This window comes from Gobius niger (assembly GCF_951799975.1).
Source record: "Gobius niger genome assembly, chromosome: 1".
In the NCBI taxonomy this organism is placed as follows: domain Eukaryota; kingdom Metazoa; phylum Chordata; class Actinopteri; order Gobiiformes; family Gobiidae; genus Gobius; species Gobius niger.
Window position 1 is genome coordinate 30448698 of NC_136852.1, and position 72089 is coordinate 30520786.

The 72089-nt window shown below is 43.6% G+C and overlaps 2 protein-coding genes across 2 annotated transcripts; both read left to right on the plus strand.

Annotated features, from left to right (window-relative positions):
* Positions 1-3085: 3085 nt before the first annotated feature.
* LOC306965549 (dehydrogenase/reductase SDR family member 13-like) lies at positions 3086-7162 on the plus strand. The gene is made up of 7 exons (XM_079560024.1): positions 3086-3218; positions 4759-4877; positions 5631-5754; positions 5992-6224; positions 6319-6415; positions 6500-6653; positions 6932-7162. Exons 1-7 carry the CDS (start codon positions 3092-3094, stop codon positions 7032-7034), a joined length of 957 nt encoding a protein of 318 aa, XP_079416150.1. The 5' UTR covers positions 3086-3091; the 3' UTR covers positions 7035-7162.
* A 1248-nt stretch (positions 7163-8410) lies between these two features.
* On the plus strand, positions 8411-39817 carry LOC306965568 (dehydrogenase/reductase SDR family member 13-like). The gene is made up of 7 exons (XM_079560047.1): positions 8411-8538; positions 29271-29389; positions 34422-34545; positions 36050-36282; positions 36455-36551; positions 38639-38792; positions 39623-39817. The coding sequence occupies exons 1-7, from the start codon at positions 8412-8414 to the stop codon at positions 39723-39725; spliced, it is 957 nt and encodes a 318-aa protein (XP_079416173.1). The 5' UTR covers position 8411; the 3' UTR covers positions 39726-39817.
* The last annotated feature ends 32272 nt before the right edge of the window (positions 39818-72089 follow it).

Consider the following 72089-nt stretch of genomic DNA (forward strand, 5'->3'; position numbering starts at 1 on the left):
CACAAGTATAAATTAAAGTTAAATCCTAAATTAAAACTATATATTCTTTGACAATTACTTGATATTTTTTAGAACTTTGAGACCAACAATGACCCTGGCATCAGAAAGGCGGTCACTACATTGGGCCACTCCTCCAGGGTCCAGGAGAAATTCTGCGCATTGCACAAAACCACAAAAAAGCCCCTGCCCCAAAGACACCTACGAGCAGTCCAGCCAGGGTTGCCAGGTCTGGGCAGCCAAACCCACCCAAAGATATCTGAAAACCGCGGAGAACCCACGGACATACGGCTCATACGGTTCCGTTTTCTCATTGTGACTTAATGGTTGTTTCACAGCATAAAAAGGCATCTTTGTCATTCAGAGTGGCAAAGAAAACAGTCACCTCACTGTGGAGAAAACCAAAAAATCAAGCATCTCAGCATTAACCAGGACAAAACTGTCCAGTGTTTCCTCTGGAACAAATAGACCAGCAGATGTATTTAGAACCGTGTTACTTTGGGTAGATAAAATATTACATCTGATAGTGTCTATCTTTCCTCTGAAGTGGTCTGCAAACTTAAAAGGAGTTCTGTTTAAATTAGGGTTTAAAACATTTTCTATCGTTGAGAATAAGACTTTTGGGTTATTTTTATGATTGGTGATTATTGTGGAAAAGAATTTGTTTCTTGCATTTCTTATTGCTGTATTGTAAATCTTTTGTTGAGCACAGAATATTTGATAATTTATCGTTATTTTGCTTTTCCTCCATCTCCTCTCGGCCTTCCTGCAATTTCTCTTAAGTTGTTTTAGCTCCCCGTTTCTCCAAGGGGGAAGGGGTTTAGGATTAATCTTTTGAAGTTTGAATGGTGCAACTGTATCACGGGCAATGAGTAGTTTACTGTTAAAATTGTCAACAATAAAATCACAGTTAGCAGGTAAATGTAAGAAGCATAATTTTAGCTAATGGAAATACAAATGTCACTGTTATTTTGCTATAGATAATAGGTAGGTATACAACGATTCACTTTAAGCAACAACTTTATGCAACTTTTTAGATGAAAAAAAGGTACGTATTTGTCCTTTCAGTGACCCAGCAGCTGCTTGGGTGGTTAGCTGAGCGCCTTTACTTTCCATCTCGGTGATGCTTCAGGATACATTTTATTTCAGTTATTTTTTTAGGGTTTCTGGCAGGTTTTCAGAACAGAATGTATGCGTAACCATGGAGACAGTTCAATCAGCCAAGAAAACCTTAAAAAACAATTGATCATGGAGCGTCTTAGGGGCCACCAAGATGCAAGTAAAGGTGATATGCTAATCACGTGGTTCTCAACCTGGGGGTCGGGACGCCAGATCATGTAGATCAAATATACATACTTTTTTTTAGCGTATATTATAATATTTTATTTTTGCATGTGTGTGCTATTTTACCAGAGTGCCATTATATGTTCGTAATTTGATGAATTTTATTTTATCCATTTGTTTTTTTAAGAATTATGTAGGCTAATGTTCCGATTTCTCACGGTGTGACCCGGGCGGGGGTCACGAATGCCTTTAACTGTTATAATGGGGGTCGCGGCTCCAAAAGGAGAACCACTGTGCTACTCACTCCTACAGCACAGGGTCACTGAAAGGTCAATTATCTTTTCTTTTTTTTTTTACATAAAAAGTTGCATAGTGCACCTTTAAGTGAATCGTTGCATCCTTATCGATTGCACCTTTAAGTTATGATTCGATATAGGCTAATTCAATATGAAGGTCATTAGCCTATGACAGTCTCATTAGACACTTGTCAAAACCTCACACGAGCGCCAAGTCAGTAGGACATCAGATGAGGACACAGCGCCCACATCACAGCAGGGTTTCTGCTGCAGCCAGCTTTTGGCCGATTCCCGATGGTCCTTGATGGAGGAAAGAGTGAAACTTAAAGCAGTACTAAGTAACTCTTCCCTCTAGAGGCCATAAGCGCAACTGCAGGTGTCGTAGCAAGTTACGATTTTTTAACTTATTAATTGTCTTGGAGAGTAAATACTACACTGACAGGAAAGGCGTAGGGAGAGAGGGTTACTGTACATCCAATTATACAATGGAAATAATTTTTTTTCACACAAACTTGGCTGTAAATACTGTTTAAAGTGACGCTAGCCCACAGTTAGCTTTGCCCGTTAGCATGTTAGCTTCTTCTTCGTGATTCCATTATTGTGTATTGCTTTCTCCGGACCGGTGCCAGTCAAGTTGCAAACATGGTTTTCTGTCCAGAGACACCAGGGGGAGATGAAAGACCCTCCAATCATCCCATAAACACTTGTATAACCCCCAGAGGGACTACGGAGAGGATTTATTAAGGTAAACACGTTCCTTAGTACTGCTGGTCAGGAGGGCCAGCTCCGTCCTGGGCTGCTCCCTGGACTCTGTGGAGGAGGTGAGGGACAGGAGGGTGTTAGCCAAGCTCACCTCCATCATGGACAACACCTCCCACCCACTGCACGGGACTGTAGAAGAGCTGTGCAGCTCTCTCAGTGGCAGACTGAGACACCCTCAGTGCAGGACGGAGCGCTACCGCAAAGCCTTCATCCCCACTGCTGTCAGACTGTACAATAAGACTGTGAAGTAACGCCGACTGTAACAAGTGAATTTCTCCTTTGTGAGATGAATAAAGGTTTATCTTATCTTATCTTATCTTATCTTATCTTATCTTATCTTATCTTATCTTATCTTATCTTATCTTATCTTATCTTATCTTATCTTTAACTCAAAAGTACTTAGTCAAACTTATCTGAGCAATTCTATGATTTTCGACCATCCGTATATTTGTGGAAATGGCGCTATCTAGTGGCTGTAAAAGTTACTGTCGGAAGTTACGTTTTGCAACTTGGCTTCAAATAAAAGGTTCTAGCTTTTCTTTTCCTGTTTAAACATAATTTGAATAATAATTTGAATTTCTCACAAATTCACGCTGATAAATAAAAATAAATAAATAAGAATAACCATTTTCTGCGCCCTTCTTTTATTTTTGTATTTTTTTGTACAGGAAGCATGATCTTGCCTCGTGGCTAGTCAGCATGGATCTATCATAATAAACTAGTCAGTCACAACAACAACACCAGGCTGCAGGATGTCGCTCCTGCTCGGGCTCCTCGCTGCATCGGTCTTCTTTTATATCATTATTTACTACACTGTGTTCCGAGGGTCGAGATGCACGAGTCAAGCCAAGTTACACGGGAAGACCGCCGTTGTTACAGGTAAAAAACAGACTATTTTGATTTGGTCAAATAACCAAACAGCAGCAGACCTTGCACTGCAGCACAGGGAGCATGTCTTCTAAGGAAACACCGTTATTGAAGTTAGTACAAAACATATTTAAAGTTAGATTGGCTGCTGCATAAACGTGCTTTTAGTTAGTATTGTGTGCTTTATAAGTTTCAGTGCTTTGGAAAGTTGCATTCAAATCTCCTGGGAATTCTTGAATATTTCTGTGGATGGATAACTGTTGTATAGTTCAGTTGTAAAATAGATGAACAGAAAACAAAGAACAAGGTCAGATGTTTCAATGTTGAAGAATGTGAGCATGAAAGATTCCATTGTGTAACTATTATATAAACGTGACCTTAAGTGCCCCCTGACTTGAGGTCAACTTTCAAATCCTATGTTCGTTTTGCTGATAACACCTGTAATGCTGATTTATTCACATTTACAACAGCATTTTGCATGGTGTAAAAGTTGTTTATGTTGATATTTTTTCTTTGCGTGTTATCATCACAATGAGCCACCACACTTAGGGTTGCCAGATCCTGTGGCTGCAACCAGTTTGGAAATTAGCACAAAGGGACTGTACTATACTTCCACAATCAACATTCAAGATTTTTTTATTTGTCAAACCATGTGAATGGTTTGAAATTATGGGAGTTCAGCTTCCCGATGGCCCTGTGCACGAAACTGTTCCTCAGTCGACTGGAACTGACCCGTAGATTCCACAGTGTCCTCCCTGAAGGCATAAACTTGAAGAGACTATGTGATGGGTGCGAAGGGCCCCTGGCGATTTTGGCGGCTTTGCGGGTGAGACGGGTGGAGAGGGGCTCCGCAGATCTTCTCCGCTGCTCTCATGATGCGCTGGAGGCTCCTTCTGCAGGAGGCAGTGCTGGCACCGTGACACACAGTGATGAAGCTGGATGCTCTCTATCGTTCCTCTAGAAGTTGAGAGTCTGGGACTCTGGCTCTCCTTAACTTGCGGAGAAAGTAGAGACGCTGATTACTTTTCTTGACCAGTGATGTAGTGTGCATGGTCCAGGAGAGCTTCTCTGTGATGTGCACACCCAGGAACGTAGACCAATGACCAATACCTCCCTCGGAGATCGCTCTGTCCGCTCTGTAGCTCCAAAGCCCCTCGAGCTGGATTCGACTGTCCCGTATATTATCGTTGAGCCAAGTCTCAGTGAATATAATCCTCGGTCAAGTCCTGATTAGTGCTAGTGCAGACTCCAGTAGCTAAAGCTCAGTGATTTAATTCTGGAGGATCTTTCAAATTATATACGGATAAAGCAAATACATTAAGCTAGCTAAATTAAGAGTACATTTGAATCCCTTTTTGTCATCCATTGGGATCATTTTAATTTATTAGCCCTGGTGTAGTTCTGGTTGTAGCCTGAACACAAAATATTTTTGTAGATTTTGTGTGGTGTATTAACAGTTTGGGACACCAGTATATATATATATATATATATATATATATATATATATATATATATATATATATATATATATAAATAACTTTGTTTTGTGCAGGGAGTAACACAGGCATAGGAAAGGCCACCGCTCTGGATCTGGCCAAAAGAGGAGCCCGTGTGATTCTGGCCTGTCGCAGCAGAGAGCGAGCTGAGGCCGCTGTGTATGACATCAGAAGAGTGAGTATTTCCATTGACCATAGGCCCATGATCATTCCCTTATCAGTGCTACAATGTATATGGGACTGACTGGAAAGTCATTGGACTTTGATGTTTGATCTGGTATGAAATGTGACAGTCAGTAGGAGACTGTAAAGGACTGTAAACATTAACAATACAATATTTATTGAGTTTACAAAACTATTCCCTTTTTTATTTTTTTGAACCATGAAAAAAACGAAAAAAACGATGTCAATCATAAATAAAGGCTGCTTTGTTCCAGATTTAGCTCCAAGCTGTTCCACAGAGCGTCATGTGTTATGTGTCTCAGTGACTGTGCGTATTGTGAAAGGCTGTTTCATCGTTATTTAACAAAAAAATTATAATTTTAGGCAAATAAATATCGACTTTGCTGAATGTTTCCCATGTGTTATGCAGAGACTTTGTAGCGTCGAAAGAACCTTGTACCTCGTGTGGGAGTCTGGACGAGACAATGGAAGACTTTGTGCGTTAAATGAGACTTGATGATGCATTTGTTTTTGTTTGAGCTGAGGTTTGAATAAAAGATGCAATTTTATGAATCAGCAAGATGTATTTCATTTATTATGGAAAAAATAAAATCGAATCGAAAATCGAGATCGATCGATATGGGGAAAATAGTTGGGATTATTTTTTTTCCATAATCGCCCAGCCCTACTTTAAAATGACGCTGCTCTTGCCATGTTAAATAATGTCTAGTCGCAGACAGTCCTAACCTCTGGTTACTTTCTTCAGGAGAGTGGGAATAGCCAGGTGCTGTTTATGCCTCTGGATCTGTCCAGTCTTCAGTCGGTCCGAGACTTTGTTGAGACTTTCCTGAAAACAGAGCCACGACTCGACTTTCTCATCAACAATGCAGGTCTGAATATGGTTACTGGGGGGTTCTGGCGCCAGAAGGTACATTACTAATATCTAAATAATTGCTGCATGTGAGATCTGGTAAATCATTGTGATCATTCAAATCAGTATGTTTGGTGTGTTACGATACGGATTAAATGTGATCCATCTTTAACTTCTACATTTTTGAAATGCTAAAATAAAACTTGTCTCAGCAAAATGAAAGCCAATTCAGCTCAGCACTGTGTTTCTCCTCCAGGCATAGTGGGTCCAGGGCGCACTCAGGAGGGCTTCGGGATGGAGTTTGGAGTGAATCATTTGGGACACTTCCTCCTGACTCTGCTGCTGCTGGAGCGGCTGAAGCAGAGCGCCCCGAGCCGGGTCGTTACAGTCTCCTCTGTGGTCCATCGCATCGGACACATCGACTTCAAACTCCTGGAGTCCACCAAAGATCTCGTGCAGGGAGAGAGGAACACATTAAAGAACTTACAGGTAAAGGGAGACTCAGTAACTGTGGTGAAAATGGCGATAATGTTACATCAGCTCTCAAGAAACTCTCAGAATGAGCAAGAACTCCTGTTTTCAGGCCTACTCCCACAGCAAGCTCTGCAACGTGCTCTTCACACGAGAACTGGCCAATCAGCTCGAGGGAACCAATGTCAGCTGCTTCAGTCTGCACCCAGGTCTGTGAGAAGTCACTTTGTAACAATCCTAATATTTCTGGGATGATAGTTTATGTGAATGCTGTGTGAACCCGTCTTCATCAGGAGTGGTGGAGACGGAGCTGGGACGCAACATGAGCTTGATCCACCAGCTCCTGGTTTTACCCATCGCCAAGCTGTTCTTCCTGGACCCAGAAGGGGGCGCTCAAACCACTCTGCACTGTGTTCTTCAGGAGGGCCTGGAGCCTCTCAGTGGCAGGTACTACTCCAATTCCTAACAGGGCTATTATTTCATAGTACAGTTAAAGCATGGCTGCTGATCTGTGACATTGGCCCCTGTGCCCACCACCGAGTGGTCTCTCCTTATATATACAGGGAAGACGGGTTAAGTGTTTTTCCCAGAGACGCAGTAAGATGTTCTTCAAATGATAAATGGATCTAATGCAGCACCTGTAATATAACTGAAAACTGTTGCAAATATTGTACAAATATTGTACTACCACGAGCCATCAGTTAAGTATTTTTCTCTCTCCTCAGGTACTTCTCTGGCTGTGCTGTGGCACAAGTCTCTGCCAAAGGAAGGGATGACGCTCTGGCTAAGAAACTGTGGGAGCTCAGCGAGAGGTTAACAGGAATTTAAACAGACTTTTAAAAACTTTGTGCCTTAAAAACATAATCTGAACTGCTTAAGATCACAGATTTTATTGGGTGATATTCCATAATTGTTCCTTGCCTGGCCAGCCAAACTACATGCTTTTTCAAAGATATGTAGTCCTGGTGGGCATAATTGACAGACGTCATCAGCGAATTAGAGAAATGCCGGATATGACGCAGGGACAAGCTGCAGGAAGCCTTTTAGTTAGTTTAGTTTAGTTTATTTATTTATTTGAGCAGGGACAGTGTACAATATACATTAACCTCAAAGGGAGAGATGCATTGTACCAGGTTAGAGCACTTGTGCTAATTTCCACCTGTAGTCCCTGGGCAGACTGATGTCAACAGATAGAGTCATAAAAATACTAATACAGAATAATACATTTCCCCAAAAACAGCATTAAAATCAACTCACACTTCATTCATCCCAAAGCATTAAATTAAAATTTTCAGTAAACATTAAACAAGTTTCTTGTTTCTTATTTAAAACAGACAAAAAAGCAGAAAAAAACAGTGTGGATGTGATGAACGCTTCCGTCTCTTGATGCAATAAACTCCCCTCCTCTTGGTCCGTGAGTGGACTGATGACTGACTGAGGCTGGCCAGGCAAATTTCTTTCACTGGTGAAAAAAAAAAGAAACTTTGTATTGCTCTGTTTTTTTTATTCTCATACAAAGGTTGTTCAAAACTATCACCAAATGCGTTGGGGGTGTTTTGATAAATAAAATACCAGTCTGTGATCTAAATGAGGCGTTAAATTGCTTTGTATGTTGTATCATTTGGTTCTTTCTTTGACTCTACAGGAGCAGCCCCTGTGACTCCCTGCACAGGATTTCCAAACCCTTCTAATGTAGTTTCTTTTACAGTGCAGCAATTGTTTGATCACGGAACACCCCGTACCAGTCTTGGAGCACTAATGCTACTTTAATGCACACCCAAAGTTTGTCAAAAATGAACTTTCTCAAAGCTGAACCAGGCTTCAGAACAAAGCACCATCCCTGAAACTACTACAGTCATCAATTATGCACTTGTTGCTCTCAATGAAAAGCATTACTGGGCTTCGCTTTTTATGATCTGTCTAAAGTTGAAGCTTTTGACTCTAGACCAGGCTGTTTCTCTTTCTCTCTTTCTCTCTCTCTGTCTCTCTCTCTCTCTCTCTCTCTCTGTCTCTCTCTCTCTCTCTCTCTCTCTCTCTCTGTCTCTCTCTCTCATGGGAAACTCCAAGATGGTGGCGTGCGACAATGGAACGAAGCCACTAAGGACATTTTTCCTTTTTATTTCTATGGTGAAAAAAGCAAAGTGGGCGGGGCTGAGTACGATGAGGTCAGACCAGGTTCACAGCGACACAAGGCTACGGTCAGATATGTCTTTCCTGCTCGCGCTCACCGCCGCGTCTGTCGCCGTTTACATCATTATTTACTACACGCTGTGCCGTGGATCAAGATGCACGAGCCAGGCCAGGCTACAGGGGAAGACCGCTATTGTTACAGGTAAAACAATAACGAAGACACACTTCGCACGATTGTGGAGCTTTGTTTATTATCACAGTTCTGTTTCGTATGGGCTTCGCCCTCTACGGGCTTCGCTATTGGTTATAACCCGAGGCATCGCCTCGCGCCTGAGAGATTAAAACATCTACCCGCTCCAATCATACCAAGGTGATGGCACACCCACCTGGGGTATATAAACCCCCTCTGCCCACCGCTCATCTCCTTTTTTAACTCAGCGTTTGAGAGAGCAAGTTCTTATTAGAACTCACTTCTACGAGCACGTTCTTCTCAGAACGATACTTCGACTTACTTTCAGGATCTTCTTGCCGTTTCTCCGCTCGAAGATGTCTTCACCTGCCGGTGTCGAGCTCCGTAGATGCGGCAAGTGTCCCTCCATTCTCCTCCCTGAAGACCAGCACGAGTTGTGCTTCCGCTGCCTCGGTTGGCGCCACACAGCGGAGGATGCTGACTGCCGGGCGTGCTTGGCGCTCTCCAGGGAAGAGCGCGAATGCCGCCGCGGCTTTATGGGTCCAGATTCACCGGGACGGCCAGCTCAGGACGCTGTGCCGCCGGACCAGGATCTGGTGCCTCCAACAGTCTCCGGGAGGAAGGATTGGAGTGAATATGATGAGGAAGATGATCGCCGCTGTTACGAGGAGGACGTTAACTCCATCTTCTCCGAGACGCCGTCAGAGGGTCAGGGGGATCGTTATCCTTTGGATTATCTCCCTGCGCTGTTTGCGTCTGCCGCGGACCGTATGCAGATTCCTCTGCCCCCGTCTCAGTCCGCTGCTCCGGTGGAGGATTTCACGGAAGGCTTGGCTAGTCGTTCCCGCCGAAAACCTCGCCCTGTCGTGATGTGCCCGGCTATGCCGCCTATCATGCACTTTGCTCAGCGCGAATGGGTTCATCCGCTCGCGGCGAAACATCCTGCGCTGGGGTACGGGCCGTATTCCACGGTGCAGGATTGGACGTGGCGGTCCGGGGTCCCGCCGATTGAGGACGGGGTCAGGATGTCCCTCCTTCCGTCCTCATCCCCTTGGCTGGGGGGTAAATGGTTGCTTCCCTCTGACAAAGACAAGCTAACGATGGCTGTCTTGGACCGCTGCTATGCTAACGCCGCTCAGGTAGTGGCGTTAGCTAGCAACATGGCTTTTCTGGCGGGCTCGCTAGATAAGCTCGTCCACGGGCGCACCGAGCTGGCCCTGGAGGAGCTTGAGGAGGTTCAGACCACAGTGGCGGCCTTCCTCCGCATGTCCCAGGCTTTCGCCATTGACGGTGGCCGGTCAATGGCAGCGGCTCAGGTGGGATCTCGTCACTTGTGGCTGGGGCTTTCCTCGTTGAAGGAGCAGGATAAGCGTCAGCTATTGGATCTCCCTGTTTCCACGGCCTCGCTGTTTGGGCCTGACATCCAGGCGATGGTCGAGCGCCTCGATGCTGCTTCCAAGGCTTCCCAGCAGCTGGGTCCTCATCTCCGTCCCCAGTGGGACCGCCAGCGCTCTGAACAACGGCGGAGGTCTCAACGGCGCGAGCGCCGCTTTCAGCCTCCGTCACCTCCGCGGAGACGCGACGCTCCGGGCTCATCCCAGACGACTCAGGCGCGCTCTCCGAGGCGGGACCAGCGGAGGGACCGTGGACCTGGATCAGCGCGTGGACGCCCGGGCGCTGTCACCAAGGGGGGGAAGCAGGGGCGCTTTTCTTTCAATAAAGGCCATGCTTCGGCCCGTTACATTGTGAAAGAGCATGCTTCGCCTCTTATTCACAGCGGAGACGCGCTGAGAGCGTCTACTGCTTGTACGTCTTCTACACCTTTTGCTGTTTTTCGCAGCGCGCCACGTAAACGTATTCTCCTACCAGACCGTACGGAGGATGCGTCACGGCGGCCGGCACCTACGACCCATCCGCAGGGCGGCGGTGCGGCCTCGGTTAAAGAGTACAGCGCTTCACGGTCTGCCTCTAAACCCCCTATTGACAATAGGCGGGACGGCTCCCGGGCTGCGCGGGGAGATGAGACGGGTCAGTCTAAGAGGCATAGGTCTTCTCTAGGCTGCACGCTGTCCTTGCCCGCAGCGGCGTCGTTGTCAGGGGACCCGGGTTTGGGACCCCCGCGGCCCTTTTCGGCAGGGCCCCCCGCGTCCTCCCCCGCAGGCCGGGGTGGAGGTGGGCGGGCCCGCTCCGTTTCTACTCTCCGGGCCGGTGAGGCCCGTGACAGAGTTTTACCACGAGTGGAGAAGCCTGGGGCTTCTCTCCTCTCCCTGGTTAGACAGGACGCTTCGCAGGGGCTACGCGTTGCAGTTCGCTCGAAGACCGCCGCCTTTCAACGGGATCCTCAGGACGAGGCTCCAGGGTCAGGCGGAGGCCGCGGTCATCGAAGAGGAAATAGCCTCGCTGCTGCGGCGCGGGGCTATAGCAGAGGTGGCTTCGGACGCGGTGGGAAAGGGATTGTACTCCCCATATTTCCTAGTCCCCAAGAAGAGCGGAGGTGTGCGTCCGATTTTGGACCTGCGCGTCCTGAACCACTGTATCGCGGAACGGCCTTTTCGCATGCTGACAGTCAGGCAGCTCCTGGAGTGCGTCAGACCAGGCGACTGGATGACATCTGTGGACCTCACAGACGCATACTTCCATGTTCCTATTGTGTCGGAACACAGGAAGTTTCTGCGCTTTGCAGTGGGGGAGAAGTGCTACGAATATCACCGCCTCCCCTTCGGTTATTCACTGGCCCCGCGCACGTTCTCCAAGTGTGTGGAGGCAGCACTGGAGCCGCTCCGTCGTCAGGGTATCCGAGTTCTTACATACATCGACGACTGGCTCATCCTGGCCTCCTCTCGGCAGGAGGCGCAGACTCACACAATGGCCCTGTTGGAACACATCTCTCGACTGGGCTTTGTGGTCAACCTGGAGAAGAGTGTGCTGTACCCCATCCAGCGTGTGACGTATCTGGGCCTACAGCTGGACTCCAGGAGCATGCGCGCCTCCCTCTCGGCCGCGAGGATGGAGGTGCTGTGGACGCTGGGGAGGGCAGTCTTGGACGAGCTACGGATACCGTCCCAGTCCATTCGCTCCCTATTGGGCATGATGGCTGCCGCTCACCCTGTGGTTCAGTTGGGTCTACTCCACATGAGGGGCCTTCAGCGGTGGTTTGGTCGCCTCAGGCTGCACCCAGTGCGGGACAGGAGGAAGGTTGTGGTAGTCCCTCCGTCCGCGCGGAACGATGTGGAATACTGGCTGGCTCCAGACCGTCTCCTCCTGGGGGTTCGGCTGGGGTGCGTTCCTCATTACACAGAGGTGTTCACGGACGCGTCTCTGACCGGTTGGGGCGGAGTACTTGGACGGTGCTCCACCGGGGGGACGTGGGAGTCACCTTTGGGGCATATCAATCTCCTGGAGATGGAGGCTGTGCGGAGGGTGCTCCTGCATTTCTCCAGTCAACTGGCGGGCCGCCATGTCATGGTGCGGTCGGACAACACCACTGTGGTGGCCTACCTGAACAGGCAGGGGGGGACCAGGTCTCCCACCCTGCACAGGAAAGCGGCGGAGATTCTCTTGTGGGCGGGCTCGCACCTGTCCTCACTGAGAGCCCGTCACATTCCCGGCCTGCTCAACGTGGGCGCGGACGTCATGTCCAGGGGAGGCCCACTGCGCGACGAGTGGAGCCTAGCCCCAGAGGTCGCAATGGAGGTCTGGCGTCGGTTCGGAGAACCAGTGGCCGACCTTTTCGCCAGTGCAGAGAACGCACAGTGCCCACTTTGGTTCTCGCTCAGGTGGGCAGACGCCCCTCCACTCGGGGTGGACGCCTTGGCCCATCGGCCGTGGCCCACGGGTCTCTTGTATGCGTTTCCGCCGGTTCGCCTCATGCCTCCTCTGCTGCACAGGGTGAGGACGGAGGGGTTGGTCATTCTGATTGTGGCCCCAGACAGTCCGAGCGCCAGGTGGTACCCGGACCTGGTGGGGATGGTGGTGGACGGCCCCTGGCCTCTACCGGACAGAGTGGACACGTTGGTTCAGGCGGAGGGGGCTCTGCACTCCCGCCCAGTGTTGGGACACAGGCTCTTGGTTTGGAAGCTGAGAGGGGGAAGTTGTTGCGTTTAGGCCTTCCCTCTCCGGTGGTGGCCACCATTCAGGGTGCGCGTGCACCGTCCACAACGCGAGCATACAGCGCTCGCTGGCGGCTCTTCGAGGAATGGTGTTCAGAAAGGGCACTTGATCCCACTTCTTGCCCAATACGGGGAATATTGGAATTCCTGCAGTTCCTCTTGGATAGAGGGCGTGCTGCCGCCACTCTGGGGGTGTTTGCAGCAGCCATTACGACCGGCCACGTGGGGTTTGGCCACCTCACGGCGAGGAGCCATCCCCTGGTCAAGCGTTTTTTGCGCGGCGCACGGAGGCTGAGACCGCCTGTGCGATGTACTTCGCCCTCATGGGACCTTCAGGTGGTTTTGGAGGGTTTGTCTGGCCCTCCTTTTGAGCCCCTGGACAGGTCAGACCTTAGTTGTCTATCGTTTAAGACGGCGCTTCTCTTGGCTCTGGTCTCTGCCAAGAGGGCGGGGGACCTGACTGCGTTGTCGGTGCATCCTTCCTGCATGTCCTTCAGTGAGGATGGGGGCCTGCTGGAAATGTGGCCTAATCCGGCTTTTCAGCCCAAGATCATCACTTCTTCTTTCAGGTCTAGGGTTATCAGGATTAGGCCCTTCTCCCCCCCCCCACATGCGTCTGTGGAGGATGAGAGGCGGCACCTGCTGTGCCCGATTCGGGCCCTGCGTTGCTATTTGGACCGCTCAGCGACGTTCAGGCGATCGGACCAGCTATTTGTGGGTTTTGGAGCCAAGTGCAAGGGTGCCCCACTTTCCACCCAACGGTTGGCTCATTGGGTCTGTCATGCCATTCGTATGGCATACGAGGCTCGAGGCCGTCCTGTTCCTAGCGTCGTCAGGGCCCACTCTACACGAGGGGTGGCTGCCTCTACGGCGTTGTTCAGAGGGGTGTCGGTAGAGGATGTTTGCTTGGCGGCTTCTTGGTCATCCTCGTCAACCTTCGCCCGTTCGTACTTAATGGACGTCACTTCTGGGTCGCTCGCTCATTCGGTTCTGAGCGGCGGCCGTGTTTAGTTTGTAGTTTGCTGCCCAGTACAGGTGCTCTTGGGAGAGGCTGCCTGTTGGGCGTGGAGGTGCGGGCGCTCTTGGGAGAGGCGGCCTGTGCACCTTCACCATCTTCTTGTCGGTTGTGAGTACGCGTGTGCTCTTGGGAGAGGCGGCACGCGTACTTTGCGTTGTTGTGGTGGCATAGGCGCTCTTGGGAGAGGCAGCCGTTATGCTTCCTTCTATATATATAGGGCATTAGGTGCCTTGGTGCTCTGGAGGAGCAGCTCGAGGCCCTTGCTCTTATTGCCCATGGGTGCGTCTAGTTAGTGACACTGACTTCATGACGTTGTCCTGGGTGCGCTCCAATCATGGGCCGTTTGTGCCTGCTGGGAGTACATTCATCCCTACGACCTTCGCGCAGGTTTTTAACCAATAGCGAAGCCCGTAGAGGGCGAAGCCCATACGAAACAGAAATGACAGTTACTAAACGTAACTATAGTTCTGTGAGTATGGGCGTAGCCCTCTACCTGCACGCCCAGCAGGCCCATCCTGTCTCCTATGGCTGAGTTTCAAAGGAGATGAGCGGTGGGCAGAGGGGGTTTATATACCCCAGGTGGGTGTGCCATCACCTTGGTATGATTGGAGCGGGTAGATGTTTTAATCTCTCAGGCGCGAGGCGATGCCTCGGGTTATAACCAATAGCGAAGCCCGTAGAGGGCTACGCCCATACTCACAGAACTATAGTTACGTTTAGTAACTGTCATTTATTGCGTTCAAATCCAAAACATAGTTAAAGTTCCTTTGGCTGCTGGAAAAACCTAGGGAACTAAAGCATGACTTCTAGTTTTTATCCCATGGGGAAAGTTGCGTTATTTATCTCCTGGAATAATAATGCATTTTATTTGTAGGCTTTCACACGTGTAATCTAACATAAAACCATTATAGGCTACATAAAACACTAACATGAAACAAACATTGAGTGTAAAACAATACGTTTTAAAAACGGACGACACTGAATTGCCCTGCTTCATCATGTAAGGAGTTCCACAAACTGGGGGCCCTGACCCCAAAAGCCAGGGCGAACAGCGTGAAGGTGTTGATAAGAAGCAGTGTCACTGTTTCCCAACCAGTGGTATGAGCTCTCTCTCTCTCTCTCTGTTTTATATATATATATATATATATATATATATATATATATATATATATATATATATATATATATATATATATATATATATATATATATATATATATATATATATATATATATATATATATATATATATATGTGTGTGTGTATGTATGTATATATGTATATGTATATTAGTGGTGGGCCGTTAACGGCCCACGGCGTTAACGTGCTGCGTTAACGCGAGACTCTTATCGCGCGATAAAAAAAATATCGCTGTTAATCTATTCTCAAAGCTGGGTTGTGAGCTGGGTCTACACTCTGCTATGATGACTTTCACCGTGATATTTTATGCAGGGCTTAAAGTATTCCGGCCTGAGGCCTCTGGGCCAAGCAAAGTGTATCAGACTCCAAATTATTTGTCCGGTTTTTCCGCGCATTTGTGAAAAACTCGCCTTTCCCGCACTTCTTACGGTCCATGAACGCATCTCACGCGCAGCCTCGCTGTTACGCGATTCCTCTGACGCCGGGCTCAGACCAGTGGGGGGGTCCGCCCCTTTACACCCGTCTCCAGTTGTGCTAGTGGCAGGCCGTGATATTGCAGCCAGCAGCCCAAAAAGCCCTTTTTGTCATAGACACTCATGTAAAAGGAGCAGCCTGTAAAATGGTCCTCAGGGCATCTGGAATTTCAGACTGAGGCAAATATATTTCTTTAAAATTACTATTTTTAGGACATGGACTTTTTTTCTTAGTAAAAAAATTGTAAAGCATCAAAAATACATTTTTAAAAGTTTTCTAATGACGTGACGTCACCAGGGCCGTAGACGTGCGCGAGCGTGTGCGTGATGACTCATGAACGAGCGGAGTTCTCCCTCGTGTGATTTAGCGGCTGAAGTCTGAGCAAAACAAATGAACTGGACTAAAAACAAGGATAAACGCGAAATAACAAACATCTCAAGTAAGTTTATGTTTCTCTAAGTCTTTAGCCAAAAAACTAAATACGAAATGTATGAGGAATATAACATGTGTTTATAGCATTGGATTATGGTTAATAAGAAACAACTAGTCTACATGTTATTAAACTCATTTCTGAAAATTAAATAATGGCACTAATAACCTGTAACTGTTTTATTAATTAAAAAAATACTAGCAGCATTTAATGTACTTATGTACTTATACCATTATTTGTGTAAGTAGAATGAAACACAAAAAAATGCATGATTTCCGCATCTGTCCTGGATCCAGTACAGTACAGTACAGATAAATGCTATCAAAAAAACAATATCTCACATTTTACCAATGAAAATGTAATATAAAACACTTTTGCAGTGCTCCTTCTTTGTATTTCAGCCAAACAAATATAGTTGTGATGTTATACTAGCAAATACAGTGAAGTAACAACTCGATTTTTATCAATTCTATCACAATATCAAGACTTCCAGCACTTACGAAACTTCCCAGAAAAGTGACCGAGCGGAAGTTCATGAGCGCGGCTACGTACGTCCGAAGGGCCGCTAAGCGCCCGGTTGTTCCAAGAGCGGGCTAAACTAGCTTTTTAAGCCCCGCACTGACAAACTAACCCCCAAAGTCATCGTAGCATGGTAGCTTACTCGCCTGAAATGGCCTTAAAAAAACATTTTGTGTTTAAAGAACGATGATATTAAGAGATTTGACTTTTTGCGTAATGGCGTCCGCTCCGCTCTGAGGCTTCGTCGGCAGCCGTGCGCGCTCACGCTGACTTCACCCACTTGGGCCGTGGGGAGCATAGATACAGATGACGCGTCATACGGGTACTTTGGGCCGTTATGGCGGACGAAACTGGAGTCATGCGCCACTGAGCACCCCTATGTAAAGAGATAGGAGCTGGGACAGCATGCCTCTTCCATGTATATATTTCTATGGCTCAGACCAAGCGGCAAAAAAACGCTTTCCGTCGCTCAGCTTGCTCTACTTCCTTCGCCAGCCCCCCCTTGTGCGGGAGCGCGTGGAGGTGGGTTTGAGACGCAGCTTTTGCGCATGAGCCAATTACGCACAGGTGTCTGTCAGCGCTTGTTCTGTGGTTGGTGGCCGCCGCCGGAAATGGCTCTGTATTTGCATAGCGTTGAATTTTTTTTAACGCTAGTCTCCGCTCCGGCCGCCCGTATCTCGCCGCTCTCCTGTGGATTTCCGGAGGCTTCTTTCCGGTCGCCAGGCAGCATAGGGAATGAATGGAAGCTCGCCGCTCTCCTCTCCTCCGCCGCTCCAGGTCTGAGCCCGGCGTGAAACGGACCTGCCCCGCTACGTGCCTCCTTCTGCAGCCGTGCACGCGGTGAGACAGGTGTGCACGGTGAGACAGGTGTGCGCAGTGAGACAGGTGCGCGCGGTGAGACAGGTGCGCGCGGTGAGACAGGTGTGCACGGCTGCGTAAACCCCCCCCCAGCTGCTGCCGCTGACCCGCTGTTAAAAGGGAAACGTAACGCCTTCATACTGAACAGAGCCTCGCACTGTCACAAATACCCGATTCCAGTGGAGTCTATGTTCCGCAAACGCGCACACAGTGGCGTGAACGCGCACACGTGTCAGCTCCAGCCAAATCTAACCAACAGCCTGATTAACAAACTATGACACTTAATCCTTTACTTTCTAGATTATTTTGAAAAATATTACACTTTATATTTTGGTCTATACTTGTATTTTACCTCCCATATATTAAGTGTTGGGAATACATTAGGTCCAAATGCAGAGTAAATGTGTAATAAAAAAGTTTAATAAAAAATATTGGCCTAGGCTACATTGCTTATATACAGTAGCCTCTATCTAACGTTTTTCTTTTTTCTTTTAAAGCACTGATAAGAGCACCATTAAAGTCCCGGATCTTTTTTCTGTAGCAGGTCATAGTTGCAGAAGAGGAGATTTAGTTTGTCACCAGAAAATTGATTGACACAAAGCTACTGACTGTAAACAGTTCATCAGGACCTCTAATGTCGACCTACAGTTCAAAATTAATGTTTAACTGAATAAACAGTTAGTAAACACAAGTGCATCTTATTGAACATGAATTATTCTCATCACCAATTATCATAGTAGAACGTTCTCAAGCAGTTTGTGATGCATTTTGGAAACAGGAGATGAGCCCCTGGTCTAACGCACCGCCTGACCTGAGAAACTCGTTCTCAAAGACTTACTTTTAGTCTGAATGGCTTCGGCAGAATTCAAGCGAGACATTTTAATCTAGATTAATCTAAATTAAAAAAAATATTCTATGCCCACCTCTAATGTATATGTATATATGTATATGTATGTATGTATATATGTATATATATATGTATATATATATATATATGTATGTATGTATGTATATGTGTATATGTATGTATATATATATATCTATATATCTATGTATATACATATATATATGTAATATATATATATATATATATATATATATATATATATATATATATGTATATGTATATGTATATATATGTATATGTATATATTGTTCACACAGTCCTCATATTTGAAGAGTTTAGTGGTGCTAGTGCTAGGCTAGCACATGTCTATGGTAACTAGTAGCCTGCATTAAAAACCACCTCAAAATCATGGGCTCGTCCTCCAAACGTTGCCATATCTGATTTGTAGAAAGCTCCTTTGTGAATTACACGTGTAGTAACGCCAGCTGCAGGTAAACAAACTACTGTAGCTCCGGTAACGTAGCAGATCACTCCGCCACTGCCTAGCTTACAACCAGGAAGCTGATGCTGCTCAAATATAAGTTATTTTAAGTGCAAAATTGTTATGTTTAAACAAATATTCATTCAACACAGACATTTATATGGGTAGTCTGGTGTTATTAGTGATTTGCCTCAGGTGCACTGTGTTTGGGTCAGACTGTTTGTAATGCAGGCTACTAGTTACCATAGACATGCACTAGCCTAGCACCACTAAACTCTTCAAATATAAGGACTGCATGAATTAAAAATATATATCTCCAGAAATCAACTACACTCTGAATAACTAGGAAATGAGGCCCTATGTCAAAAATCCAGGGGTTGGAATACGAGCGATCGTTGTTGTTTACTTCCATATTTTCCGGTACATGCGCAGTGTCCAGCAGGCAAGAGCTGCAGGGCTGACATGTGGCACGCCGTTTGTATTGCACCACTGGCAGTTCACAATTTGCATTCAAGTAGATGCTAGTGTCAGTGTAACGGCTGGAAAAACATACGGTTTTGTAGTTCATTTACATGTAAATGTTCAAAGGTTATGTTCAGTCACTTTTCAGTTCAGTTTCTATGAGACTGATGAGAATAAAACTCCTGAGATATTGTATGTGGCAGCATAGCGAGAGCAAGGCCACAAAAGTGAAGATTGTTAAGTGAACATCGTTGTGATTAACCTTTACTGCGCTGTAGTAAATGTAACTCATTACTGCTCATTCTGCGGTACTGCATTCAAGTTATTCTCCCAAAGTTAAGACCCAAACTTGTTTATACACAACCAATGTTTTACTGTTTGCATGATTCCACCATAATAAATATTACATTTCAAAACGTGACTTGTTAGTTCTTTTTAAAGAGACTAGATGCAAATTGGTCATTTTATGCTCGCTACTGCCACCTCAGGTCTTGCGCGTAACTGTTGTTTTAGGATTTTTGACACAGGGCCTCCTTTCCTAGTTATTCAGACTGTTGCTGATTTCAGGGGACATTTTTTTTTGTAATTCAAGAGTTTTGTGATTTTCGTGATTCTACAATATCAGCTAGCCTGCATTAAAAACAGTCTGACCCGCTCCACAGAGCACCTGAGGCAAATCACTTATAACACCAGACTAACCATATAAATGTCTGTGTCCATAGTCCAATAATCCAATAATTTTCACCATTTTGCATTTAAAATACCTTATATTTGAGCAGCATCAGCTTCGTGGTTGTGTAAGCTACACAGCGGGGGAGTGATCTGCTAGAAAAAATGTGATCATTCATGTGATGCAAGGTCAGTTATATTACAAAAATTATTCTATCGACACAGACATTTATATGGTTAGTCTGGCGTTATCAGTGATTTGCCTCAGGTGCTCTGTGGAGCGGGTCACACTGTTTTTAATGCAGGCTAGCTGATACCAGAGGTGGGAGACTCGAGTCACATGACTTGACTCGAGTCGCAATTTTCGGGACTTGAGACTTACTTGACCAAAGCTGCAAAAAGACTTGACTTGACTTGGGACTTGCTGTTTGGGACTCGAGACTTAACTTGGACTTGAGGCCAATGACTCTCAATGACTCGCTGTGACTTTATAGTTATTATTTATTTGAGTGAAACTGTCGAAAGATCAGGATTCATTGCGTAAAAGTTGCGCATCTATGTTTACATTATGGTAATTAGCCACATGCGTGTTCGGTTACCCGACACAGCGCTTCTAATCAATACAGCGCGTAAAGGCAGGAAGAAATAAGACGTCGAAATACGTGCATTAAAAGTTTACTAAAGTGAGTGAAGAGGTGGAGATTTACGGACAGGAAAATGTTTGAAACAATGAGCTGGACCTACAGCGCAGACTGAGCCTCCAGAACGATGCGTAAGAGCTGATTAATCAACAGGAATCTTGGGGCTTTTCGATGTTTTAAGGCGTTCACACAAAGTTTACAGCATTTAGTGGTTATTTTACGCATCCGCACAGAGCCCAGTGACAGCGGGACTGAAGGCTACGCGGAATCTACTTTGAGCAGGGGCGAATCCGAGTACACAGGGGCTGGGGCAGTACAGGGGCACCACTGACAGAAAAACTGACAGAAACTAACAAAAAAAAAAAAAGAATATTTTATATTTATGTTTCAGACTGCAGGGAAAAGCAGCTCATATTTAAAATACTATATTTCATATTTTTTAAGTCGCCCCCCCCCCCCCGGGCCCCCTTCCTTAAAATGCTGTCCCAGCAATTTTGTGCATAGACTGTTTATTTATAATATATACTGTATATTTTGAATGTTCTGGCGTTTAAATATTAATTAGACTTTTAAAAAATGTTGGCTAAAAGTTTGATTTTAGCCAACATTTTCAAAATTACGGTATCTTGAGAAGGCACTTATTATTTTCAAGATTAAACACATGAAAAGTAGACACGCTGGCGTTTGTGACTTGAGGTGACTTGCCGGCTAAAGCTATGACTTGGACTTACTTGAGACTTGGACCTTCACGACTTGGACTTGACTCGAGACTTGCATTTAGTGACTTACTCCCACCTCTGGCTGATACCATAGAAATGCGCTAGCCTTGCACAAGCCACGAAACTTTTCAAATATAAGAACTGCATGAATCACCAAAATAAATATCTCCAGAAATCAGCAACACTCTGGATAACTAGGACATGAGGCCTATGTCAAAAATCCTGAAATATCCCTTTAAGTTTGTGCATGACAGCACTTCGGAGCAGTGACAGTGCAGGATTTTAGAGGCAGTTGTGGTGAACAGGTCTGGGCTCATTCTACACATTACGACATGGCTGGAACATGTAGGGGGATGAAAATACTTAAAAAATACTTAACATTTTTAAACTCCAGATAGTTCATTTAAGCACATAAATCAACTTGAAGAAATGAAAAAGTCACCTTGGGAAGTCTTAAAAAAGGTAACCAAAAGTAAACAACTCAAAATCAGATGACAATCTTCCTTCTTGGCTACATTTATTTGAGGAGCTTTGGCAGCAGATTTGTAAAGGCTCCACACACCAGCGTTGACGGACATTTGGGGTCGTCGTGTGGTTCACCCATGCCTTCCTTCTTTGTGGCTCCAGCGGCAGATGAAAGAAGCTCCTTCTGCACTCGTTAGATTACTAGTACAGTTTATGACACAGCAGTTCACTCATGATGGACTGTTATCTCGTGTTCTGCCTACCGACCTTTATACCGCCCCGGATGTGACGACATCGCTATTGCTCGTATGGCCTCAGATTTAAAAAGAAAATTAGGTGAAACTGAGTAGAATTTCAATATAACTTACAAAGAAAAGTTTGTTTGTTTTTCAATTAGAGCTTTGAGAATGTAGGTTTATTTTGAACATAAAGCTCTACTTGATACTGAATATTCCATGCTAGGTTACTCACTTTGTCAAAATGTTGGCAGGATCCTCGAGTTAGGGGGTGCTCTGAGTATAAAGTAATGCTTCACGGGGCAGCTTACGTGGGACAAAAAAGGTTGGGAACCACTGCATAAGCGGAATTTTACAGTCTATGGTACGGGAGTGACCAGGTCCTGGATTTAGGGAGGGGCAGGGCCTTTCAGCACTTTAAATAAAAGTATGAAGTAAAATGTTAAAACCAATTCTAAATGGCAAAAGGGAGGCCATGGAATTATGTGGTCATATCTGTTTGTGCCAGTCAAGAGCCTGGCTGCTAAAGTTCGGACCATGCACTTGGAGGCGATTCAAGGCTCTTTTTTAGTGAGGCCACAGCAGAGGACATTACAGTAATCTAATCTAGTCAAGATGAGGACAAACATTAGTTTTACAAGGTCAGCGCGGGAAAGGAAATGCTTGATTTTTGATTTATTTTATCTTATTTATTTTAATATTCTTTATGCATGCCACTAAAGCTTTATAGTTTTATAGCTTTATAGCTCTCGGTGTTATATGTTTTTATGTTTAATGTCGCACGTCTCACTGAGAAAAAATCCTAGTTTTTGAACCTGTTGACAATGGCATTAAAAGCTTTTCTGTTTCTGATTCTGAAACATGATTGAACGACTTTAGTGATCTGCTGGTCAAAGTTGAAATGGATCATGTATGTATTCATTCTGGTTGTAGAATAGGTGAACGATCACAAAACACACGATATATGGTATTGTATCCAGGGCTGCCCCCGTTTGATCGTTTAGTCAAGTTATTGGTCGATGCCGTCGTGGTCGACCAAGATTCTCACTGGTCGGCTAAAAGGTCGAGCGGCTCTGTGTCTTGACGAGATGTTGCCTTCTATAGGCCAGACCTCCACAGTTGTTTAAACCACAAATACCCTGGTTCTACAGTGAAATAGCCGATAGTCTTGCACCTGTCCTCTGGCAGGGCTTTACTAAAACATTTGGGAAATGAAACCGAAAGTAGGTCAGGTCAGGCTCAGCAGCTCATAGACCCGTTGTGTCCGCTTCATTCTGGCTTTTTTCCGAAATAAATAAGACGAGAACATGGACGATGATGGAAGAAGAGAACTACTGCTTTATTTGGATTATATGGATGTATGGACAGCACATGTACAGCAGCAGATGCAGGAGTGAGGGAGATAGCTGGAGTCTGAGATTAAAGGTGAGATTAATGTGACTTTCCACATATAAATGCACCTTTGAAGTTGCTTAAATGTATAAATAGTAGTTGCAGCACGAGCTCCTAAAGTTTTATGTCTTTTGAGTGCAGTTTGGGTCAGAAAAGTTGTAGTTTCGTCAGCGTTATGTCACGCCCCCGAGAAATTAGTCGACCAATAGCTGCTTAGGGCAAGTTTTTGGTCGACCAAGAAAATCTTTGCTCGGGGACAGCCCTACTTTTATCAACATTTTAGAAGTATGATATTCATAAATATTGTCTATTTGTTTCCCTAGAATAGTAATGACAATTTATTCACAATTACTAAAACACATTTACATGAGTTAAAGCTGCCTTGATGTCTTTTTGAATGTTCTTCGTCAGCAGGTGGAGTAATGAACACATTTATCAGCATAAATAAGATATATAGCAAAGTAAACATTATGACACTTATATTGATTTGCTAAACTGCAACTTTCATGAAAGACTCTCTTTTTTTGGAATTTAGAAAATAATATTTTCATGCAGAACTTGTTTTTCCCACAACCGTTGAACGCCTCAGCCTCTGGTGCCTGCTTTGTTTTGTGATCATAAGGAGGAAAAAGAGCTGACAGCTCCTGTAGATATTGGATTAATAAACAAACGGACATTTCACAAGGATTTCAGCTGCATCAGAGCAGGTCAGTCAGATGTTTATCTGCTCACCATCTTTTTGTAAACTTCTGCCATAATACTAAACTGTTAGCTGCTAAATGTCGCTGTGTCTTCTGCTTCAAACATTTGCTACATGGTGCGGGGGCCTGTGGGGGTCTCCTTCTGCTGTTAGAGTGTGGTGCACATGGTGGCGCACATGGTGGCGCACATGGTGGCGCACATGGTGGTGCACATGGTGGCGCTTGATAGGAATGCAACGTTGCTGGACCAGCTAAACGGGATCGCTAAGAGTAACTTTAATGTTGGCTACATTTTTTTTACTTGGGATCATTACGCAGATGAAGAACATTTACAGACTACTTTCACATTCTCAGTACCTGGTTTAATAAAGTCCTAATAGAGCTATTGCCGCCTCCATCAGTTACTACCCAGCAGGGCTGGACTGGCAGAAAAAATCGGCCCGGGACTTTTGGGTCAAGACTGGCCCGCAAAAAAAAAAAAAAAAAAAACTGTTGAGGTGATGAGCAAAACAATAAACCCTTGGCTTGAACTAAAACAGTATAAGCTACAAATCGAGGACAATAGTTGCATTTTGTTTCAGGAAACATTCAGGCTAACACCTCATAGCATTCAACACCTCAATCTTGTCATTTATAACTTGAAGGAACTTTTGTAAAATTACTTAACAATCTTAAAATGTGCGTTCCGTTAATGAAGTTCCTCTCGAGACTGCAACACAAATAAACTTCTCAAAACCAACCAAATTATCGCACTGTAGATTCAAGATAAAATGGTGAAACTCACCACAGAGTTCAGGAGGTGAGGAGTGAGAACAGAAGTCCCAAAAAGGCCAAACATTGTAAATCCTTTCAATGGAAACTAGAAGATTTACAAACTGCACTGACGACGAGGGGCAAGACAGAGTCACCTGACAACTCCCAGCATGCACTTCTTTGCAAACATTTGTCTAAAATTTATAAAAAATAGAGGTCTGAGGTTCTGTGGGTCCTGGAGGGAGTTACAATAAACTATTTCCTCTTATATTCACAATGTGAGGGGCATGAGTGTTATGTCCCAGAGGCCCATTGCTCATTATACAAGATTATCTGTGAACCATGACTCACTAGAGGGGTATAAAAGGTGTCACATCCCTCTAGTGGAGAAGTTGTGTATTTGCGTAAATGTAATGATGGAGATTCTGATGGCTTTTCCCATTAATTGTGGGCCGGTGTAAGGTATTATGGGCCTTATTTCGGTGTGATTGGCCCATCCGGCCCAAAAGTACGTCGGCCCACCGGGAAAACTCCCGAATCTCCCGATGGCCAGTCCAGCCCTGCTACCCAGTCACTGAATTGTGGAGGTTCTTAGCTTTCAAACGAGAAATGTCTTGTCCACATAGGTCTAAGGAACTTGCCTGTGTTCTCATGGGTAGCAAAAGGCAAGCCCAAGTTCAACTGTAGTTGTAGCGCCTTAGGGCGCACTCACACTTGACATCCGAACCGTGCCACTCTCCAGCTCGTTTGAGGAAAGGCCTGGATGCCCCGAACGGCCCGCGCTCACACTTACACAAACGAACCGAGCCGTGGCCGAACACGAGGAGTTGTTTACAAGTGCACGTGAGCAGCAGCAGCGCAACATAATGCGGAAGAAAAAAAAACCTTAAACAGCTGCGTGAAATAATGTCTACTATGACCCCCTGTCAAATCTCTTCACTCCACTTTTCTTTGCATTTTACTACAGTTTAACAAAAAGGGCTATGGTGAATATAATAGTCGATTTTAAAAAATCTGAGAAATAGAGAAGAAGAATAATAGAGAAGAATAGAGAAATAGCTCATACTGATCCTACGAACATTACTATCTATCTTTTTGCCACATCATGTACAAACAAAAATGTACTCTCTTTTTAACCTTAGCCCTGGTTTAGTGGGAGCTGTACCTATTGGTTAATGTTTGCCCTGGGTTTGAGTGAGGCACAAAGTCATTTTTTTTAAATTATTGATACACTGAACAAAGCTTTCACAAAGCACAGACAAAGGAGAAGCAGACAAGGGTGAGGGGTTAGACTAATAAACATTTGGTTCTTGGGAGCATGAAGGGTTGTACATGGCGTTTGTGTTGAGGAAGTGCGAGGTATGGAGAAACAAGAACAAGAAGCAACAAAAACATAATATAGGCGTATTATAGTCGTAATCTTGAGCTTATAGTATACAAAGATTCAACGATGTTTTATTTGTCAAAGCATTTGTGAATAATTTGAAATTATATTTCTCTCATCCTTGATGGAGGGGGGGAGAGGGGTGGGAGCACAGGGAGGGCATGAGTTCAGCTTCCTGACAGCCTGGTGTATGAATGGTGTATGTGATGGGTGCGTAGGGTCCCCTTTGCAGGTGAGACGGGTGGAGTACATGTCCTTAATGGAGGGGGAGAGGGGCTCCGCAGATCTTCTCCGCTGCTCCCACGATGCGCTGGAGGCTCCTTCTGCAGGAGGCAGTGCTGGCGCTGTTTCACACAGTGATGGAGCTGGTCGGGATGCTCTCTATAGTCCCTCTGTAGAAGAACCACACAGTGATGGAGCTGGTCAGGATGCTCTCTATAGTCCCTCTGTAGAAGAACCACACAGTGATGGAGCTGGTCAGGATGCTCTCTATAGTCTCTCTGTAGAAGAACCTCACAGTGATGGAGCTGGTCAGGATGCTCTCTATAGTCCCTCTGTAGAAGAACCACACAGTGATGGAGCTGGTCAGGATGCTCTCTATAGTCTCTCTGTAGAAGAACCTCACAGTGATGGAGCTGGTCAGGATGCTCTCTATAGTCCCTCTGTAGAAGAACCTCACAGTGATGGAGCTGGTCAGGATGCTCTCTATAGTCCCTCTGTAGAAGAACCACACAGTGATGGTCAGGATGCTCTCTATAGTCCCTCTGTAGAAGAACCTCACAGTGATGGAGCTGGTCAGGATGCTCTCTGTAGTCCCTCTGTAGAAGAACCTCACAGTGATGGAGCTGGTCAGGATGCTCTCTATAGTCCCTCTGTAGAAGAACCTCACAGTGATGGAGCTGGTCAGGATGCTCTCTGTAGTCCCTCTGTAGAAGAACCTCACAGTGATGGAGCTGGTCAGGATGCTCTCTATAGTCCCTCTGTAGAAGAACCTCACAGTGATGGAGCTGGTCAGGATGCTCTCTATAGTCCCTCTGTAGAAGAACCACACAGTGATGGAGCTGGTCAGGATGCTCTCTATAGTCCCTCTGTAGAAGAACCACACAGTGATGGAGCTGGTCAGGATGCTCTCTATAGTCCCTCTGTAGAAGAACCACACAGTGATGGAGCTGGTCGGGATGCTCTCTATAGTCCCTCCCGAATCGGCGTCGAAGCTCCTGTCGGGCTTCCTGTCGCCAGAATCAAAGTGGATTAACTTTTATAACCAACGTAAGTCCCATAATGTAAACAGTGATGGACCAGAGCAGTGAGTCAATCCAAACGCGTGTTAGCTTGTGTGTTAGCATATTAGCATGTGTGTTAGCCATTTATGAAGCTGTGTTGCAGATGTCAACTCCTTATAACTGCATCGTGAAGCAATTTCACTTATTGCTGTTTATTTATATTACGGTAAAGTTATATGTGCGGAGAGAGGGGGGCGGAGTTAACTGAATCGAAGCGTTGTGTCTTCCGGGTTCGAAAAATACCTCCAGAAAACACTTATATTTATCACAAAAATGAGTGCTCCATAGTGGTAGAGGTACAATATATCATATAAATGCCTATACTTAACTTTGGAATGGCTAAAATAGCATGATATAGGATGTTTTAAACATTTAAACATTTGTTTTCATTTTACAGCAATAGAGGATTTGGGGAATATGAAAAGAACTCAAATAGGAGTTTTATCAGTTTTACAGATCTGTGCGTGTCTTCTCTTGTCTCCACTCAGCGGGGAAAAGTGGGCTGAGCAGACATGCAGGCACAGTGGACAGAGAGACATTACAGCGGCTGTAGCGCCTCTGAGTCCACACAAGTTTAATTAAAACACTGCCCAGAACGAGCTGCTCTGCGGAAATGAGCTTCGGCTCCCGGTTCAGCAACGTGGCTCCTAAAAGTCCACATGGAAAAGAAAGCACCTCACGAACGCACCACATCACAAGAGAAAGAAGCGATCTGAATGCACACACAGTTTATCAGATTTCAGTCAAATAAGGTCCAGCAGCAGAAAGAGAGAAATGAGACTGCAGAAGCAATATGTAACCATGTGGCCAAATGTCTGATGCACAAATGTCTGATCACACATAACATCTATTAGAGGGTCTCGTTTCGTAATAAAAAAAAAACCCTGCAAAAAACGGGACTCAGTGTGTTAATTAGCCATGTGCTCTGGGTGCGACTCGGAAAAAAATTCCTGATTTTGTTTGTTTTTTCTTATATTGATCGATTTAAATTTTCAAATAGATTGTATTATTGCATCAGAAGACTAAATACATTTAGCTGATTTATTTATTTTATTGGTTTATTTGACAGTGACAAGTTTGAGTACAAGGTACCAAAAGTAATAAAAAGAGTTTTGCTCTGGCACTCTCTCCACTGAACAAGAAAACTAGTCTACATATAAAAACATGAACACAATGTACAAAATGCACTAATCTTAAGTCCATCTGCAGTCCCCGTCATGAAGGTTTATACAAACATCTGCTCAAACAAAAACAAATGCTTTCCTCCAGTTTCATTTAACACGCAGAAGTCATCCATTGTCCAAAACTAGGAGCTGTTTCTGTTAAAGAATTGTCTGTAAACCTGATTTTAAAATCAGGTGCATTGAGTTGCCTTGTGTACGAAATGCGCGGTATAAATAAAGTTGCCTTGCCTTGCATAAAGTTGCTGGGAAATGAAATGGGAATATGAAAAATGTTTGTGTCCCAACTTGCGCACTCTCCTCTGTGTTTACACATGCATAGCTCGACTCAACATTGACCAAGAACTTAATTCTAAAGTGAGGAATTGTTGCCAGAACCTGAGTTTCTCTGTTTCGCTCCGGGAACCGAACCGTGCTCCAGCTCAGACACTTATTCCCTATCTCTCTCTTTCCTTTTCTTTTCTGCGGTGAGCACTGGCTCCAAAGAACACTACACGTCAATAACTTTCTGTCATTTGAGCTTGTTGTCTGTTGAATGAATGCGGGAGACTTCCCGCATGGAGCAATACCTGTGTCTATCTCGATCGCTGGCTGCGTTTGCACACATTTCTTTTACTCTTTTTTTTCCTCATTGCTCACGTGGCCACTATTTTGGTCAGCTGTATTTATTAATGAAATAGCAGTGCAAATACTGTGCATTTCAATCACAAAAACTTCTGTGAGAGCAAGCAGTGACACTGGGACTGAGGGGGGGCGATGGCGCAGATTGGCAGCCTCAGTTGTGTCAGTCTACCTCAGGGCACCACTGAGTATAGACTGAACGAATAATGACTGTAGTGTAGCGCTTTGAGAAACCTGTCAACAAGGGCTTGTAAAATGAATTATAAGTGTAAGCTATTTTAATATTTACAATCGTTACTTGTGCATTTGTTACTTTTTTATTGTTGTACAACAATCTGAATGTTCCTTTTGGTTTGTGCAGGGAGTAACACAGGCATAGGAAAGGCCACCGCTCTGGATCTGGCCAAAAGAGGAGCCCGTGTGATTCTGGCCTGTCGCAGCAGAGAGCGAGCTGAGGCCGCTGTGCGTGACATCAGGAGAGTGAGTCTATTTACAATTTACATTGTAGTGTGTGAACAGATCATTCTCTTGTTCAGTACAAGAAGTTACTGGACCACAATACATGAGGTGTATGTTCTAAGAGCAGTGTATTATACGACAATTGTACCCTTTTGATGTTTGCTAAATGTGACCATTCAAACTGTGATTTCTCTGACCATGGATTGTCACAAGATTAGATTTTGTTTACTTTGTAAAAGGTTCATACTGTCTTCTTAGATTAGACTATTACTGTTTTGTTCTTTTAGTGAGACAGTGTGTACCTGCTTCACTAGTTTCGATCACCTCCTGTGATCTTCCTCAGAAGCGTCACCTGGTGGTGGAGGTGACGTGTTGTAGATAGGGATGCACCGATACCGATACCAGTATCGGGTATCGGGCCGATACCACAGGCTTGTACTCATACTCGTACTCATTCATGAGGTCCCGATACCAGAAACCGATACCATTTGACGTGCGGCCAGCGCACCTACGAGGCGCACCTCTCAGCTGAGGAGAGAAAATAGCAACAAACTGGAGAATTCTTTAGTGGAAATACAATAATCCACATAGAGCTGACTTTATTACAGACTGCGCTCTCTAAATCAGAGTCTGTGCTGGATTTAACCAGAGCTAAATGTTGTTAGTGCTGCAGCGTCTGCAGTGTTCACAACATACAGGCTAACGTTGCTAACTCGCGGCTAGCGCAGTTTTGGCCATTCTGACGCCGTTTTAAGCCCAGGGGTTTATTCATCTGAAAAACTAACCCAGCGACTAAAAAGTCCTCAGAAAATCCAAATAAAAGAGATACAGCATGTTTATATTGAGCGAAAATGAGCTGCAGCAGAACAATGAAAACGCTGTAGCTACTCGCTAAGTTGCTACAAAACACACGAGAAAATCTACACGGAGCTGAAGTAAAGACGAAAAGAGAGTAACCATCTCAATACTATTGTTAAATAAAAATACATAAATGAATAAAGCTTAGGCATTGGGGAGATTTTGGACATGGGCTTTTCTGTCTATGATGGACAGTGCAATAAAAATTAAACATTAAAAATTATATTGAATGAAAATAAAAAATAAATAAATGGCATCAGCACCATTCTAATATAACTGCTCTTAAATGTGTTGCCTACTTTACTTAAGGAAATGTAGATGAGTAAATTTACTAATTACAAACCAATCTGCTGTAAAAAAAAAAAGTAAGAATGTTGAAGAAAATGCCTTGTACTCGTATCGGTATTCGGTATCGGCGAGTACTTAAATCCAAGTACTCGTACTCGTATCGGTTTTAGAAAAAGTGGTATCGGTGCATCCCTAGTTGTAGACAACTTACATGGATTTTCCAGTCAGTAGGGAGAGCTTACTATTACGGGCTGGCGCCTTCTCCAGGACGGCATCCCAGGTGTGGGATAAGGTGCATCCTCCATCATCCCGGTTCATAGATGTTGGTGCACTTTCCTCATCTCGATGGCTTCTCATAATAAGTAAACACGAGCTATGTGCTTTACTGTGAAATGCACCGCCTGCGTGGTTCCGTGTGACGTCCTCTCAGGCCGCCTCATTTGTTCGACTTTTGCGCTGCATGGTGCAGTGATAAAACGGTTCACGTTAGCTCCTCGTCTTATTTACCTCTGAAAAAGCCCGAATGAAGCGGAGACGGACACAACAGAGCTTATAGCCACTTTCGGTTTCGTTTCTCCCGTATTTTTCAGTAGAGCCGCAGACAGTGGATAGGCATCAGACTCACGTATCGGCTATTTCACTGGAGAACCAGGGTGTCTGAGGTCAAGACACAGAGCCGCTGATCTCAGCTGCTTATGCGCACGCAGGAGAGGCCTCTCCGTCCTCAGTTCTGTCCTCAAAGTTTTTTTTGTTTTTTTTTCAAAAGCATTTTACACAAACAATTCAAACGTCACTCTGTCTGTAAAACTTTGATATATCTGTTTTTAAATGAAATTGTAACCCAAGGTAAAAGATAGACCTCCCACAGGCCTCTGGTGTTATGTAAATTGAAAGCATCTTAGTTGTTGCAAAAGTGCGTGAATTTAGTCGACCAATAAGAATCTGGGTCGACCATAACAAAATGATATTATTGAACCTTTTTAACATACATTCTTATTTAAATGATAATGAATTGTAAGGCTGCAACTAACGATTATTTTTCTATCGATTAATCTATCGATTATTTTTTCGATTAATCAATTAATCTATCGATTATTTTTTCGATTAATCTATCGATTATTTTTCATGTTACCGATTATTTTTTCATTTAAAATGAAGAAAAAAACATTGATGTGTCCAAATGGCATGGCTTTTATTTATTTATTTACTACTAGCTGAGACCCGGCCTTCGGCCATGCCTCGCTAGTCTCCACATGTGATATTCTGAGATTATGAGTGATTACAAAGAAATGTCCAACCCGTCACACAGTTCAGCTGTAGACCAGTGGTTCCCAAGCCATTCCAAAAACTATGGCCACTATAAATGAATAAAAGAATGAAGGCAAAACATTTTTTCAAACAAACAGCAATAGGAGTGTTAGATGCACCCGTGCTCCTTTCTTATAAACTACGATAATATTTTCGTTGAACTCGGGGAACAGGATTCAAGAGACAGTGGAATAATTATGGATAAATATTAGGGGTTCAGCTCTAACGGTTTGGTTCACGGTGCAGGACCCGTGGTTTGGTGCATCCCGGTAGTGTACAATAAAAAAAGAAAGAGTAGGTATTGAACTGAAATAGCCTAATGATCGTTGTTAGACAGTATTTATAACCTTACAATAAAAGTGGCAATGCTTTCAAAGCTGCTTTAGAATAAAATGTACCTCTGGGCTCACAATACGTGAAAGCAAAATAGAAAACAAAAGGTACAGCAGCAAAGAAAAAAAAAAAGAAAAAAACTACGCAGTGCAGGCCATGCGCTCGTTAACTGGTAGTTTCATTTTCGCTTTTACTCACACGGAGGATAAATCAGTCAGAGCAGCGCGTTTGATTAGAGGCTCGTGTTTGAGCAGGTTTTGGGCACGCACGCACACACACACACATACCCCTGTTTGGATGCGCACGCGCACACATACACACGTACGCACACACACGCACACACATACACACATGCACACACACGCACACACATACACACGTACGCACACACATGCACACACATACACACATGCACACACACGCACACATACCCCTGTTTGGATGCGCACGCGCACACATACACACGTACGCACACACACGCACACATCGCCTTGTTTGGATGCGCGCGCACACATACATACACACACGCACGAACACACACACGCGCACACACACATCGCCCTGTTTGGATGCGCGCACACGCACGGCAGTGAGATCTCGTGCACTCGCGTTTTAGTGACAGCGGGGTTTCCTCGGACAGCAGCACCGCGTTCCCAAACGGTCTCCCATCCCAGTCCTAACCAGGCCCTTCCCTGCTTAGCATCAGGAACGGTCTCCCATCCCAGTTCTAACCAGGCACTTCCCTGCTTAGCATCCGAGGAACGGTCTCCCATCCCAGTTCTAACCAGGCACTTCCCTGCTTAGCATCCGAGGAACGGTCTCCCATCCCAGTTCTAACCAGGCACTTCCCTGCTTAGCTTCAAAGTCGGTATGGGAAATAAACATGGCGGCGCCCAGGCGGCGGCCATTGAGATAGCGTTTTCTATAATAGACTAGTCTATTTTCCCCACTTTTTAAAATGGAAAATGGCAAATGGGCCCATTCTCTCACTTCTGGCCCTGACCCACAGTTTAGGAACCGCTGATTTAAAACTAACTGAAACCTGCACCTGACGGTTATTTCTGTCTGACCACTGAGAATTAGCCTGTGAGTCGCCCAACCCGTTATAGACTGTGCACATTCAGAGAACCAGAGTTACTGTAAGTTACTGTGCTCGTGTGGATTCAACTCCTCTTTGAGACAAAAAGGCCACAGACACGGCTTTACTCTCGTATATTCATCAAACTACTGTCCTGATTCTCCACCAGACACAACAAGTAGAGAGTTTAAATGAGTGTGTGGCCGATGCCCCGAGTCCGCGCAGAGAAAACATGAGAGCTGCGCCCGGGACACGGGTGACATGACGCAGCCGCGCATGAGGCGAAACGAGCACTGGGAGACAGACAGCCGAGTGTGGGACACGAGCGGAGAAGTCGCCTACTCGCGTGTTGGGAGAGACAGGGGAAGGCGGTCGGTCTCTCCTGCTCATTCACTTCAGCAGACTGCTCCGTTTTGGTTTTATATGCGGCAAAGTAGGCGGAGAGTGAGTGCGCGCTGTCAGAGCCTGTCCCCGTAACAACGCGTTGATTAATCAGTGAAACAACACTGTAGTTTGACTGAGATACGGGGCCCTTGCAGCCGCGGGTGTTTTCGTTTTACATGTTCGTTCATGGCCGTTGTGCTGTAGCCTGGCTAACGCCAGACTAAAATCACAAGTGATACTGCAGTTCGAAATGATTGGAGCGCACACAGCAGTCTGGCGTTAGCCAGGTTAGTTGTGCTGCTGTGATATGACATTTGCATACATACATCATGCATACAACAACATTATTTGGCCGTTTCTGGAAATACTCCCACACTTTTGACGACTTTTGACGTGCTTTTTCCCCCTCGCTCGCAGCGTCTGCATTACGCGCAGCCACGCTGGAAGTGAAATGTAAACAAGCGACGCGTCGACGCACAAAAACGGCGTCGACGTATTTACGTACGCGTCGTTGCAGCCTTAATGAATTGTACTTCGTCCTCTACAGTGAGCAGCCAGCGTAGGCCGGAGACCCATCCCCAGATATATTTGCCTCAATAAACGTGGGGTTTACATTTGTTTATTGTACCACACCACAACGATAAGAGATAAAACAAGATATTTGATGCATACTGACAGTGCTTTGCTGTTTTAGCCATGTGTTGAGACTGCACTTGAGCCAATCAACAACAATTCTCTGCTGAAAGTGTCCCCCCCACCAGAACCAAACCGACGCCCTTACTAACTTCTGACTACTTTCTTCAGGAGAGTGGGAATAACCAGGTGCTGTTTATGCCTCTGGATCTGTCCAGTCTTCAGTCGGTCCGAGACTTCGTTGAGACTTTCCTGAAAACAGAGCCACGACTCGACTTTCTCATCAACAATGCAGGTCTGAATACGGCTACTGATTAGGGATATGTACCGAAACCCGGCATCATCAATCAATCAATCAATCAACCTTTATTTGTATAGCGCTTTACAACAGCACTTATCATAACATCTATCATATCATATTCCACGCACAGCAGCATGAACGCGCTAGCACGAGCCGGTGTTGACCCAGTGGACACAAGCTGAGAGTAACAACGAGGAGAAAACAGGCTGTGGTGCTAGTCTATTATTATTTTGTTCTGAAGTTTTCATTTACCTATTTTAAATACTTTTTTTAAGAAACCCCTGGCTTATGTTGTCTGTACTAATTTATATACGCATAGAAAAAAGAAGAAATGCAAAAAACAAAAACGTACTGAAGGGCTCATGGCGTGCCAGACAGGCACACAGTTTCTTAAAGAGACAGGTGAAATCGCAGCGTCAGGAACAGTGTTGTTATGAGGAGAAATTATTTTATGTTGTTTTTGATATTTTCTGCATACCCAAACAATTTTGGGTAGCAAAGGTATTTGAGTATGCTATAGAATAGTACTGTGTGCCTGTCCTAACTGTACGTGTTTGAAATGGATAAAAATACAATTGCTTGGTTTCAGGGACATCACAGCGTTCTAAAGGCCTATTATATTATATAGAGGTAAAATAATTTTGTTTTTGAGGACATTTTTGGTCTTGTACAGAGACATCATGGTCCCAGTGACTGATAATAACAACAACAACAACAACAACAACAACTTGCGAAGAGTCACAATCTGGACATTTTATATACTTCTCTCTCACTCTCCGGAGCGAGTTTTAAAGAAAGAGCAGCTTCACATGTACAGATCGAAACAGTTGAGATTTTAACGTCTCTGAGTTTTTAAATGGTCAAAGTCGGTCCAAGGACGACTGAGAAACATCCTGATAAAGTCTTCAATCTGAGAACCAGGCAGTTTAAATGCACATGTGATCGATAACACGCAGCTTTTCAAAACGTGTCAACAATGTTGTCATTGAAAATTGACTTGAAACAGAGATATTTAGGCATTTTCCTCTTCACATAACGTTAGTGTGAGTCCAGAGAGGAGGGAGTTGGAGTTGGAGAGAGGAGTTAATCAAAAAGGAGAGCGTTTCATAAAACACTAATTATCTCTGAATCTAGAAAAAAACAGTGATTTTGATCCAAACTAGCCTCGATTTAGCTTCAATTTCTCAGGAACCGAGGCACGTAGAATTAAACTGTTTTCACCTATGGAGAGCTTAGAGTCTCGTCTTCCAAACGAGAACACAGAATATGCTGTGCTGCTACAAATAGCATGAAAAATGGTCTGGATTGTTGGCACTCAACAGCTAAATCCCCAAAACTTCTTCTATCTTTTTAGATACGACTTGTGAAAGTAATGCAGTTAATAGGAAAAACTGGCTCCTGCCCCCACTGGGTCCTGTGACATCACATTCTCGAACCTGCAACCCAGCAATTGGTTTAATGAGGGCCCATTTAGCATAACACTGTGTGTCTCCTCCAGGAGTGATGGGTGGGGGGCGCACTAAGGAGGGCTTTGGGATGGAGTTCGGAGTGAATCATTTGGGACATTTCCTCCTGACTGTGCTGCTGCTGGAGCGGCTGAAGCAGAGCGCGCCGAGCCGGGTGGTCACGGTGTCCTCTGTGCTCTATGACAAGGGGCACATCGACTTCAAACTCCTGGAGGCCACCAAAGACCTGGCAGAGGGAGAGAGGAACGCAAAGAAGGACTTTCAGGTAAAAGGAGACTCAACAACTGTGGTGAAAATGGTGATAACTTCATTTGTGTCAGATTTTAACGTGACATTATTGATTAGCTTAGAACTAAATGTGATTCCTTTATTTACTATCTAGTCATTAAAACTCAAATATGGCAACTGTATGACCAAATCAAAACTCCTGCTTTCAGGTCTACGCCCACAGCAAGCTCTGTAACGTGCTCTTCACTCGAGAACTGGCAAATCGGCTCGAGGGAACCAATGTCAGCTGCTTCTGTCTGCACCCAGGTGCATGAGAAATTCTTTTACGGCATTTTAATGTTGGGGTGGGAAATGGTCAAGTAGAAAAATCTCAATATTTCTTGATTTTTTTTCTTGATTATTCTTGATTATTCCCTTTATTCAGCCCCGCCACAGGCATAGGGTTCGGCGGTGCAGCCGGTGCAACACACCCATAAAGTGCCCAAAAGAGAGAAAGGACATTATTACCTCTTGAGCTGCAGGGACAGACCAGATCCACATTATGACACAGTTTTATTTCAGCTAAACCTTTCTAAACATGAGCTGCGCTTGATGTCAACGCGAAAGCACTTCACACGTCAAAGATCTTTGCACAGTGCGGGCGCTCACTCTGTCATTAATAATTTACCAAAACTATGCCCAAAATGTCTAATACAGAGTGATCGCTCACTTTTCTACAAACCATCTTTGATTCCCTCCTCCTCCTCCTGGAGTTTAGTAAACAACAGAACGTAAGCTCAGCCTCCAGGTCCGTCGCTAAAGGCAAATGGCTCATGTGTTTCTTGTTGTCTCTGCCATGTTGTGCTCTTTTCTTGGTCTTGGGTTTTCACACATGTTGGACGCCTCGTGGGTCGAGCCGAATCCGCCCTAGTTACTGTATTTACATCGAAGTTAGTTCAGTCCGTGTTCACACGCGCCCCCAACGTCAAACCCATCAACCACATAACAACGATCAGCTGTTCAACAAACTTATTCCCATGACAACGGGCATCAACCTGTCAATGCACCGACACATGTACGTGCGCCCTTCCCCGCACGGTCATTCCTCTCCCTCATGGTTAAATGCACCGGGTACCACAATTATTATGCAAATGAGATTTTCTAAATGATCAACTCAAATGATAGTCAGCATAATTTCCGGCCTTGAAAATTAGGATTATATGAATGTGATTGCAGTATTTTATCATTTTTATTTAACACATTTACATTTTAACATAGTACCATTATTTGAAAGCTTCAAAATTCTTGCATCTTGGATCCTAAAGGGGCAGACCAACTCTCTCCCCATGATTCCAGGCCAAAACATGACTCCGCCCCCTCCTTGCTGACGTCACAACCTTGTTGGGACATTGTGGCCATTCACCAACCATCCACTACATTGATCTGACCATCCAGGGCCACACGGCGCTCATCAGTGAAAAGACTGTTTGAAAATGAGTCCTCATGTATTTCTGAGCCACGGCAGCCGTTTCTGTTCATGAGCTTCAATTAACAGTTTAGGGGAGGCCGGATAGAATATTTATGCACAACTGCAGCCTCTGGAGGGTCCTACACCTCGATGTTCGGGAGACTCCAGAGGCACCAGCGGCTTCAAATAACTGTTTGCTGCTTTGTAGCAGCTGTTCTCTTAATCTGATGTGTTTGTCTGGCAGAAATCGTCCTCATTGTGCCTTTATCTGCACAAACCCGCGTGTGTCTGAATCATCCACAAATCTCTTATCACTACGATGATTACGTTTGATCTTTTGTGAATTATCAAAGGTTTTCATACCTAGACCAAGCATTCGACCAGTTCACGCTTTTCATCAGCAGAGATCCTTTTTCTTTCGCATATTGCATGAAAATGGCAATTTGGTCTGGCCCAGCACCGATGTCGATGGATGACAGAAAAAAAAATAGGAATTGACATTAAAAAAAGCCTATAGTAAATAAGTTGGAGTAGGAAAATGGAATCTTATTTGAATAGGGCTTTCCACCTGACACAAGTCACCCAAAGGACTTCACACAGTGGCATTTCGTCACTGTGTCACCGTTTCCCCTGCGGCGGACTGACAAAAACGCGACTGCACACCACCACCATTCACTCACGCACACACATGAAAACACGAGTGCCCAGAGGAAACCTACGCAGACACAGAGAGAACATGCAAACTCCACACACAGGATCGAACCTGGGACCTTCTCGCTGTGAAACACGAGTGCTATAATAATAATCTTATTATACTAGTGACTTTCTGTTGTCACTCTGCATTGATGATCAAAAACAGAAATCAAAGCCAATGTCATACCAGCCATGTGGCCATGAGCACAAGATGGCGCTGAATGATGATGGGGTGAATCATTTTCTTCATCAGGACTGGTGCAGACTGAAATGGGCCGGTACCTGGGTCTGTTCAGACGACTCCTGCTTTTACTCTGTGCAAAGCTGTTCTTCCTGGACCCAGAAGGGGGCGCTCAGACCACTCTGCACTGCGCTCTTCAGGAGGGACTGGAGCCCCTCAGTGGCAGGTACTACTCCAATTCCTCCCCCTTTAATGTGTCCACACTTGGTCATCATGGTCTATGTAGCCACAGCTGTCACGGGGTAGAAGTGACCATTGAATGTGTAAAAGAAAAAATGCATAATTTGATCTGGTCTGTAATACCTCGTGTTAAAGCCCTTTCACACCAGCACGATAACCTCCAGTCGGTCCTGGTCGAGCAGGTTTTAGCCGGGGGTTGGTACGTGTGTGTTTGGTGTGGACAGCACTGTCGGGCATGGACGGCGTCTGTGGAGGTCGGTGAAGCCAGTTTTGGCCAATTGCTTATATCAAATTGGTGTGTCTCTCTGTTGCCGCACCAGAAGGGCTGTATTTGGCCGAGTGCTACAGGCTGGCCAGCGAATCAACTGGATATTGGACGGAGAGCTTTTCAACTGTGGGTTTTTGTGTTATTAAAGTCACTAAATTGAGGCTCCCTCGTACTAATTTTGAAAAGTGTCATACTTATTGCGCACTGTTTTATCAACCAGCCTGATAAAGGTACAAACTTCTTTGTTAGAGAAAAAACCATCGGCCGAAACCTACTCGACCACTCCCGACTGGAGATTATTGCTTTGTGATAAAAGAGGGCAAAGAGGGAGTGAGTAAATGTAATTGTTATTGTGTTCAAACTCATTCCTAACTTTCCTAATGTATTACAAACTTCCAAATACATTTTTTTTTTCTGTGAGCAACCAATGAAAAAATATTTCATAATATCTAAGGCTGAAAATGGGTCAAATGCAGTACCTTTATAATGTAACTAAATGTGAATCCCTACTATGAGCCATTAGTGGAGAATCTTTTGTCTCTCCTCAGGTACTTCTCTGGCTGTGCTGTGGCACAAGTCTCTGCCAAAGGAAGGGACGACGCTGTGGCTAAGAAACTGTGGGAGGTCAGCGAGAGGTTAACAGGAGTTTAAACAGACTTTTAAACTGTGTGCCTTGAGAACATAAAACTGAAGTTTGCATAATCACATATTTAATGGGGCAGAATGATCTTATTGTTGGTCTTTGTATTGCATTCAGCTGCACTTCAGGCTGGTTTGATAATATTTAATATTTGAATATAAAATTTCTTCTCATTCCTCTGTTTGATGGAATATTTGCTTATCAGGTATGTTGCGTTCAGGGATTTAAATAATCGTAATTGAGCATTAAGATGACTAGATTTGACTTGCTGATACCTGAATAAACCTCGTACAGGTAACCAAACATCATTTGACATGGCATTACATACATTTTATTTTTCAAATGCTATTTTGACAAGCTTCTGCATACATAGCAACATTAAAAAAAAAAAGAAGCATTTTCGATTGCATGTTTTCACTTAAATTTGATGATTGATGATTGTGACGAAGCTTCACACACGTTCCTCTGTGTGGCTTTATATTAAGTAAATCAATCATTCCAATCAACTACTATTAGTCTCAAACAGGTAAGACATGATCCAACAGTGACACAAGCAAAAGGATCAAGGGCCTTTTCTACATTTCCCCCATGTACAGTATGTATATGAAACTGAACCAGTAGAACACATCTCATGATGGGAAACATGTCACTGTAGCTTTAGAAATCAATCAACATTTTAATGAAAAAGATTTTATTATGAACTATTTTTGTATTGATAGCCACGCTACATTAAAAGATTAAAATGTTGCTGTTGTCTGACTGCGTATTTTTTTGCATAAAAAGAAGAAGAAGAAAAGATGCCTTCAGGAGAGTTGTTCTTTCCTTCTGGGCGTCTCTGCTCGCTCTTCGGCCCCTTTCATCCTGTTCTGTCCTGTCCACTCAAACCCAAAATTGCTGCAGACAAATCCCTTTACCTCATCCCAGTGTTCATTTTGACAACATATTTGAATTAAACTTAGTCATTTGACGAAAATGTAATTCAATTTTAGTCGAGATTTAGTCAAAAAATATCTTCAATTTTAGTCTAATTTCAGTCGACTAAAACTACATGTAAATTTAGTCGACTTTGCATTTCTAATATTCATTATAATCATATTTAATCAATGTCCTCTGCTTCGTGGAGCGTCTCCCTCATGAACAAAGCACAGAGTCAATGTCAATGGAAGTGTGGATGGTTTTAGTCTCTCCTCTTCATTTTTATTTAGTCTGATTTGATCTGGACATTTTAGTCATAGTTTTATGCTCATGAAAAACTTGTAATTTAGTTTTAGTCCAACTTTAGTCGGCAAAAATATTACTTTGACTAAAATTAAGACTTTTTACTCGACGAAATTAACACAGCCTCATCCGTTACTTTATCTTAATCTTTATCTTCTTTTTTTAAATAAGTGCTTTTTGTCTTTGCTTTGAGAGCTCAATATCTAATTCACTAAATCTGTTCATGGGGCAAGATATTTATACTTAAATTAAGATGAAAGAAATCACCGCACTCCAAACGAAATGAGAAATGTAAAATCATGACGCAAACTGACCTTTTGCTCCATTTTTCATTTACTGTGCATTTGTGTTTAAGGCTGTTGATTAAAATTAAAAAAAGTCTGAGTGATTTTGTGATGTATTGTGTCGCCTAGCAATAAAAATAATGGATCTTACTATTGCGCTAACAATGATTTGGCGATGCATTTTGGCGCCCTGGTTAAATGGCCTGCTATCTGCTACATGATCTTCCCTATACACCTTCTTTCCACAGGATGGCAGTAGCGCTTCACCCCATTTTTTTTCCCTCTCCCCTCTCCATCTCCCTCTTGTTATAGCTCGGAGCCAGGTCTATGCAGGACCTTAACCCAACGGCCCTTTTGGAATCTGTTCATTAGGAGTTCTTATTATCGACAAGAGCCCTTCCAAAGCAGGTCAGGACTCCACGCACCAGGAAAAAAAACGTATTTAATTACCGCGTAGGACATAACTCTCCATAGATTGCACTTTATTTAGGATAGGGCATCTGTTTTTTTATCTTCTCGCGCCCCTTGCGACCGCCCCGTCCCGTACTCTGACCCTCTCATGGGTCTGCTTGGCCAACTCCAATACTTCTCGAGGACTAAATGACAATCGTTTCAGTCAAAGTTGAAAGTTCGCTCCTCCGATGTCAAGCCAAATAATTATATGATACAATAGTGAGGTCAGGGAAACTGCCTATTGAGGTTTTGTGTTTGGGAAGAGTTTTGGAAGGAAAGAGATTTGAAGTAGGCGTCTTTACAAATGAGAGAAATCGGTGATACTTAGAACTGAAAACAAATCTCCAAGGATTGAACTTGAGAAGCGGACGAGAAAGTAAAACCACAATATTGTTGGAGCAGAAGTAAAAGTGTACAACAGATCGCAAATACTGTTGCTACTACTTGAACAATGCTTGCATTTAGTACTGCGTCGAATCTCGCGGGAACTTTTTCGGAACTGTCCGGAGTGTGCAGCTGGTCTAGTCCCACTGTCGTCCTGGGCTAGTCCTGATCTAGTCCGAGGTTAGTGCTGGTCTTGGTGGTCGTAGTTCTCGACGGTAGCGTGCCCATCACCTGCTCTGGACCAGGCTCTTTTATTTCTGCCGGTGTGTGGGGGGAGTGAAGAGTAGAGAGGGGAAAAGGTGGAAACGCGGTGAGCGGTGTCTTGAGAAATTCCGTTATTCCGATGCACGCATGAGTTAGACAACACAGGGGGGTCATTTATCACGAGTTTGCTCATGTACAAAACGAAGAAGGAGTCAGTACGAAAGTGGATCAGCGGCCGAGTCATCTACGCATTATTATTTATTTATTTTGCTGACGCCCCCTCCTGGAACCGTCACCTTAATGTAGTGGAGGGGTTTGAGCACCCGAGTGATCCTGGGAGCTCTGTTGTCGGGGGCTTCGTGTCCCTGGTAGGGTCTCCCATGGCAAACAGGATTCAGGAGCTCCTAATGAGAGACCAAGAGGCCCGTTGCACAAACAGGGAGCATAAAGGATCTCCACATTGTCGGCACAGACGCAGCTCGCGCTCCGGGCCTCGCAGTCTGGAGGTCAAAGTTCGTCCCTGTACGTCTCCACAGAGCGCAGATCCATACGGTATAGACGATGTGCCACGAGTGCGCGGTGAGCATCGCCCCGTCCGCTTCACTCGAGCGTCCGTTTGCTTTGGCTCCCGCCCGCAGTCGCAGTACTTAGACACTGGATTACCGCATCAATTAAACAGTGTTTGGATGCACACGCCGGCGGAGCGGATTGATTCAGAAAACACAGCAGAACCGAGTGAGAGTGAGAGGGGCAGCGGCAACTGGAGAATCGAGATCCAGAATCTTATCCCAAATTCTCACTTATGTAAACGACTGGCTGTCTTTTAAAAAAAAAAAATCACATTTTTCCCACTTACTTTTGACCCTGTGGCGAAAAATATTGGCCTCATTCACCCGGCTACTGAACTCTCCCCTTCACATCCTCTTCTCTTGTGTTCTGTAGCTACATATGTATTTGATATTTTTCTGGGTGTACTGTTAATGATAGACTTTTTGACCCAATGATCTGAATTGACACACACGGAGGAAACAAATTGTACAGAACATGTAGGTAGAGGTCTAAACTGTTGGGGTATGCAGATTTAATCCATAAAAGTGCACCATAAAGACAGGAATATTTAGTTACGGCAATGTTGATGTGAAACAGTTCATCACGTCCGCTTTTAGTCCCATTTCAGCCTTGTTCTAGGCCTGGTTAAGTCATCCATCCATCCATCCATCCATCCATCCATCCATCTTCTTCCACTTGTCCGTTGCCGGGTCGTGGTCACATTGCACCAGCCCCTTATGGCTCCTCCTGCAGGTGGTGGGTCCACAGAAGGACGGCCTCATGGTTCTAACCGGGCCTGTTGGTCTCTCATAAGGGGCTTTTGAACCGCTCTCTGTCTGACCCGTCACCTATAGGACCTGTTTGCCATGGGAGACCCTACCAGAGGCACCAAGCCCCTGACAACAGAGCTTCTCGGATCAATCGGGCGCTCAAACTGCCCCACCACGTTAAGGTGGCGGTCCGAGGAGGGGTGTCTAGTTGTTCATGATCACAATATTCTAATATCGCTTATTTTACTCACAGTATACATCCCTATTTCAAAATGCAATTTCTTTTGGATGGCGATCATTTTTCCGACTGAAAATGACCGAGATGGATCGTTCTCTGTACGTGCTTTACATTAAAAGTAACGGGATAGTCGTTCCTGACTGCACCTGACGGGCCGGCTCACAGGAAAGCTCGTCTCATTTGTCAAAGTGACGGCACTGGGGATAAATTAGTTGCCGGGATGAAACTAAAGGATATAATATTACTGGCCCAGGCGGTCAATTATAAACAATAGTTGTAAAACACTTAAACGTATCACTTTAACAAATAGGCCTGTTGCGATAAAAAAGTATATTGCAGTTTGATATATTGAAGCCGAAAAAGTATTGTGATGAACAATATTATCAGGGGCGGACTGGGACTGAGAAACAGCCCTGGACTCTGACCAGACTGGCCCAAGTTAGCGCAATTGTTCACTACATATTTCAACCTCCAACCACCCGCCTTAACCGAGTGCATTTTTTATTATTATTTTTTGATTGGTATCATCAGCAAAAAGAACTGGAAATGTGGTCATAGAAACAGAAGCAAAATCATTAATATAAATAATAAATAATAATGGTCCCAAAATTGAACCTTGTGGCACACCATACTCCACGGATTCGCTTTTTTTTTTAACCAAATCTAAAAGCTTCTCGACTGGAGAGCAACAATGTAATGCCTCGTTTGAAAGCTAAGACCTACAAAAGTGATGGCAACTTTTTGTCATTTTTGTCATATTTTTGTTGTTGTTTTTTAACTATTTTTTGTAGCATTTTATGTTGTGTTTTTATCACGTTTTTGTTGTTTTTTTGTCTGTGTTTTTTTCATGTTTTTGTTGCCTTTTCATCAAATTTTTGTCACTTTTTTAGCACATTTTTGTTTTGTTTTCATCCTCGCTTTCTCGCTATTTTGGGTAAAGCTCAGGTGAGGCGGGACCGGTGGCCCTAGAGCCAGTGGCCCTTCTGTGCTCTTCCAGAATGAACATATGGCCAGTCCGCCCCTGAATATTATTGAAGAAAATGAGCTGTAAACCTTCTTAAAGTACTTCAATTATTAACTCTATTTATTACTATTTGCAACATTGCCTAATACTTTTGTTCCGCAGCCGCTACAGCTACGCTTTCTTAAACATCATGTCATTTTCCAAAAGACATCCTCATCTTCACTAACAGAAAATGTGTTTTTAAACGCCGAGTTTAAAAAGCATTCCTGTTAATGCCCCTCTCATACAGTATTTCTCTGCGCAGGTGCTAATGGACGAGCCCGCGTTTCCCGCCATCTCTATCCGTCTTGTTGCCACTTTAATGATCTTTCGCGTTCCCCGCTGAGAGCGAAGCCGCACGGAGCGCGCGCTTAGACAAAACAAACCTGCAGAATTATACCAAACGTTTAGCCACGTAGCACTTAGCTAAACGAGGCCCCTCTCTGCCTTTTCGCATTTACAGTAATTGAAACGAGAAAGAGGAGCTCTCGCTGAGTGAAGAGCGGGATGCGGAGACGACGTACAGGGAAAGTCCATCCGTTTAAACGCTAACGATACGGATCAGGCGGGTGCTAGCGCGCGGGAAATTAGCATCGGAGAAAACTGTACATTTTTGTTAGATGTATGGGTCTATGTTAAAGTTAAATGAGGCACTGAACTAAAAAGAGCAACCTCCAAGATTAGGCGAAAATGTAAAAAAAAAAAGTAAAGGTTGCTCAGTCAAATGATGACTTAAGTGAAAGTAGCCCACTGCAGTGTTTGTAGAAAATGTAGAAACATTCAAAGTAGAATATACAACTCTGTTTAAAAAGAAAATTGCACATGAATTCCCCCTCTGTACAGCAACACGGCGGGGACAAACCTTGTTTTCTTGTAAGCCTATAACATTAGTCTGTACATCTGCACAGTGCCACCTACTGTTCATACAGTGTGCATTATTGGATTTTAAAATGAACAAAATACATAGACAAATGGAGTTTGGGGCCTTTTTACAGAAATGTAGTGGAGGGAAAAATAAAAGTCTTATGTTTTATTAGAAAAAAAAAACAAAAAAAATTAACTAAATACTCTATGTGAATTACAGTACAAATGCTTAAAGGAACAGGCCACGTTTTTTACATAATGAGATATGTTCTTACCTGAGCTTAGACAAGTTCATTTGTACCTGTCTGGTTTTCACCCATGCCCTCAGTCACGTAAACACAGCACAGACGGCGTTAGCATTTAGCCTCCCCCTCTCTCCTCTATAGCTTCAAATGAGGTGAAGATAGAAGCTACCAAGCTCTTCCACGTTTTCCCTATTTAAATATGATTACGTGAAGTGCTATACGATAAAGTATAGTTACACAAAATTAAACAATGTGGATTCTCTAAGCAGATAAAAAGGGGGAACTATATCGTAAGGCGTAATAATACGAGGAGTAGTTCGACATCTGTGCAGTAATATCTTCACTTTACTGTGCGGACGCCGAACTACCCCTGGTATTATTACGCCTTACAATATAGTTCCCCTTTTAATCCGCTTAGAAAATCCACATTGTTTAATTTGTGTAATTGTACTTTATAGTGGAACACTTCATGTAACCATATTTAAATAGGGAAAATGTGGAAGAGCTTGGTAGCTTCTATCTTGACCTGTTTTGGAGCTATAGAGGAGAGGCTAAATGCTAACGCCGTCTGTGCTGTGTTTACGTGACTGAGGGCACGTGTGAAGACCAGACGGGTACAAATGAACTCGTCTAAGCTCAGGTAAGAACATATCTCAGTGTGTAAAAACTGTGGCCTGTTCCTTTAAAAACTCTGCTAATAAGTTTAAGCATGTATTGTGGGCCTTAAGTATAATCGTTTGGCTATCGGTAGCTTATAGCTATATGGCTTTGAAAAATTAAGTGAATACTTTTCCTCAGTTTTTCTTCGTAATCAATGTTTTTTTATTTGTTATTTTTCTCAACACTTGGGGTTTACATTAAAGCTTATTGCCGTGGTAATTGTTATTAATGAGTATTGTTTGGCGCAGTAGTAGATTCCAGCCCATCTCCGTCCGTACTCTGCCCGCTCGGTGTCTTGTTCTGTCGACTCTCCGCTCTGCCACACTGCCTGCACGCCTCCATCTCCGCTCTGTCTTCATTGATTGAGATTTTCCATGGGAGCGCGGCCCATTGATGAGAGTGTGATTGTCAGGGGCCAAAACATCTCCAGCCGATCGAAAAGCAACTATCTGAGCAATTAACACGCGCACGTACGCTACAATGGGACGCGCGCTGCCTCGCTGATGTGACGGAGGCTGAGCGCCGGCGGGCCTCGTGCTCAACAAATGCACCGCGACCCTGAAGAGCCCAATGAAAGTTTAAGTTGGAGGATGTGCAGCTTTAAGAATGTTCGGCATAGTTTGTGTTTGTAATTTCGGGAATTTCAGTTAGGTCGGACACGCATAACCGCAGAACTCACAGCAACGGCGTGATTTCTGATCCTGTTCCTACAAATACTACCAGACCTGCTCCAAGTGAGTGTTCTATCCCAATTTGACATGGCATTTATAACATTTCTGTGGTTTCTTTAATCTACAGTATATGAACTGATGCTTAATTGTCTTTGAATTTGTCTCCGATTCCACAAAAAAAGCAGAAATTTAACTGAACATGATTTAGCATTTAGCTCAGAGCGCGGTTATGCTTACCTTGTGTCTAAAGTCAAATCTAAAAAGGTCTGGTCACTCATTAATGATTACTAACTAGACTTTGACCTTATCTAAATGATGCTGATGGTTTACAACAGCTGAAAACATCTGGAGCATTCAGAATTTGCAATGTTTGATGGGTAAACACGAACAGGAAAAATACATTGAGCTTTCCCAGACTAGCCGGCGTGCTAACTGTCCCCATACTTTGGGATTAAACGCCACTTCTCCTTTTTATTTCTCCATAACTGTGGCTTAAAAACATGCTTTTGTCTATACTTCCACATTGATATTTTACATTTTGTTATTTCTAAATGTCCAAACAAGGCTGGATGTTGTCGTGTGACTGAGTCCAGTGTAACTGGGCCACTGGACTGACTTCACTCTGAGGCCGATGGGTCAAAAGTCAGTGGGTCAAATTTAGGATCAATTCTCCCACATTGACCTGATGTAACTTTATTTTGATGACAGTGAGTCATCGCTTCTTTATGTGATCCGACATTTATGACATTTATGAGCTTTGAACCACGTTATAACCTTGTTCTCTCGTCAAAAACATATCTGGAGAGAGAGAAGTGTAATTTGAGTACTTTCTTGTTCTACTGCTGAGGCTTTCTGATTCCTGGATTTTGTTTTGCAAAGACAGAACCTGAAAGTGTCCTTGGCATTTTTAACGCAAATATTAACCTTACCCACTACACAGTTAGTGCAATTTCACTGATCATCTATATAAAGACCACTGCAGATACTGTAGAAAGCGTTTTTAGTCAGCCTCTAATGAGTTTTTACTTTGTTATACTCGCCTTTTTGTGTCGAAACGTTGCATCCACAGTCAAACAAACAAGGAACGGCACACAGAGCCTGTACCGCAAAATCGGTAGTTTGTTTTTGGACAATAATTTCTTGAGTTGCTTTCAGTTGTGCGGCTCTATTTGACCTTCCAGTGGTATCAGTGAAAACTATCCAGTACTGAGAACATGAGCCTAAAGCCTGTCTGGACTAGAGTGGGCCGGACTGTGGAGTCTGAACTAAAGCGGGACTGGATGGTAATGGTGAGTGACAGGTTTGAGCGGATCTGAACTCATATTGACGTGCAGTTCTCACGGGGGGGGACATCGACGCTCTCTGTCTGTCCGTCTCTCCATTTGACATCAATATCTCATCGATACTCTCTTTGCCAGCGCAGCTGTGGACTTGTTCCCGTGAGGCCCAGCGCCGCCGCATCGCCCGGAACACTTGTTGCAAAGGTTGACGTCTTTTTTCATCATGCAAATACACCTGCCATTTTAGTTTTCGGTGATTTGCAGAAGATCGATCACGAAACAGTCATTTGTTTTTATAGGCCATGAAGCCCGACCACAGCGATGTGCCATGCCAAAGGGCACATGGGCAGTTTTTGGAGGTTTGATTCCCAGGCCGTGTTGATATAGGACTGTTTTAATCACAAAAGGTGCCAAATATATAGGCTATGTCATGTCCTTTTTACAAATGTCTGTGTGGATTTTTTTGAGGAGTAGCTGGACTTCTGACAGTGAATTGTAAGTTTGAGCCGCAGCATCTGTTTAAGGCTCATTCATACTTCATAAGTCGCAAGTTGTTCTTATGCCGAGAGCTGAGATTTTTGCCTTGAAGCGACAGTCACAAGAAGTTTCCATGGTTACAAGGCAAAAAATACATTTTGTTCTTGCAGGTCTCAGTGTCAGAACAAAGTCTTTTACCTGAATGACCAGGTTATTCCATCAATGGGTTTCTTCTTCCCCTGATGGCACGGGCATATTCCAAGATGACGATGCTAGGATTCCTCTGGCTCACATTGTGAAAGATGTTTTGGTGCGTTCATGTGGACTGGGGAGCTCGTTTTCCTGAGATGTGACGTCATTGTCCCCAGATGGTTTGTCTTTATGCGGGAAAGCGGGGATTATGATGTCTTCAAATAAAAACGTTCTTCTTCTTTTATCATTGATTAGCTCTTAGCTCAGATAATCATTTAACGTCTTACCACCCGCCAAAACCAAATGCATTCTCTCTCACTTTTTTATTTCCCTGATGTGTTTTTGTCACTTTTTGTTTATGGCACTTTTGTCACTTTTTTGCTGGATTTTTGTCATTTTTTTGCTGGATTTTTGTCACTTTTTTTGCTGATTTTTTTTGTTTTTTGTTGCTGAATTTTTGTCTTTTCTTTGCTGGATTTTTGTCACTTTTTTGCTGGATTTTTGTCACTTTTTTGCTGGATTTTTGTCACTTTTTTGCTGAATTTTTGTCTTTTTTTTGCTGAATTTTTGTCACTTTTTTGCTGGATTTTTGTCGCTTTTTTGCTGGATTTTTGTCACTTTTTTGCTGGATTTTTGTCACTTTTTTGCTGAATTTTTGTCTTTTTTTTGCTGGATTTTTGTCACTTTTTTGCTGGATTTTTGACATTTTTTTGCTGGATTTTTGTCACTTTTGTGCTGGATTATTGTCACTTTTTTTGCGGGATTTTTGTCTTTTTTTTGCTGGATTTTTGTCACTTTTTTGCTGGATTTTTGTCTTTTTTTTGCTGGATTTTTGTCACTTTTTTGCTGGATTTTTGTCATTTTTTTGCTGGATTTTTGTTACTTTTGTGCTGGATTATTGTCACTTTTTTTGCGGGATTTTTGTCTTTTTTTTGCTGGATTTTTGTCACTTTTTTGCTGGATTTTTGTAATTTTTTTTATTTATTTTTTTTTGCTGGATTTTTGTCACTTTTTTTGCTGGATTTTTGTCACTTTTTTTGCGGGATTTTTGTCACTTTTTTGCTGGATTTTTGTCACTTTTTTTGCTGGATTTTTGTCGCTTTTTTGCTGGATTTTTGTCACTTTTTTTGCTGGATTTTTGTCACTTTTTTGCTGGATTTTTGTCTTTTTTTGCTGGATTTTTGTCACTTTTTTGCTGGATTTTTGTCTTTTTTTTGCTGGATTTTTGTCATTTTTTATTTTTTTTTATTTATTTATTTTGCTGGATTTTTGTCACTTTTTTGCTGGATTTTTGTCATTTTTGTCAATTTACATCCTCATTTCAAAAAAATATCACGCAGATTACCATGAGGATGACGACAGCTCACACTAAACTCAAAAAAGTAGCAGTGTTGAACTAAAAAGTTCACATTAGACGATAAAAGAACAAATCGGCTGAACTCTGGTCCTTTGAACCAGAGTTCCCCAGTCGTCATTGAAACAAACAAAAAAATCATTTAAAAAATTGAGATCAATCAATACAGGGAAAGTAATCGGGATTGTTTTTTTTCCGAAGCATAAATGACAGTTAAACAGTGTATATTTGTCACTGCTATGTAGTAGTCCCATCGACATTACGTGAATATCATTTACGCTCTAATATCCATCTGGAATGAATTCTGTTGAAACTGTTGCAGAAGAGGATGGTCTTTCCGCTGAGAATGTGCTGATAATCGCATCAAGATGGACTTTTGTTTGTCAGACAGAATATTCAAATCTCCCAACAACTGCTTCCCTGTGAACTATGGCTTAATATACTGAACAGATGACAGATTTAACAGTTTAAAAAATGACAAATCAGACCAAAGTCTATGTTTTTAAAGTGCAGTGTAGTGTCTTTCTTAAAAGGTTAGCAGCGAAACAGTGGAATGAAGGCAGTCTGCCCTGTACAGTGAAGGGTCAAACAATTGTATTCCACTGCGCCCTTTTAAATCTCTCACTCTCTTTCTCTCTCTCCGTTCCATTCATTCGGGACAGCGGCGCAGCCCGGGGGCCCAGGTGTGCAGCGACTGAACTCATCTCCTGTCCGCAAATCACGTCTCATCCTAAATTCAACGGTATGGTCTTCCTCAGCGGCAAACACGGGTCAGGAGGGTCCTCAGCGTCAGATCAGGTGCACATTCCTCCTCCACAGAGGCTCCAGCTCCGGGATAAGTCCGCCATGTTGATTAGGGCGGAATAGTTGGGGAGATCCTGAAGAGGGATTAGGCGAAAGCAGCTGCATCCGTGAAACCAAAAATGGAGATTAAATACAAGAGCAAACTGAAGTGGAGAGATGATTGAAGTGTTTTTTACATGTAAAGCACTTTGTGATGCACTCGTGGATGAAAAGCACTTTAAGAAATGAAGTTTGATTTGATGAGACGTTGTGTCCTACAACAGCAGGGGGCGGTAGAGACAGCCTCTCTCGACAAACTGTGCTTCACTCAAATGTTTCACTAAATACGAGCGATCGCTGTTATTGTTTACTTCCGCAATTTTCGCCGGATGTTTTGGTGAATGGTAGGCAACAGCTGATGCATACAGGCGTCTAACTCGGTTTTATATAATGATAGATCTGTTACAGCGCGAGAGAAGCAATGCCCTGTTTATGGACATTGTTTTTGCTGATTATAGGATTTTAATAAAATGTTTATCAAATGTGAAAATGTAAAATGCCTACCACGGCCAACGGATGTGACGACATCGCGATCGCTCGTATAGAGTCTCTTTGTCAGGGTTTCCGTGGGTCATTAAAAGGCTGGATAAGTGATCCTAAAACCCTGTTTGTCGAATACTGTCAATTGCTGCAAATCCTACCCTGAAAGTTGGTTAGTTTTTTTGTTTTTTTTTTAACTTTTTTTTGTTTTTTTTAGCTTATTTAGGCCTTTCGTTTTATTATGTATATGGTTGTGAATGATGAGCCCTAGATTTACGGTTTGATTTGTTGTGCAAAATAAGGCCATAATTGTTTCAAGAGGGAAATATATATTAAAATGGCTTCCGCTTAGCTTCAGTAGATTATGGAGATCTAAATTAAAAACGAACCAGGACCTTCAGCACGCACTGGGGCGGTTTGCAGCCGAGTGTGTAGCGGCCGGGATGGGGATCAGCACCTCCAAATCCGAGGCCATGGTTCTCCACCGGAAAAAGGTGGCTTCCCCTCTTCAGGTCGGTGGGGAGTCCTTGCCTCAAGTGGAGGAGTTCAAGTATCTCGGGGTCTTGTTCACGAGTGGGGGACGGATGGAACGTGAGATCGATAGACGGATCGGTGCGGCGTCAGCAGTGATGCGGTCGCTGTATCGGTCTGTCGTGGTGAAGAGGGAGCTGAGTCGGAGGGCAAAGCTCTCGATTTACCGATCGATCTACGTTCCCACCCTCACCTATGGTCATGAGATTTGGGTCATGACCGAAAGGACAAGATCGCGAATACAAGCGGCCGAAATGAGTTTCCTTCGCAGGGTGGCTGGGCGCACCCTCCGAGATCGGGTGAGGAGCTCAGTTACCCGGGAGGAACTCGGAGTAGAGTCGCTGCTCCTTCACGTCGAAAGGAGCCAGCTGAGGTGGCTCGGGCATCTGTTTCGGATGCCTCCTGGTCGCCTCCCGCGGGAGGTGTTCCAGGCATGTCCTAGTGGGACAAGGCCTCGTGGAAGACCCAGGACACGGTGGTGGGACTATGTCTCCGAGCTGGCCTGGTGTCGCCTCGGGGTCCCCCCAGAACAGCTGGAGGAGGTGTGTGTGGATCGGGAAGTTTGGGCATCTCTGCTGAGACTGCTGCCCCCGCGACCCGGCCCCGGATAAAGCGGAAGAAAATGGATGGATGGATAAATTAAAAATTAACAAAATGAAATTTGAACAAGGACGAGCTTGAAAAGGCCTCTTGATGCACGTGATGTGACGGTGATTTGTTCTTAATATTTTTAAACCGAGCCGGCCAAACCTGTAAAGAGGACCAAGTGTCTGCTTAGGTCAAGTGTGCCTGTATTTTTTTAATTGTAAATATTAATAATAATGTATTAAACCATAGAAGAACTTCTCAAATGTAGTAAATACATTAATGACATTTCTGTTGTAGGTAACTATATGATTGAATGTAGTTTATGCCATCTCGAAGTCGAAATCACAGAACGTGATCATCAATAGTTAAGTAAAATCCTGTTTTTAATATAGATTTGGCTAATCTAACTGAATGGATTTTGCGGATCATGTTGGATTCCTGTCATGTGATCAGACATGGCTGACGTGTAAACGCTGTGCTCTGTTGCCATGGCCTGTCCGCTCCTCTGCGCGCGGTGCTGAATTCAAACCTACATGGCCCCGGGGCTCCCTCGCTTTGATAAGGCTTGTACCGTGTCAACAAACACGTTTTAATTAGCTGCGATTGTTGCTGGAGTGTTCAATAGTTATTAATTAGAAAGCGGAGGGGCCCCCAGCTGCGAGGCCCCCGCGTCGCTCCTCCTCTCAAAGGGGAAACCGGCGGAGGGGAATCAAAGGGGGAAACAACGGGGAAATAACAATCTGATAAGGACGTGTGTCTGTGGTCATCCGGGGGGGGGGGGCGGGGTGGGGGAGTGGTCTTGTTCTAGTGCAGGAACCCAAAGATCGGGTCTGCTGCGAGAGGGGTCGTCCCCTGATCAGTGACGCCCGGGGCAGTGACTGAGGGAGTGGATGATCATTACCACACGGAAATGTGTACTGTGAGAGAATAAATAATAATCTGTGTATTTCTTGTTTATTTAGGATTATTCTTTCATTTGAATTTGAATTTGCAAACCATTTTCTTTGAGTCTTCCAATTAGCTTGAAGCAGAGGCGGGCAGAACAGTTACATTTACTCAAGTACATGAGTGACTTTTTGAAGAAAAGAGTAGTTTTATCATACTGTACTTTTTTACTTCTACTCGAGTCAAATTCTAATGAAGTATATGTTCTCTTGAGTAAAAATAATAGTAACTTTTGCTTCATTTTGATATAAAAATAGATGTAGATCGTCTTGTTCTTCAGAATGATTTTGTTTTTCGCTTTTTTGGTGCAATATTCACATGATTTCATGCTTTGTTTCACACATTTGATCATTTAAAATAAAGCAGCACTCACAGTCAGGGCTGGGACGATCCACTTCTGTCACGATCCGATATGTATCGCAATACTCAGGGGCCGATCCAATACGTATTGAGTCTACACCCTACAGTTAGTGATTATAAGTCATATTTTTTACGTTAAAATGTGAAAACAGTCATGGGTCCAAAGTTTATAAACCAAAGGCTTTGATATTTAAGTGTTAAGACTGAAAAGTACATTAAGTGCTGTGTAACTGTTACTGTAAAACAAATGAGCGTGTGATAAAAATTCCTCTAAACACAAGTATTGAAAGTATTGCGATACTTGACAAAGTATCAATACTTGGTTTTGCAGCAAAAAGTGTCACGATCCAAGTCCGATCTGATATTTTGTCCCAGCACTACTCACAGTACTCAAGTAACATTTTCTCCAAGTACTTGTTACTCTTGTGTTATTGTTTGGCTCATTACTCTTTACTTGTACTTGAGTAAAATCATTTCAAAGTAACGTTACATTGAGTCAATATTTTGGAGACTCGACCACCTCTGTCTAGTAAGTACACATACAGTGTGTAAAGTCCCTGTAGAGATAATACAGTAACTCGCAGGGGGCCGGGGCGAGTGAGGAGTTCACCTGGAGCTCCCCCTGCAGGCAGCAGTGAGTATGACTGATAGAACTGAACACTGTTAGATTGTTGATCTTTAATAACGTGACGGACCTTTTTGTGCTTCACCTTTGACTCTATAGAACCAGGAAGTGCAGCACCAGCAGAGGGAGAGGAACTGGCCCGAGTGAGCACACATCCTGCTCCAGGTGGACGTTGGATCGGTCTTCTTAAAGCCACACTGGGTAGAATTTTACAAGAAATACAAGCTTTTATTTTATGACAGATATTTTTTAGCATTGAAAAATATCTAGAACAAACATGTCGTTTTGCTGTGAGCGGCCTCAGCTCTCCCAAAGACATGACATAACTTTACCGGGAGTGGGTGCGTCTCCAGCTCGTCTCCATGGAGATGTGACTAAAGTCAGCAGAATTTGAGATTTTAACAGGTATGGTCCTCATCCAAATCCATTCTTTAACTACCCACTGCAGAAATAGCATTGTCTGTGTCGAGCTGCTCATTAGAAAAAGGTTTTGTACTGATGGCAACAGTATAGTCCAAATGTTACGGCGTGTGCCTTTAAGGGTAAAATAATCAGCCCATTTTGCATATTTATTTCTGATGAACAATACTCACATTTTTTTTGCACAGTAATGACCATAAATAGCGTAAAAAAAACTCAAATTAGATTGAAAAAGGAATTCAAAAGTACCCCCAAAAAACAAAGAAAGCGTCTGAAATGCCGTCGCCCCGTCCCGGCTTCTCTGGGGGGGGGATCTCATCAAAATAGCAGTGGGCTGAACGTGCACATTTCCACGCGTATACGCAGCACCATATAGTGTCCCCTCCATACGGCGGCGCGGGGCCCGCTGTCTAAAAATACACCGGTGCCGCGGTCTGAGAAAGGCTAGTGAGTGCGTCTGCTGCTGCTGCTGCTGCTGCTGCTGCTGCTGCTGCTGCTGCTGCTGCTGCTGCTGCTGCTGCTGCTGCTGCTGCTGCTGCTGCTGCTGCTGCTGCTGCTGCTGCTGCTGCTGCTGCTGCTGCTGCTGCTGCCGGCGAACACCTCGGCCTATTAAAATGTAAATTCCTCTGTGCAGCCAGGAGAGGGGGGGGGGGGGGGGGAGAGGGGGGAGGAGAGGGGAACCAGAGGGGGGAGTGATTGAAAGGGAGAAGAGGTGTGCGTTGCTGTACGGGGAAGATTGTTTTATTTTTCTGTTGTTGTTTTTTTTTTTTTCCTGTGATATAATTTGAAATACTAATTGTACAAAAATATATGAAAATAATAATGACGTGGCTCAACTAAATACTTAAAGCAACATTACGTAACATCTCGCCAGGAATACACGCATTTCAGTATTTGTTTACGGGTGAGGTGTTTTTTTTTTGTTTTTTTTTGCGACTTCAATTTTATTTAACTTTTCTTCTTTTACGTTATTTTTTCTTTTCAGAATGGGTTTCCAAAAAACAAAAGGAGGGGGGGGCAACACAAATACCATGCACACACACACCCCCACACACATTCACAGGCGCACATCCATACCCATACCAACGTAAAGTAATTCCAAAAGTAGTAAACAATCAGAACTAACAATGACAGAAAAAGTAAAAAAAAATAATAATAATAATAATAATAAATCCATCAAGACAAAAAAAAAGTAGCCAAGGAATAAATCCATTAATATACATAATAGATAATATAGATAAAGGTTGACAAAAAAAGATCATATAAATAAATAAAGTAATAATAACCAAAAAAGAATTAAAAAAAAAACAAAAACAAAAAAAACAATATAACAATTACAAATATTTGTAAAAAAAAAAAAAAAAAAAGAAGAAAAGAAAGAAAATATGGTGATTCTCAATTATTCCCAGGGGCGGAGTCCAGCTACAAATAGGCATTGTTTATCCACAACGTTATATATGTAATTACATTTCTTTTTTTGTTGTTGTTGAGAAACCTAGCTCCAGATTCCAGTCTCCTCGGACCTGGCGTTGCCGAGTCGCGGGACATCACCATCTCGTTCCCATGGAGATCCTGCAGCTTTGCTTAGACAACAGGTGTCCGAAACGTGAGGTCGACATGCAATAGTTGCTCTTTCGAAAGCTTTACTTTGATAAGCCACTGCTAAAGAAAATCTGGCATATTTTAACACCAAAACACAAAAAAACGCAGTTAGTTTTGGGTAAAGCCAAAATGGAGACAATGTCCTCGGATAAGGGCGGGGGGTGACAGGTTAAAGTGCTTGCCTACCCCCCGACCTAGAACGTCCCGCATTGTGGCTTTAACACGATTGCCAAACAAGTACATTTGACAAAACGGCACCAAATGGACATGTGCATCACCACTTTACAGCAATTAGAGCCGCGGTTCTCACAGCCGGGGCACTTAGGAAACACTTAGCCCTCCACGCGGGCGACCGACAGGCCGGGGTGAAACAGGGACTAGACCTGGACCAAATCAAGTCTAAGACGGGAGGGAAATAGGAAAAAACCTGGACTAAATCACGGCTAAACGAAGAGGAAAGAAATGCTAAGCGATCTGGAGAAGCACCAGATGTTCTCGTGCCTCAGCTTGAGAACCTCTTGGTCTTTATTTCCACAGACTGTTGCTTTGTCTTGCATCACCTCACCTCTCGTCAGCGCCTGTCAGTGTTGAAACTCAGCTAAAACGGTGGCTAAAGCTCTCCCTGAATAACGTGAGAATAATGTGTGAGTAATGTTTTCATCAAAATGTGAATGACATTTAAATCTTATAACAAAATGGAGGTTTCATTTCATCTGTGGTCAGCACTGATGACTCTTCCTCTGGTCTGAGCCTCTGAGGTGTATTTCAGTTTTGCTTTCTGGCACTAGATGGTGCTATTGTCATGTCAAAGCACATGTGAAGTGACTGTAGCCCCTACTGGAAAACCATGACCACTATTTTTTCATGTGCAGCATCAGAGAAGGTCAACAAATGCACCTCAGCGCTTTGCTTTAAACTGTTCATCATGAGTAATTATTGAAAACTAAGATCAGTGATAGAGTATAAGAGTAAAGATCAAGGCTTTTTATATTGATTTCAAAATTGTAGTTCTCCATTGTTTCTAGTTATGCTGGTTTTCTGCATGTTCATGTTCCTCCTGTTGCCCTTTCACACTCTCGTCCTCCAACCAAAAGTCTAAACTTTTAGCCGAGCGCTGATCCATTACAGACATTGTATTAACAGGGAGTTTTACATTCTCCAAATGTGTGTGTTCAGAACATATTTAATCTGAAAAAGCTCTGCTCCCCCGCTGATGTCATGAGGTTACTTTTGCATTTCGCCATTTCAGGAAAAAACAAAACGAGTCTTTCTTCAGGTATTGTTTTTAGCCTTATTTAAAAAGCTACAATCCGTACACTTTCACCAGCCGACAATAATGTTTTTTTACTTTGTCTTTTTTTATGAGTGGATTTTTTTTTGTCCCATATGTTTATTATTTTGGGGGGATTTTGTTTGTGTTCTCTGGCCTGTAGACTTTATTAGGGACAGTTCAGGGAGAAAGAGCGAAGAGAGTGAGCCAGTTAGGCAACTGGGGCACACACACACACACGCACACGCACACACGCACGCACGCACGCACGCACGCACGCACGCACGCACGCACGCACGCACACACACACACACACACACACACACACACACACACACACACACACATGCGCACACACATTAGTTTTAGTTACAAATTGTGAAACACCACAGATCAAGCATCAATACATATTTGACACACTTTTTAATCACAGCCAATTTTACCTCCGTTTGTTTTCTTTTTTATTGTAGGTACTTTATTCATATTTTTCAATTCAATTTGATTTCAAGTCGCTGCCTGTGAAAGACTAATGCAGCTGTAGAGATGAAGAACTATTGTTCTGTTGTGAAATCTAAATTTCCAGTTTCACAAAAACTCACCATGAGCTGATCTGTTAGGGCTCAAATCCATCGGTGGATCGGACCAATCATGTTGCAGTATAGATACAGACGGCATCTCTGGACTCGCCCATATATGGTAATGTTTGAAAACAGTTAAGGGGGAAAACAATTTGGAGAAAAATCTAAACTTTCTCTTATTATTCAAAACTACTTTAACAAACGCTGAATCGTGAATATAGTTTTCTACTAAAATAAAGATACAAGGACATGGGGAGGAGCAAAGTGGTTCAACAGCCCATAAATACAGAAATATTTATTCATGTTAATGCTAACATGATGCTGAATGTTAGCATCATGCTAATGCTAACGACTGCCGTTTTTTTGCTTCTACTGAATAATCTGCTGTGAGAAAATATCCACATGGGCCCGAATTACACCTGACTTTAATTGTGTGTGATAAATAAATAAATAAGTTCATATTCCACCAGAAAAAAAGGCTAAAAGAGTGGAAATGTGTGTTTCCCAAAAGATTGTCTTTTCCCCCTCGGCAAAGCCACGCCCCCTTTCTATGACGCCATGCCGTCTGTATCTATTGGCCTAAGTGGGCGGGTTTTACACCTACGTTTTTTTAGAGACTTTAGTGCTGTATTTGGTTGAAATGAGGTGTGATTTATCAACAGCTCCTTGTGGATCGTGTTGTTTTTTTATGTACAAATGTGTGGGCTGTTGTTTTTGATTATTTATTCTACAGTATCTATGGTCTTTTCATCCGTGCTTGTTTCTATCCATCTTTCTAAACATCCCAATAAGTCTGTCCTCTTGGCCGACATTCTAAACCGTAGCTTTTCCATCTTTATTTTACTGTTTACCGTTGATCATGTGGCACTTTGTAAACTGCTTCCGCTGCTAAAACGTGTTCAAATAAATCAGGTGCACTTATTTCTCCCTATCCCTCGCAGTAAGCGCAGGAGTAGCAGTCGTAGCCATCACTGTCTGGCCTCTCCCCAGCGCCGTGTTAAGGCCTAATGCTTGTAATATAACCTAATTGTCTTTCTGATAAAGTTACCTCCACAAACCGGACCCTCCGCTCTCCACCAATATCGGATCACAACTTTATTTAAAGTCCTGATAATGGACCTGAGGCCGGAGAGGAGCTGATGGCTTTCTCAATACTGATTAATGTACATTAGAGTTAAGGGGGGTGAAAAGAAAAAATACCACCTAACCGCAGCAGGTAGGAGGCACAGCGGGGGCGGACGCGGAGTCAAATTCAGCAGAAAATATTAGAAAAATACACCAAATGAACGAAGCGAAAAGAGGAGATGGAATTGGAATTTCCTTATCTGTTTTTGGCGATAGAAGAAATTAGCTCCGCAGGTGATCACACACACGCGTTTCTGCTGTTTGGTGAAATTACATATTAGGATTGGTGTACGTGCCGATAAAAAGTTTTCGTTTACTGGGAGAGAAATGACGAGATTATTTCGCTAATCTTTTCAGAAGTGGGTAGAGTGGTCAAAATAGTGCTTACAAATCACTTCGCTGCAGTAGAATTTCGATAAGACGCCTTTAGTAAACTCTACTATCCTTAAAGGCCCTATACCTCATTTTGTTCCATTACTAGAAAAAAAATCCAGGTATAGTGTCTGTAAGGTTAAGATTAGGGTTAGTTTGGGTTAGTTTAAAGAGACTAGATGCAAGTTGGTCTTTTTATGCTCACTACTGCCACCTCAGGTCTTATGCGTAGCTGCAGCTGCTATATTAAAGAGTTGGTATTATGCTTTTTTCAGTCACATAGCACCAGTCTATATCACACTACAATGATGACGCAATCTTCTGTTGGTCTGTAAATGCAGTAAATTAGAATAACTGCCTTGTATAAAATGTCTCTCTCAAAATGGCTGTAGTGAATGTCTTGAAATAGGCCTCTGTCTCTTTAAGAACCTCTGAGCCTTTCCGACACGCCCCCTCCACACGCTGTCTGTGGCATCAGTGGGGAGGGGGTTCTGCTTAGGAGCAGTGGTTGGTTACTCGGCTGGTGACGAAAGCTCGGAGGCGTCTCCAGGAGGTGGGGGCGTTCCTAGGAGGACTCAGGCAAACCTATCCTTAAAATGGCCGCTATCAGAGTTTCTACAGATTACTCAAAAATACGTGAACGTGCCAAGGCAACACTTCAGCCATGTTTTTAATGAGGGAATGACATAATAACATGATGTAAAGCTTGAAAAAAGTCGATTTTGCATAATACCCCCCCTTTTAAAGGAAGAGGCCACCGGTTTTCCATACTGAGATACCTGAGCTTCGACGAGTTGATACGTACCTGTCTGGTCTTTGTGTGTGCACTCAGTCACGCACAAAGACCAAAGATGTTGTTAGCATTTGGCCTCTCCCAGCATATTCCTATGGCTCCAAACGGGGTGAAGTTAGAAGCGACCAAGCTCTTCCACGGGCACAAAGACCAGACAGGTACACAACAACTCGTCTAAGCTCAGAACATATCTCGATATGGAAAAAGGGGGGCCTGTTCCTTTAAGCTCGTGCATTACGGCACTTCAGACCTGAATGAACACAATTAGAGGCAGTTGTGGTGAACAGGTCTGAGCTCATTTTACATATTAGGACATGGTTGGAACATGTAGGGGAGGAAAATACTTAGTTTTAACATTTTTAAACTCCATATAGTCCCTGCTAGCTAGTGCCCCTCCATCAACCCCTCTCCATACATGTATAGTGTTTGTTTTAGCAGTTGTGGCATTTGTACGTATAACTAACTCGTGGTTGGGGGTGGATGTTTCGATAGTACGATAGGGTTTGGTGGTTATTGTTTGCGTTTGTAGGGGACAAGTGCTAAAGTGGCGGATTTCTTAATCTGGATTTAGACTGAAATTACAGTTGACAACAAAACAACAAACTAAACTTAAGATAGTGAAATATAATATACAGTGTTGGTAAATAAATATTGATATAGGGAAAGATGCTCCTGTGGTATTTTTTGTTGTTGTTGTTTTTTTTTTAACTTTAGTTTAGCTTTAATATTTTTGAAATATGACAACCACTCAGCTTGCCACAGGAAAATAAACTTTTTTGTTGAATTTTGTTTCGAATGAATATTACTCTAAAAGAAGTAACAACTGTGTGATAAACCTCCACTAGTAGTCGAAGTACATACTTTAAAGTTGGCTATAAACAACTCCTCTGTCTTTTTTCTAGCTTTGACTAAACAAAGAGCACTGTCTGAGTAAAGAGGACATTCAGAATGGGCAGCAGTCGCTCTGTTGGTCAAGCGTTCATCACTGCAACCAAAGGCCAGTTGTTTGAGCCCAAGCCCCCTACAGTGGCTCTCATTGTGTCTTTGGTAATCGGAGTGTTTTCTTGTTTTAGAGTAAACCTCTTTTGGCTGACGGATCTACAATGTGAACGCAACATTTAGAACATTTTACACTAAATTAGCACAGTGTAAGCATTGGTGGTCCGCCTCCCTACGAACGGAGCAGAGACGAGTGAAGCATCTGGAGGAGGGAGGGTCTGTGAGAGCTCGAAACGCATTTAGCAACAGCTGAGAGATTCTACTCAACGCCTCGACTTTCACGGTTTGACCACAGAGTAATTCAGGTAGTGTGGCTTTAACTCTTCTTGCATTGAAGGATCGATGCTTTTTTTTTCTTCTTTTCTGGCAATTATTGCAGCTAGATTTGCTTCTGGGCTGGTCAGGATTTCAAATTGACTCAAGTGCTCACTTTCTGCTATTGGCACGCTAACAAATCAACGACATGGGGATGAACACCACTTTGAGGGCAGAACAGGTTTGAAGAAACAACCGAGTGAACAGGATAACTCTAAAGAAATACTTCTTTAAGTATTCTACTCCAGAATCGAGATTTGACGCGGGAACAACGTTATGGTTCATTTGAATAATAAAAATGCCTTACACTTGCATTGCGTTTCACAGGACTGTATGTGCCCTTTCATTATAGATCTTTTTTTAAAAGGCCTGTGAGAAATTTCAGTGGAACTTTGGCTTCTAGAACTTAATCGGGATTCAAAAAGGTCAAAATTATTGTGAACATTGTGATGGACAGAAAGGTTTAGGTGGGTGAGAGGTCCCGGGGTCATATCCCGGACGAGCCCCCATGTTACGACCCTGGTTCAAGAGCTGCAGCAAAAAGGAAGAGCCGGACGAAGCAGAAAAGGATTTTAGCTCTAACATCGAGCATTTATTCAAAGTAACAATATGGAAATGTACAAAGCAGCCGACGCGATGTGCCATCTCTGGCCAGGTGGAGTGGAGCCAGAGGAGCAGCCCAGGAGTGGGAAAGGGGCGGTCCAACAGGATGCACCGGGCCCTGGCCCATCCGGAGTCACCTCAAAATGTAAAACATGACTAGTGGACAATCATGACACAGCCCTCCAAGCCAGGGGCCGTCACTATACATTATCGTACTGCTTGCACATAACAAATCTAGGTTTCAGAAAGCGTTGCATCCTGACGTCTGTTAGCTTACCTTAAACTTCCTCCTTGTTTAAACCTCTGACCGCCAGGAACACTCTCTTCCTGCCGCTCATCCAGACCCTTCATTCCAAGTCCGCGCTCTGCGAGAAGGCGAAAATTGCCCCTCTTTTCTTCTTCTTTCAGAGAAAACAAATTCTTTCTCTTACCAATTGTCGGGCCCGGCGTAATTTGAAAAAAAAAAAACGGCCTCTTAAGTAATGAGAAGGCGTTTGTTGTGGCACAAAGACGTCTCTTCGGCGCCGACGATGGTGCATTTATCCTGCCCTTTACGCCGCGGCTGAACGACTTCGAGCCCTTTCGAACCGCAAGTCAAATATCATTGTGAGAGGTAGTCACCGAAAAACTGCAGTTAGCCCTGATTGAAAATCCATGAGGACCTGGGAGAAAAAATACCATGGAGTGCCCTTGAAAAAGCGATACAAAAAAAATGTCCCTATCCATTCTGTCAAAACGCCGTCTCTCTCTCTGTCTCTCTCTAAAAGTTCAATTATCTTAACGGGAAAAGGAGAGGCAGCGGGCGAGAGTTCATAGACAATTTTTGCCGCTTTTATTTGAGGCGACTGTGGCCACGGCAGTTACAGAAAGCCATCAGGCGGGAATGAGCGCGCCGCCAATCTGAGCTCTTATTGGGGACAGTTAGCAGAGGAGACTGAAGAGGGCTGCAGCGGCACAGGGAGTCGCACCAGTGGCGGATATTGATGGATTGGGTCTCAAACTGAGGCATGGGGACCAACGGGGGTACATTCTCTAATAGACAGCTCACTCAAAGGGGGAGAAACGTTGTAAATCCTATGCTTTGGTCGTTTCGTCTTCGGCTGCGGAAGCGCTCCGATCTGGTTTTCATGGATTTTGTTGCTTGTAATAGATGGAAACACAGAACTTTGCTCCACATTTTTAAAGCCCATAAATCAGAGGTAGGCACATTTGCTTGGCGGAGGGCCGACTTTCATCATTTTAAAAAAGACCGAGGGCCGGATCTGCCAATTTTAGCCCAAAGTAAAGCACCATTCAAAGCACTAGGTACCGTTAAACGATACCAGTCTGGTATCGGGGGAAAGGAACTGACTTGGTTGTTTCAGTTCAAATAAAAATGATTTGTTTCCCCCAATTTTTTATTACTAATATTTTCCCTATTTCCCCCCATTTTCCCCAATTTATTCCCCAATTATTCCCAATTTTCGCCCATTTCCCCCAAATGATTCCCCATTTTCCCCATTTATTGACGTTGGAGATGAACCTGACAATGTAAATGTGCAGACCTTCCACACATTATTGTTCTTTTTGGTTCTAGACGACAACTATTTGCGTGTCGGTATTGGAAAAAGTATTGTTCCGTTATTGGTATAGAAAAAAAATGTCATTTTACCCAGCCCCATGACCTAATTGGCCGTTCTGTTTTGAAATTTGGAAAGAACTGACTGTATTTTGCACATTTTTAGGGTCCTCTAACAGGCATTTGATCTCTGACTTGTGTGTTAATGTACTCTTACGCATATATGGCTAACTCTGGCACATTTACATGTTGAAAAAACACATGTTGATTAATGTGCACTGTCCCAATTCAAATAAAGATTAAAAAAAAAAATCTTCCAAATCATTCAAAACATCCTGAGGGCCAGAGGTTCTCGGCTGTGGGGCCGAATTTGGCTCTCAGACCTGACGTTGCCTACCCCTGCCATAAATCATCACTGCCGTTCATCATGCCGCCGTCGATTTGTAAGCATGCCTTTACCTTGGAACCTTGGAATTATTTATTCATGTGCCATTCGAGCTTCCTTTCCCTACCCCTGTAAAATAAGATAAGATAAGATAAGATAAACCTTTATTGATCTCACAAAGGAGAAATGTACTTGTTACAGTCGGCGTTCAAGAAGAAGAGTTAATAAAGTGCAGCTGATACAGAGATTATTGCACATGTTACTTTACAGTCTTATTGTACAAATGTCATTGGCATTTATAGTAATTTAAGGAGCAAAGTATTAAAAATCTGGTTGATGCTAGTTTGGATTCTGTATTTTGATATTTGACTTAACTTCACTAAAATATGCAGTTTTCTACCATTGGCCCTGTTCCTTACATGGTGTGGCAATGTCCTGAGCTTTTGAATGTTTAGGAAAACGTTGCCAAAATGCTCTCAAACATCATGGAAAGACCTTTCACTCCGAGGCTTCTTTTGTTTGGTGATACTTCCAAATTATATCTGACAATGAATAAGCGTTGTATTTTATTAGCTGACCTTACTGCTGCTCATGCTGATGGGAGACAGTGCAGCCTCTGACAAGTGAACGGCTCCTGTCCTACAGTCAGATATTATTCAGTTGGAGCTCTCTGCTGCTCCGACTCATGGAATAAACACTGAAAATACCTCACACTGATCTAATTTATTAAATACACTCAGACTGGATTATATTTCGAGATATAAATGACTATGTTATATTGAACATGTCTTTGTGTACTGTGTATTGAGAGAAAGTTTATAACATAATTATATGTATTGTGTGTATTGATTGCTACATAGCCATATGTATACTGCTATTTCTGTGGATGTCTTGGACGGAGAGAAATCAGCACCTTGTACTGCTCAATTGTACACTTTGCTTCACTTATTGCAATATTCAGTTCACGTATGTCATTCTGGACAGGTTTTTTTTTATTGATTTTGTTTCATTTTTATAGTGGCTGCTTGAATGTGCACATTTGTGTCTCTCTGCCCATCATACGGGACATGGGGATGTGGGTAACAAAGAGGGGACAAAATGAAAGTGTGATGCAGGCAAACAAGTGCAAAATGTTAATGCAAAGAAACATTAAAAAAAAATTGATCACAAACAAATTAAATATGCAAATTAAATATGTTTTCAATCAAATCCAATGTCAGAAAAAAAATCATCTTGCGACCCCCCCCTTCAGTGTGACCCGAGCCTGCAGGGCGTCCAGAACGATGCTCTGTATATTTGATCAGATATCAGTCTGGAAACACCGTCCTTGTTGGCTGTTTGTCCCAGCGCAAACGGATCCGTCCAATCAGATTCTGTTATTGCGGTCACGTGCTGTCTGCGAGCTGCGTCACTGTCGGGACGCGGAGGTTCCTCAATAACAATCTACGAGCGCCGCTGTTTATATGCATTTAGAAAAAAACAATGCATTGCACGAATCGGAGAAGAGCAGACGGCGACAGAGTTTTTATCGTGTGTTACATATTTTTCATGAAAAAACTCCTTGAATATAAATCCTCAGTTTGAAAAGCGGCTAACGTTAGCTGCTAACCTTTTTAAATGACCGATAGCTTCCTCTCTCAGACAAAAAGCCAATAATCCAGGCTGTTTTGTTCAGTCATTGACCAGGCTTGGTTGGTTCTGATTAAATGTAAAATAGGATGAGATGGATCAACAAATAAACGGTTTTCAAACACCAGCGATCTCCACGTCTGCGTCACCGAGTCCTGTGGTTCCTTCGTGTTCATCACCGCCGGGTCTGAGCGCTGCACATTTAAATGACTGAGCGCTGAGTTTATGTGCTGATGACGTGAATTCCCTCCAAACCCAATGGGAGAGCGGTTGATGTAGCGGCTCTACGTAAATGAAAATATTTGACTGTATTGTAATATACACGAGGTAATGGTCTTATTAATAAAGGCGTGTTTGTTAGCTCTAAATGACCGCCTTTAATTGCTTTATGATTTGTGTGTGCATTAACAAAACCATTTTCTCTTTCTCCACTTATCTCCACAACTAATGCCACACCGTCGCCCGGAGAGACTTACTGTGAAGCCGACCGGCTCCGGAATGAATGGGATTTATTTAATGTAGAAACAATGCGATCATTTTGAATATCAACACAGTTAAGTGTAACGTGCTCTGTTAGTGGAGTCTGCGGCAGATAAGGCGACACGCCGCAGGAAAACGGATCCTTTTGGAACATGACTGATGTAAATGTCAGACAAAAATGTAGTGCAAGTTTTCATATAAATATAAGGTATTTTATGCATAAAAATGGTTAAAATATTTTCAGTAATCTATTATACTAAAAAATCCCTCTGGAAATAATAAACTAATTATTTTTAGGCTATAAAGTTTGGCGTCTGTAGGAGGTGAAGGGGAGCGTAAAGAAAACCAGCCCTGAACCTGAAGTGTGTATGGCAGGTCTCTCCCAGAAAGGAAATGGCCATATTTGGATTTTAGCGTTATCTCGGTCACCTTTCGCAGTACATGTGGATACGAAATATGTCAACATTTGTGAATATTGCTGTGTTGCTGTTTCTTCCTGGATGTCTCTGCCTCGCTAGTGGACATAATGTCCTAAAATGAGCAGCGTACAGGGTATGTTGAACACAAACATAACAAACTCCTTCAGTCTCCCTCTTCCCAGTTATTTTCCATGAATATATTTTCCCTATGGTTTAGTGCTTTAGTGTTTTCATTTGTTATGTTATTAAAAAATGGTTTAAAATATACATCACAATGTGAACGTGGAGGAGCTACGAGGAAGTTCGAACCATTCTGATTTACGTCGAGCGGACGGGGTTGCGGTGGGCGGGGTCGGCCGCTCGACTATAAAAGAGCCTTGAGGGGAGTGTTGGGGGTGTGCTGGGAGGTGAGGGACTTCTGTGGCACAAAGTTTGCTGCTGTTTGCGAGCGTGGCACACCTCGCGTGGGAGCGTGGGTTTACTGACGTCATCAGGGGGCGGGGGGGGGGTTCAAAGTGAGTCATCTGGGCTGGGCTGTGTGGAAGCTGCTTCTTCTGTCTATGTCTTCTAAGTGATGGCTTCGTGACCGGCTGGGAACGTGTTGGGTTTGGAGAGGCCATAAAGTCACATATTGGCACAATGCACCTCTCTTGAAAAACAAGGAGTCAAACAATGTATTATTATATGACAAAACAAGTCACTATTTCTCCGTTCTATGTCTGTGATACAAGTAAAACCATCAGCGATCTAACTCACTGCTTAGCCCTGTAGTGTGTAAATCTTGTAAACAGCTCGTTTGGGGTTCAAGTCTGAAAATCTACCTTTATTTTGTTTGAAAAATACGAGCAAACTGATTTTCTATTTTATAAGATGTGTTCTAATTTAATATTACCAAAGCAAAGTGCTTTACACTTATTGACAAAGGCTTGTTAGAGCCGATACACGTTAGAAACCTGCAACATGTTTTTGAAGATTTCAATATAGTATATCAGCCCAGCACAAGGAAGGATTTGAAGAAAATGTGAAAAGAGAATTATGTGTTTCTTTGCTTCTGTTCCCCAAATACCAAAGAGCACATTCCCCAAAGACAACGACTTTAGGGCATTGACTTCCTGAGCACTTTGTGTCTACTTTCTTCATGATACGCATGTATGCATTGCATGTAATACATATGTTTGTCCACATGATGGGGCAGTAGAGCAATCATCATGAAGCACTGGTTGGGTGAATGCTTCCACGCCTCATGGGGCCTCACCATCACTACTGTGTTTTATGAAACTACCCAGACACCTTGCCAAGCCCTCTTTCTCGCACTGCTGTCATGTTCACAGAGCTGTTTCAGTCTGCTGGCCTACAGTGCATGTTCTTAACGCTATGTCATTACTAATACAATACAAAAAGTGTCAAGGCTAAGGAGCATAAAGTAGCCTAACTGTAAAAGCACGACCTTTAATCTATACACTTTAATATCACTGAAGGGAAGTTTAACCCATCCTTCAATCCACAGTGCAGCACCTGGGGAATCATTTCCAGATTTTGAGCTAGAAAACCCTAACCTGGCATTAAGGAATTATGGTAATAGGACGCAAGAGCGAACCAATCAAACACGAAGCGACTTACGCCTTGTGTTCACGTCCTCCGCCATGTTTGTTTGTCCACACGTGCAGTCGAGTAAATGTTCCGGTGAAATCCCTAAGAGCAGCTTCTTGCTGTGGTTTTAAGGACAAGTCCAGCTCATTGAAAACAGAAGAAAGGGCACTGGCGTTTTCTTTGAAATCCTAGCGCTGAAGATGACGCACCGTTAACTCCCGCCTCCCGTGCTATGATTGGCTCGTCCTAGTTTTGCAGGAGTCAGCGAGATTCAAACCGCACAATTCCAGACTTGTATCCACATGTATCTCTGAACATGGAGGGTCAGTCTGACTCGTGCCAGGCTAAGAAACACTTGGGGAGACCAGGCAAACTCTGCATACCGTCTGGAAACTGAACCAGGGGAAACACCAGAGCGCCAGTCACCCTTCCTCCATCGTCTGTGCAGCGAGCAGGCCGATACTTGGCACTCGGGCCTGCAGCCTGGGGGCTAGACGTCCCCCCCACATCCCCACTCTTTACCCTCCTCCCGTCGCACGCTGTTTCAAATCGAGTGGCTTTGAGCACCTCTGCGCGACCCGCCATCACCGCACGCTAAAATACATACACACTACATCCATATATATATATACAGGCATGGTCCAATAAGCACAGACAATCAGCTCTGCAACCACACCACAGCTATTAGACCCCCACCCCTCTCCCCTCTCTCTCTCTATGATAGCGCCATTTCAGTTTATTTCGACGGATTCCACAGTCCATTGGCCAGCACTTGCTCCCAGCCACATAGCTTTGCTTATATGTGGAAAGGCATATCCAAGTGAATTACTATAGAGAGAGAGAGAGTGGGGGGAAAAACATCAGACCCCCACCTTTGTTTCAGAATGTAACTGTGGCTAGTACAAGTATTTTTGTGATGTAATATGGACAGTAGGGGCCTGTAGGAAATGTGTTGGTGTGAATCAGAGGTCAAGAGAAGATTGTTGTGAGGTATCAAAGAAATGTTTACAAAAGGGATAACACTTGCATTTTGTCTACGGAAATATGTATTGTTTTCACTCTTTCACAAACGTTGAAGAGAGTTGTTTTAAAGGGAACAGTTTTTTTTTTTCCATTAAAGTGCAACGTAACCAAACAGTACAGCTCCCAGAACTCACACCAACATGACATGTAGGACTCAAACCCACAGTCTCAAGACAGGAGAGACGTCAATGCAGTGAATTATGGGTTCAATTTCCGCTTTCTTACAGATGCTGACCAGAAGGTAGATTGAAGTGTTTTTTCAATAGTGTGAGTGAGTGGAGGTGGCTTTAGCTCAAGAAGAGGAGCCCTTGGAGAAGAAGACTGGTGTCACCAGGGATCTGGAGTTTCTGAGTTCAAATCTCGGTCTCCTCCACTCTGACCAAGGCCAGAGATGATACAGTGGACTGTAGCTCAGACACTGGATGCTCCATGACTAGTGCATCCAGGTGACTTTCTCAGACAGTCAAGACATTGGATGAACCCACAGTCTCTGGTCAGGAGAGACTTACACGCAAGTAAAAGTATTTGGTCAGTTCCCTGTTGACTTTCTATTGGATTTTGGCCAAATACTTTTTTCCCCACTGTAAATAATGTGCACTTTAACCTCTCGACCGCATCTGCACACGAACTGAAGCAAGCATTACTTTTACTTAACTTTATGGACATGTACAGGACATATTTCTCAGAGTAATAACATTTAAACATTGAGCGTTAATGTCTTGTCATCTGTAATCCAGAGATTATGGATTCAATTCACGCTCTCTTACAGACGCTGGACACAGGATAGTTTTAAACACATGTGTTTTTTCAATCGTGTGAGGTTTCTGTCGCGGTTCAATTCATTTACTATAACCAGCTTATCGTTTTGCCCAGATAAATGACATTTAAAGGGACTATATGTACTCTGTATGTACTCTTCACAATGTAAGTAGAAGCTCCGTTGATTTGAATGGGATTTCCCAACGTTCTACCGGTCATTATTTTCTGATAAAGGACCTCTGAAAAAAATAATGACGCTGTCAATGGCAACAGAGTTGGTGCTTTCATATCACTCCGCGCGTACGTAGTAGCGACACTATCTCTGTCCATGTCACTGAGAGAGAAGTTGGGGGAATTGCTTGTGAAGTTAGCGTGAGTCTGACTTTCAATTTACCCAGAGATTCACCACCATTCCTCCAACTGCGCCTTCACTAGCTACTAGCATTGCTGCTTCTAGCCTAGCCAAACGTTGCAGAGCAAGAGTTTATGTTGTGTGTGTTCAGTTGGCAAATGGCCGTATAATAAGCGGGATAATGTATAGAACGCTGGTCAGGGCGCACCCTCAGGGCGAAACGTTCTATACATTATTCCTTACGTATTTTCCTCCCCCTACATGTTCCAGCCATGTCCTAATGTGTAGAATGAGCTCAGACCTGTTCACCACAACTGCCTCTAAAATCCTGCACTGTCACTCAAAACGGTGTTACTTCGGGTCCAAAGTGCCGTCATGCATGAGCTTCATATAGAAGCTGCAGTTACACGTATGACCTGAGGTGGCAGTAGTGAGTTTAAAATTACCAACTTGCATCTAGTCTCTTTAAAGAGTGTTGTTTGCAGACGGCAGTGGCTCAGTGAGTAGAGCCTTTGGATAAATGTGTGTGGTCTCTATTCTTGGATTGGAACTCAGAAACTCCAGATCACCAGCAATACCGGTCTTCTTACCAAGGGCGTACCTATAATCAAACAGAGTTAGAGCCCTCTGTAAGACGTCCGGTGTTGCTGGTGGTTTTGAGTTTTCCTGAGTTTGAATGTCAGTCATGTCTACGCTCTGATCAAGGCCAGAGAAAAGGTAAACTAGCTCAGAGAGTGGCTGCTCCATCAAGTTTCAAGTTTCAAGTTTAATGGTTTTGTATAGCCCAATATCACAACAGAAGTCGCCTCACAGGGCTGCACCAAACATTAAGGCAATAAAACAGAGCAATAAATATGACAATTAAAAGTTCAGGTGAATCCAGGC

Bases quoted from the DNA above. Each gene is read 5' to 3' on its own strand.
- LOC306965549 (XM_079560024.1), top strand. From the start codon at position 3,092: ATGTCGCTCCTGCTCGGGCTCCTCGCTGCATCGGTCTTCTTTTATATC. The intron at 6,225-6,318 runs GTAAAGGGAGAC...TCCTGTTTTCAG, and splicing joins ACACATTAAAGAACTTACAG to GCCTACTCCCACAGCAAGCT. The intron at 6,416-6,499 runs GTCTGTGAGAAG...CGTCTTCATCAG, and splicing joins CTGCTTCAGTCTGCACCCAG to GAGTGGTGGAGACGGAGCTG.
- LOC306965568 (XM_079560047.1), top strand. From the start codon at position 8,412: ATGTCTTTCCTGCTCGCGCTCACCGCCGCGTCTGTCGCCGTTTACATC. The intron at 29,390-34,421 runs GTGAGTCTATTT...TACTTTCTTCAG, and splicing joins CTGTGCGTGACATCAGGAGA to GAGAGTGGGAATAACCAGGT. The intron at 36,283-36,454 runs GTAAAAGGAGAC...TCCTGCTTTCAG, and splicing joins ACGCAAAGAAGGACTTTCAG to GTCTACGCCCACAGCAAGCT.